At 36.9% G+C, this 72,089-nt stretch overlaps 1 pseudogene; it reads left to right on the forward strand.

The window, feature by feature from the left end:
• Positions 1-36,277: 36,277 nt before the first annotated feature.
• LOC111187828 (large ribosomal subunit protein mL40 pseudogene) lies at positions 36,278-37,468 on the forward strand (annotated as a pseudogene).
• The last annotated feature ends 34,621 nt before the right edge of the window (positions 37,469-72,089 follow it).

Raw genomic sequence — 72,089 nt, forward strand, 5'->3', positions numbered from 1 at the left:
AGGGCAATTGAAATTATCCAGTCTGAGGAAAAGAAAGAAACAAGAATAAATACAAATAACAGACCATTAGAGAACTGTGCAACACCAACAAGTATACCAACATATGCATAATGAGAGTCCTAGAAGTGAGGAGAGAGAGAAGGAACAGAAAGAATTTCTGAAAACTAATGGCCAGAAACTTCCCAAATTTGATGGAAAAAAATTAATCTACACATCCAAAAATCTCAACAAATTTCATGAAAGATAAATTTAAAGAGATCTACATATAGACACATAGTTAAATTGTTGAATAACAAAGACAGCAAGAATCATGAGACAGCAACAAGAGAAAAATAATTCATCTTGTAGAAGGGATCCCCAATAAGATTAATAGCTAACTTTTCAGAAATCATGGAGTCTAGAGGCAGTGAGTTGGAACATTCTAAATGCTGAAAGAAAAAAATGTCAACCAAGAATTCTATATTCAGCAAAACTATCCTTCAGAAATTCAAGGTAAATTATGACATTCCCAGATAAACAAAAATTGAGAGAAGTGCTAGCAGACATGCCCTAAAAGAAATACTAAAGGAAGACTTTCAACCTGAATTAGAAGAACACTAGAGAGTAACTCAAATCCACATGAAGAAATAAAGAGCATGGGTAAAAGTAGCTACATAGGTAAATATGAGAGACAGTATAAATGTATTTTTATTTGTAATTCTTTTCACCTCATATATTATTTTAAAATAACAACTGCATAAAGCAGTAATTATAAATGTGGGTTGATATGTTTATAACGTAAAAAGATGTAAATGAAAACTAGAGCTGTATGAAAATAACTCAAAAGGGGGTAGGAAATGAAGCTATATTGGAGCAAAGTTTTTGACTACTATTGAGATTATGTTGGGATTCATTCAAGATAGATTGTTTTAAGTTAAAATATTAACTGTAATCATAGAACACCCACTAAGAAAATAACAACTATAACAAAATAATACAAGAAACTCCAAGAGAATTAAAATGGTAAACTAGAAAATATCTATTTAATACAAAGAAAGGCAGTAAATGAGGAAAAAAGAAATTAAAAGTATATAATACATAGAAAACAAATAATAAAATGGAAGACGTAAGTCCTACTTTATCTGTAATTACATTAAGTGTAAGTGCATACAACACTCCAAATAAAAGGCAGAGATTGGCAGGATAGTTTTGTTTTGTTTTTTTAATAATCCAATTACATAGCATCTACAAGAGACATACTTTATATTCAAGGGCGCTAATAGATTTAACGTAAAAAGACAGAAAAAGATATACCATGTGAACAGTAACCCAAAGAAAGATGGAGTGGCTATACTAATATTGGACGAAAGAAACTTTAAGACAGAAATTGTTACTAGAGATTTAAAATAGAACATTTAATAAATTTATAAAGATAAAATGGTCAATCCATCAGGAGGACAGAACATATACAAACACATATGCACCTAAGAGAGTCCCAAAACACATGAAACAAAAATTGAGAGAACTGGGGCCTCCCTGGTGGTGCAGTGGTTGAGAGTCCACCTGCTGATGCAGGGGACACAGGTTAGTGCCCCGGTCTGGGAAGATCCCACATGCCACGGAGAGGCTGGGCCCATGAGCCATGGCCACTGAGCCTGCGCATCCGGAGCCTGTGTTCCGCAATGGGAGAGGCCACAACAGTGAAGAGGCCCGCGCACCGCAAAAACACAAAAACAAAACAAACTGAGAGAACTGAAGGGAAAAATAGACAATTCAACAATAGTTGGGGAATTCAATACTCCACTTTCAATAATGGACAGAACAATCAGGCAGATCAAGAAGCAAACAGAACACTTGAACAGCACCATAAACCAACTACATCTAACAGACATCTATATATAGAGCATTCCACCAAATGCACATTCTTCTCAAGTGCACATGGAACATTTTCCAGGATAGACTGCATGTTAGACCACAAAATAAGTACCAATAAATTTGAAAAGAATGAAATCATACAAAGTATATTCTCTGACCACAAAATAATAAAATTAGAAATCAATAAAAGAAGGAACTTGGGAAATTCACAAATACATGGAGATTAAAAAACACTGTCCTAAATAACCAGTGAGTCAAAGAATAAGTCACAAAGAAATTAGAAAATACTTTCAGGTGAATGAAAAGAAAAACACAACATTCTAAAATTTATAGGATACAGATAAATAAGTGCTTAAAGGTAAGTCCACAGCTATAAAGCTATAATAAAAAAAAAGAGAAAGATCTCAAATCAATAACATACCCTTTAAAATTCAGAAACTAGAGGAAAAAAGGAAATCCAAATCAGAAGTAATGAGATAATAAAGATTAGATAGAATTAAAATAGAGAATGTAAAAACAATAGAAAAAAATCAATAAAACCAAAAGTTGGATCTTGAAAAAGATCAACAAAATTGACAAAAATTTAGCTAGCATGACCAAGATAAAAGGGAGAAGACTCAAATTACTAAGATTGGGAATAAAAGAGGGGTATCACTATCAAACTTACAGAAATAAAAAGGACTGTAAGAGAATACTACGAATAACTTTATGCCAACAAATCAGATAACCTAGATGAAATGCACAAATTCCTAGAAAGATACTAAATACTAAAACTGACTAAAGAAGAAATAGAAGTTCTGAGCAAATCTATAACAAGTAAAGAGATATAGTAACTTTCAAACTTCCCATAAATATAAGGCCAGACCCAGATGGCTTTAATGGTGAATTCAACCAAACATTTCAGAAAACAATATCAATCCTTCACAAACTCTTTTAAAATATATATAAGAAGCAATCAACAAAATGAAAAGATAGCCTATGGAACAGGAGAAAATATCTGCAAACCTAAGAAGTTAATATCCAAAATATACAATACAAGGAACTCATACAACTCAGTAGCAAAAAAACCCCAAGTAACCCAATTAAGAAATAGGTCAAGGATCTGAATAAACATTTTTCCAAAAAATATATACAAATGGCTAACAGATACATAAAAAAGTACTCAACATCACTAATCATCAGGGAAATGCATGTCAAAACCACAATGAGGTATCATCTCACACATGTTAGAATGGCTGTTACCAAAAAGACAAGGACAAGTGCTGGTGAGGATGTAGAGAAAAGGCAACCTGTGTGCACTATTGGTGGGAATGTAAGTTGGTGCAGCCACTATGGAAAACAATATGGAGGTTCCTCAAAAAATTAAAAATAGAACCACCATATGATCCAGCAATCCCACTTCTGGGTATTTATCCAAAGAAAACAAAATCACTGTCTTCAAAAGATATCTGCACCTCCACGTTTACTGTAGCATCATTTAAAATAGACAAGACATGCAAGCGAACAACCTAAGTATTTGTCAAGGGATAAATGGATAAAGAAAATGTTATATATATATAGTCATGTATGGTTAACACACACACATATATGGTTAAAAGATAAACTGAGGCATATTAAAAATCTAAGAGTTTATTTGAGCAAAAATCAAGTTAATCAGGTAGCACCAAACTGGAAGTATTTAGAAGGGCTACACCCCACTGACAAGAACTTGAGGGAAGACGTTTCTAGAGAAAAGGCAGAAGCAAAGTAAGGAAATTATTGATTGGCTATATATTGAAGCCAGTTAGTTGTTTGTGATTGATTGTTCTTAGGTTCCAATTTTATAGGCTTAGATTCTGTTTGCTTATTTAGGCTGCTACAGCATTAGAGTAACCTCAGTCTAATGGCCTCCTTGTTTACTTAATTTAAATACATATATGAATATTATTCAGCCATAAAAAAGAAGGAAATCCTGCCATTTGCAACAGCATGGATGAACCTTGAGGGCATTATGCTAAGCAAAATAAATTAGATACAGAGAGACAAATACTGTTTGATCTCACTTATACGTGGAATCTTAAAAAAATTATATGTAGAATCTTAAAAAAAAAACCTCATAGAAACAGATAGAAGATTGGTGCAACTGGGTTATTAGAGGAATATAATGTATTACATAAATCTGACATGATCAAAATGTGCTTTTCTCTCCCACACCATGAAAGAAAGACTATTGGAGTGAAGTTTAGACCCTAAGAATTATGACTTTATTCATATTACCAAATAGTATCTCCCTATAAAATCATATAACTTATTAGAGAATAGTTTCAGAACTCTCACATGGCTTTGTGAAAGAATTTACTTTTATCTCAGAGTAATTAGAATCTCAGTGTTCTGATTGTCTCTGGAACACTGATCTGAATCTCACTCACACATGCAACAGAATCACCAGAATCATATTATCCTAAAATGTACATTTTTCTTTCTGAAGGTAGATTTCAGTCAGAAATCTAAAAATTTTTAAATCTAAAAATCTAAACATCAGAAAAATAAAAAGCATCGGCTACTTCTGTTTAAGAGTCTATAACAAACATTTTTTTCAACAACTTACAAGTCTTTTATCCAAGATTTATGGGCACAGAGACATTTATTTTCAAAGCTACTCATAGACAATTCAGTTCTATAAATGATTACTGACCTCAGCTTTGGTTTTCAGAAAAAAATGATACTTAAAAATTCAGTTAAGAACCTGTGTGAAATAACTTCTTAGGCAGAGCTGGTATACTACAGAACGGATTCCTTCAAAAATTTATATTATGTGCCTGAAAGATGAATATTAAAAATTAAAAGGGTAAAACTATCAAAAACTAAAAGAACATAGGAGTAGGATATCAACTTACATTGCAATAGTCACAAAGTTAAATACTGTCACTCGTAACAGAGAACCAAACATTGCCAAATTCCCCTACCTAAACAGCACAGTCTTCAATAATTTTCTGATAGATAAGAATTTCAAAAGCAATAATGCCAACGTCTCAAGAAAAAGCATGGCACTAATAACATAAATTCATCAGTAAACTGTATATCCAAGAGCAGTTATAATACATAGGCCTCAGTCCCAAGAAAACTGCAAAAGATGGAGTTAATCAAAAGTATTATATAAAGTAATTATTCTGTGCATTTATGTAGATGTGTGTGTATGTGAGTAATCAAAAATGGCTAATGGTGAGTGCAGTGGACATAGCAGTCAGGTCAAAAAAACATCTCTAGGCATAAATGGCATATGCCATCTAAAGGTATATGCTAACTTCCTGGTAAAAAAAAAAAAAGACCAATATGGAATACTCAGACTAATAAGAGATACTAAAATTAAATTATCTGTCTAGTAAGCACATGAGGAGCCTGTGGCATTAGCAAGACCAAGATCAAATGACATAAAAAGAAAAGTATAACCTGAACTCCGCTGGGGATCAAGATTTGGTAGTTCAATTTAAAGATGTTGCCACTATGTTTAAGGATAAAAAGAACGACTATGATATTCAAAGTGTTATGAGAAAAGAGGAAAAAAAGCAACTTTTTCCCCCAAACTACTTTGTGTTTGGATTGTGCCACCTACTGCATGCTAATATCTGAATAAGTGTGGGTAATATGTGAATGACCATATAGTTTGTTACCATGGGCAAATACTGAAATCAGTAAATATGTCAGTTGTCAGTTATTTCAATTCTCCTTCCTCAGTTCTGATATCAGTAACAACCAATCTAATAGGTTTTTTTATTCCAATCTGCCTTAGATTTTCAGATCTATTTTCTGGTGCAAGTTTTGAAGTCCAACAGCTCTGGATCCAAATTCTGGTTTCTGTACTTTATTTTGTATGGCAAGTCACTAAAGCCCTGCAGCTTCTTTTCTTTATTTATTAAATGGGTATGATAATATCTTTGTCAAAAGGTTGTTTTGAGAATGAAATAAAATATCCTGTGTAAAAGAACTAGCATCATTCCTGGAACACAATATGAACTTCCTTTTAGGAAAGCTTCATTACACTGCCTATGAGTTGCACTAAGCATTTCATGACAAGAGACTCTGGAATATAAGGAGTCTACAAACAGGTGATCAGTCAGTTGTGATGGGAGACCAAGAGACAAAAGCAATTGTTCCAAGCCCTAGCTGTGTGTCTGGAATATCACTGAAGCTTTTAAAAAGCACAGAGGTCTGACCTAAATAGACATTTTTTTCAAAGAAGACATACTGATGGCCAATACGCACATGAAAGGATGTTCAACATCGCTAATTATTAGAGAAATACAAATCAAAACCATGATGAAGTATCATCTCACACACAGAATGGATATCATCAAAAAGGCTACAAATAATAAATGCTGGAGAGGGTGTAGAGAAAAGGGAACTCTCTTACATTGTTAATGGGAGTGTAAATTGATGCAGCCACTATGGAAAACAGTACGGAAGTTCCTTAAAAAACTAAAAATAGAGCTACCATATGATCCAGCAATCCCACTCCTGGGAATATATCCGGAAGAGACGAAAACTCTAAATAGAAAAGATACATGTACCCCAATGTTCATAGCAGCACTATTTACAATAGCCAAGACATAGAAACAACCCATGTTTCCATTAACATATGATTGACTTAAGAAGATGTGGTATATAAATATATATATATATACACACACAATGAAATATTACTCAGCTATAAAAAATGAAATATTGCCATTTGCAACAACAATATTTAGTGAAATCAGACAAAGACAAATATTACTTGACATTACTTATATGTAGAATCTAAAAAATAATACACATGAATCTATATACAAAACAGAAGTAGACTCACAGACACAGAAAATAAATTTAGGTTATCAAAGGGGAAAGCAAGTGGGGGAGGGATAAATTAGGAATACGGGATTAGCAGATACAAACTACTATATATAAAAATAGATAAACAACAGGAATTTACTATATAGCACAGGGAACTTATTCAATATCTTGTAATAATGGAAAATAACCTGAAATATATATATATATATATATATATATATATATATAACTGAATCATTTTGCTGTATACCTGAAACTAACATAGTATTGTAAATCAACTATACTTCAAAACAAACAAAAAAAGCATAGAGGTCTGAGCCCCACCCATGCCCTACCCCCACTGAAATTTTACTTCAGCAGCTCTGGGGTGAGGTAGAACCTGAGCATCTGTATTTTTGGAAAGCTCCACATCTGATTTTGATGCACCATGGGCCCCTGCTGGTAACCTTTCTACTGCACAGCCTCTTGTAGTTTTCAAAAATACTCTTTCAAAAGTCCTTCCTCAGGCTGAAAAAGCCTGCTATTTTAACTCTTCCTCTGCAAAACACTTTCTGGTTATTTGATTATTCTTGTAGCTCCCCTTGAGCCTTAGCTAAATTATCTGTCTCTTTGGTTATGTGACTCCATTTATCATCGGGTGAACTTACTGGAAGTGAGAGAGAAGGTTACTGTAATTCACAGAACTACTGATGTACTCCTAAAATACTGTTAATTGCCAGGACATTTTAATTATTTGATCCTTTCTTCCTGAAAGGACAAAAACAGGCCACTCTAGGCACCACTGGCTAGTCCTATTTCTAGGTCTGAAAAAGCAAGTGGACTTTTTTTTTTTCTTTCTCCCAGGTTAAAGTGTTATAACACATACCTAATTTCTGATGGCTTATTAGCAAATGTATTCAACATTCAACCAACATTTATCGATTACTTTATTTCACAAGGGACTAAAGCAAGCCCAGAATTCTTCCTTTCTTTTACTTCTTGAATTTTTTCCTTAAGGACATAAACAACCCCAAAAGGGAAACAAAATACAAAAAAAAGTCCCTTGGATTATTCAAATAACCATTTCATGCCTTTCTCTCACCATGCTCCTTGGTGGGCACTTTATGAGGTTGGATGAGTTTTAGTTTGTTTACGTGATTGTACTATTTGGGGGCAAAGGGATAAGTGGGCTGTTGAAGGTTGTTTGCTGTTTGATGTCAGAACTAAACCTAAGGCAGCTATTCTTGCATCTGAGTTTGTCCTTTTTGCCTTTTAGCTTTTTGACTTTAAGCAAGTCACCCAACCACTAAACATTATTTTCTAAATCACTAAACTTTGTATAATAACACATACATCAAAGGACTCTTGTGAAGATTATATGAGTTAACACATGAAAAATGCCTGGTACTATTCATTCATTCTGTTTTTTATTTTCTTTTGATATAAAATACAAGGTCTTACCTTAAAAAGTTTATCTTTCTGCCCAGGAGAAACGACCACTATTCTATAAATGAACAACAATAGCAACAAAAGCCCAGGAAGAACATGGAAACTTCAATGAACACTCAGAGGTGCTGTGTATGATTGTGAGGTGCCAGGCCCAGGAGGCAATGGGGGCTGAAATTCTAGCCCGAACACTACAACCAAGCAATAGTTCTCTCTGGGGTCTGAATCAATCACGTGGGGTGCTCTTTTCCTGTTCAGAGGTTCTATATGGGGTAGTGGATGACCCTGAAAGAGTATCCCTAGGAGATAGAAGATGAGCTACTCTACTGACTGGCAAAGAGCCTTTCATGTTCAACATACTAACACTTCAGTCTTAAATGTTTAGTGAATTGAACTGAGTGTTACTGAGTAAATGAATTATCTCCAAGTACTATATACATAAAAAATCTATTAGAAATATACTGTTCATATATTCCAAAATATCAAGTACTTTTTTCTTTTTCACTTAATATTTATATATCTCAGAATTACATTCCAGAGAAGCAGTCTTTAAAGGTAGAAGGTAAAGAGGTTATGCTACATTTATTATAGTGGATACCTTCATGTAAAACAAATAAGGAATTGCAAATTGCAAAAATGTTTGTAGGAGAGTTGGTTTTGCTTTTGAGCTATGTTTTTATGCCCTTCTCTGATGTTTTCTTATGCTGCAAATAACTTTAATATATATATAGCTAAATGAGAGGAATTATAAACCTAAAACAACAAAATTTCCCTTATATAATCAACTAAAAATATCAGACTGTGCTGCCCATTTCAGAACAATACTGAATTGTTTGTTGTTTAGCTAAAAAATTGGTCTAGCATTCCCTAGTTTTTGTCTTGTCTTCTTAAAGATAAGCGTGAAATAATACAACAGCATATCATCAGAATTTGTTCCACTGACTTTAGCTAAATAACCTCTAGAAGTTTTGCTGTCACTCTCTAGCTGAAGAAGGCAATACCTCCTTGGCATGAAACGTCAAATCCAAATTCCTCTGCCTGGTCTTGGAAGGTTCTCCACCAATGACCCTTTCCCTCACATCACTTTTTAAACATTTTGCTTTCTAATTCCCAACAGTTTACAAATTACGTGCTCAAAAAGTATCTGTAGAAAAAAAAGAGAGAGAGAGAGGGACAGAACCATGAATGTGGTTTTTAAGGGGCAAAAAGGACCCATTCCACAAAATATCTTTCCCATCTCTGACAAGTGTATTAAATCTTATCATTAATAATGTATTCTTTCAGATCTTAACTTCTTTAAAAACATAAATCTTCTTAGAGGGTCAATATTAGTAAGGCACTTTACTCATCAGCACTGTCAAATGGAGAAATTCTGGAGTGAGAACAAGAGAGGGTAGTAGATATGTGAAAAGTAAAAGTAATACAGAAAAGGAATATTCTGAGAAAGATAGTGTTCTCTGCCTTTGTCCTTGCTAAACATATGCATTCCTTTGGTCAGCCATTCAACGATTATTAGCTCCCATACATACTAGGGATATGATTATTATTTTAGAAGTTTAAAAACTATTCATTCTACAAATACTGGGTTCCTACTATATGCCAAGTACCTAAGTATAGGGAACAAAATTGTCTAGCTAGGACTTTAAACACTAAATAAATCATTCCAACTGTGATAAGTACAATAGTGGAGAACTGCCATGGGAACATATAATGGAGAAATATAATAGTGGGAAAGTGGACGTGAGGGCAGAGCTTAGAGAAGATCAGTAATAGGCAGTGATTTACCTGTCTTTTTACCAGACATCGTTCATAATTATGTCACATCTAGCAATTAGAATCCTTCAGTCCTTGCTTAAAATGCCCCCCAGCCCCAACTAACTATTTCGTTCTCTCCTTTTGCCCCATTACTACCTTAGTTTTCAGTTCACACAATAGGTTATAAGATGCCTATATCCAAACTGAGTGATATAACATATAAAGTAAAAAATAAATTTAAAATATATAAAAATCCAGATTTACTAGCGATATTAGAAGAAAATTTATACTAGAAAAATCTTTCAAATAAAAGGATACCATCACATAGTTAAATATGACTCAAGAAAAACTACATGTAAATTTTCAACAACATTAGTGCAACAATGACTATGTTAAATACTTATTGTAGAACTACTACTAGGACATGAAATAGAGCTAATTAAAGGTCGGTTTATAAAATATTCTGAAAACATAATTCAGAGTTGTGTTCAGTCTTCCAAACTAGACTATTTTCTTCAGGAATCTGAAACCTCTATATCATCTATATAACTAATATAAAAATATTATGGGTGACAAAAAGCCTTTACCATTGTTATCCTTGTTATATTCATAGTTATAAGAACAGGAAGGCTTATACTAACTTCTTAGACAAAATAATTTGACTTTAACAAATGATAGCCATAAGGCAGAATCAACCACATCCAATTTTAATTCTACCTGTTCCAAAAAGAAGAATTGTCTTCAAACTGGAAATAGAATATCACTTAATATAAAGAAGAACTGAAACTCAAGATAGGTCATACTAGTTAGAGACCATCAATCCAGATGAATGAAGTCCAAGTCTCCGGCCCACGTATACTATACCTCAGAACTCTAAAAGAACTTACACATATTGGTTGTGAATATCTTCTGTAATTCTTCAGAAATCACAGTGAGTGTGATGGATGACAGAAGACTAAAGAAGGGCAAAATTTTTTTTTTATTTCAATTTTATTATTTTTTTATAGAGCAAGTTCTTATTAGTTACCTATTTTATACATTTTAGTGTATATATGTCAATCCCAATCTCCCAATTCATACCACCACCACCACCACCACCCACTTTCCCCCATTGGTGTCCATACGTTTGTTCTCTACATCTGTGTCTCTATTTCTACCTTGCAAACCGGTTCATCTGTACCATTTTTCTAGATTCCACATATGTGTTAATATACAATATATTTTTTTCTCTTTCTGACTTACTTCACTCTGTATGACAGTCTCTAAGTCTATCCATGTCTCTACAAATGACCCAATTTTGTTCCTTTTTATGGCTGAGTAATATTCCATTGTATATATGTACCACATCTTCTTTATCCATTCATCTGTCGATGGGCATTTAGGTTGCTTCCATGACCTGGCTATTGTAAATAGTGCTGCAAATGAACATTGAGGTGCATGTGTCTTTTTGAATTACAGTTTTCTCTGAGTATATGCCCAGTAGTGGGATTGCTGGGTCATATGGTAATTCTATTTTTAGGTTTTTAAGGAACCTCCATAGTGTTCTCCATAGTGGTTGGGCCAATTTATATTCCCACCAACAGTGCAAGAGGGTTCCCTTTTTGCCACACTCCCTTCAGCATTTCTTGTTTGTAGATTTTCTGATGATGCCCATTCTACTGGTGTGAGATACCTCATTGTAGTTTTGATTTGCATTTCTCTAATAATTAGTGATGTTGAGCAACTTTTCATGTGCTTCTTGGCCATCTGTGTGTCGTCATTGGAGAAATGTCTATTTAGGTCTTCTGACCATTTTTTGATTGGGTTGTTTTTTTAATATTGAGCTGCATGAGCTGTTTATATATTTTGGACATTAATCCTTTGTCTGCTGATTCGTTTGCAAATATTTTCTCCCATTCTGAGGGTTTGTCTTTTCATCTTGTTTATAGTTCCCTTTGCTGTGCAAAAGTTTTTAAGTTTCATTAGGTGCCATTTGTTTATTTTTGTTTTTATTTCCATTACTCTAGGAGGTGGGTCAAAAAAGATCTTGCTGTGATTTATGTCAGAGTGTTCTTCCTATGTTTTCCTCTAAGTGTTTTACAGTGTCTGGTCTTATATTTAGCTCTTTAATACATTTTGAGTTTATTTTTGTGTATGCTGTTAGGGAGGGTTCTAATTTCATTCTTTTACATATAGCTGTCCAGTTTTCCCAGCACCACTTATTGAAGAGCCTGTCTTTCCTCCATTGTATATCCTTGCCTCCTTTCTCATAGATTAGTTGACCATAGGTGCATGGGTTTATCTCTGGGCTTTCTATCCTGTTCCACTGATTTATATTTCTGCTTTTGTGCCAGTACCACATTGCCTTGATTACTGTAGATTTGTAGTATAGTCTAAAGTCAGGGAGCCTGATTCCTCCAGCTCCGTTTTTTCCCCTCAAGATTGCTTTGGCTCTTTGGGGTCTTTTGTGTCTCCATACAAATTTTAAGAATTTTTGTTCTAGTTCTGTAAAAAATGTCACTGGTAATTTGATAGGGCTTGCACTGAATCTGTAGATTGCTTTGGGTAGTACACTCATTTTCACAATACTGATGCTTCCAATCCAAGAACATGGTATATTTCTCCATCTGTTTGTGTCATCTTTGATTTCTTTCATTAGTGTCTTATAGTTTTCTGAGTACAGGTTTTTACCTCCTTAGGTAGGTTTATTCCTAGGTACTTTATTATGGTGAATGGATTGTTTCCTTAATTTCTCTTTCTGACCTTTCATTGTTAGTGTATAGGAATGCAAGAGATTTCTGTGCATTAATTTTGTATTCTGCAAGTTTACCAAATTCACTGATTAGCTCTAGTAGTTTTCTGGTGGCATCTTTAGGATTCTCTATGTATAGTATCATGTCATCTATAAACAGTGACAGTTTTACTTCTTTTCCAATTTGTATTCCTTTTATTTCTTTTCCTTCTCTGACTGCCATGGCTAGGACTTCCAAAACTATGTTGAATAATAGTAGTGAGAGTGGACATTCTTGTCTTGTTCCTGATCTTAGATGAAATGCTTTCAGTTTTTCACCATTGAGAATGAATTTGGTGTGGGTTTGTCATCTATGGCCTTTAGTATGATGAGGTAGGTTCCCTCCATGCCCACTTTTTTGAGAGTTTTTATCATAAATCGGTGTTGAATTTTGTCAAAAGCTTTTTCTGCATCTATTGAGATGATCATATGGTTTTTCTTCTTCAATTTGTTAATATGGTGTATCACATTGATTGATTTGTGTATGTTGAAGAATCCTTGCATCCCTGGGATAAATTCCACTTGATCACAGTGTATGATCTTTTTAATGTGTTGTTGGATTCTGTTTGCTAGTATTTTGTTGAGGATTTTTGCATCTATATTCATCAGTGATACTGGTCTGTAATTTTCTTTTTTTGTAGTATCTTTGTCTGGTTTTGGTATCAGGGTGATGTGGCCTCATACAATGAGTGTGGGAGTGTTCCTTCCTCTGCAATTGATTTGAAGAGTTTGAGAAGGATGGGTGTTAGCTCTTCTCTATATGTTTGATAGAATTCACCTCTGAAGCCATCTGGTCCTGGACTTTTGTTTGTTGGAAGATTTTTAATCACAGTTTCAATTTCATTAATTGTGCTTGGTCTGTTCATATTTTCTATTTCTTACTGATTCAGTCTTGGAAGGTTATACCTTTCTAAGAATTTGTCCATTTCTTCCAGGTTGTCCATTTTATTGGCATGAAGTTGCTTGCAGTAGTCTCTTATGATGCTTAGTATTTCTGCAGTGTTCACTGTAACTTCTCCTTTTTCATTTCTAATTTTATTGATATGAGTCCTCCCCCTCTTTTTCTTGATGACATTGGCTAAAGGTTTATCAATTTTGTTTATCTTCTCAAAGAACCAGCTTTAATTTAACTGATCTTTGCTATTGTTTTCTCTGTTTCTATTTCATTTATTCCTGCTCTGATCTTTATGATTTCTTTCCTTCTACTACTATGGGTTTTGTTTGTTCTTTTTTCCCTAGTTCCTTTAGGTGTAAGGTCAGATTGTTTATTTGAGATTTTTCTTGTTTCTTGATGTAGGATTGTATTGCTATAAATTTCCCTCTTAGAACAGCTTTTGCTGCATCCCATAGATTTTGGATAGTCATGTTTTCATTGTCATTTGTCTCTAGGTGTTGTTTGATTTCCTCTTTGATTTCTTCAGTGATCTTTTGGTTATTTAGTAATGTATTGTTTAGCCTCCATGTGTTTGTGTTTTACACATTTTTCCCTGTAATTTATTTCTAATCTCATAGTGTTGTGGTTGGAAAAGATGCTTGATATGATTTCAATTTTCTTAAATTTACTGAGGCTTGATTTGTGACCCAAGATGTGTTCTATCCTGGAGAATGTTCTGTGTGCACTTGAGAAGAAAGTGTAATCTGCTGTTTTCAGATGGAATGTCCTATAAATGTCAATTAAATCTATCTGGTCTTTTGTGTCATTTAAAGCTTTTGTTTCCTTATTAATTAACTGTCTGGATGATCTTTCCATTGGTGTAAGTGAGGTGTTAAAGTCCCCCACTATTACTGTGTTACTGTCAATTTCCTCTTTTATAGCTGTTAGCAGTTGCCTTTTGTACTGAGGTGCTCTTATGTTGGGTGCATATATATTTATAATTGTTATATCTTCTTCTTGGATTGATCCCTTGATCTTTATGTAGTGTCCTTCCTTGTCTCTTGTAACATTCTTTATTTTAAAGTCTATTTTATCTGGTATGAGTATTGCTACTCCAGCTTTCTTCTGATTTCCATTTGCATGGAATAAGATGGGCAAATCGTTATTACAAATTTTAAAATAGAAATTGAGGCAAAAGACTTGGAAGTTTGATATCAGTCCCTGCCAAAATTCTTTAAGTTAAGCAGATGAATTTTGAGGTCTTAGTAAATAAACAGGTACTCATAAAAACCAATGGAATTTGCTAAATCAAGATATGCTAAGATAATTTATTTCATTTTTCCTCCCTCCCTTCCTACCTCCTTCTCTCCCCTCTTTCTTTCCTTCCTATCTTCCTTTATTTTTGTTATTCAACAGGTGCTTATCTGACAGCTCTAGGGATGTTCTGCATGGACTGACAAAACCAAATATTGCAAAATCAAAGTGTCAGACAAAGAATTTTGTGTACAAGATGAAGAAATTGAGCTTAGTAATAGCAATTTGATGAAACAACTTTGCATGAGGAGCATGAAGTTCATTAGTTAATAAAAGATAAAATAGATCTCTAGTAGTTCCCATGGTGTTTTGTCCACTGAGCTTCCTGTGTAACACTTCTCTCAATGTCTCAATAAAATTATAGGATTCACAGACATACTGGTTACATAAAGCAGTGGAAGGATAACTAGCACTTGCATGAAATCACCAGTGGTACTTGCTCAAAATTCATACTCTTATTCCTATCTTCTCCCTAGGTTTACTTAATCAAAATTTTGGAGTTGGGTAGAAATTATTTTGCACAGTTATGTTTGAGAAACTTCACCTTTGAGACATGGTCCCTACTCCCAGTCACTAACCTCATGTATATAGGAGCCCAATTCCAAAAACAACTTCTAGAAAAAAGCTTCTGGAGAGAAGTGCGAAGAGCGCTCAGAGATTCAGGAAATTTCTTTACCCTGCAGTCCCCTTTAGTCTTGCTACTTGCCCTTGATTATCCAACTCTGTGTTCCTTTATTTGATCATTACTTTAAGTTTTATGCCCTGATATATTCTATTTTAATCAGAAGGCCCCCCTCTATCCTCAGCATTATTTTTTAACAACAAAAAAGTGGCATTCTATTTCAAGTTCCACTCAGACTCCGAAATACCCTAACCTAAGCGTCCCAGACCCCTGGGGCCATCTGACAATAGACATGGAAGCTGGTAATTGTTGATACCACCCTCAGTGGTGTAAGCAAACACTTAAAATACATGATTTTGGACTACTTCTTTAATTTCATTCTCACCATTTCTACCCCCACCTCTATCACCATTCATTTCAGCTATATAATCTGCAGTTCTTCAAATGCAGCATTATGCTCATCAACATCATAGCATCCAAAAAAAATCTTTCCTGAAATCTACAAGTCCCTTCCCCACACCCCAGACTAATTTATATCTGTGGTTCTTTGGTGCCCTCTGTCTCCATCAAAGCACTTTTCACAATGAACTATGATCTCCACTAAAAAGTAAGGCCCTTCATGACAGGAAACTGTGTTTATGATGTATCCCCATAACACAGCACAAGGCCAGATTCTTAGGATATGCTTATTATGAGTTAGAGGGATAGGTAGTTTGATGGATGGGTGCTGTAAGAACTCACCTCACAGGTGGAAGTGTCTGGGACAGGCAGAAAAGACTTCAGAAAGGTGATGACATCTGAAGTGCATCTTGAAGTAATGGAGAAACTAAAGTGGAAGGGCAGATATTCCTCTCCATCACAGCAGCCGGTAACCTTTTTCACACCATGAAAATCTATGAATTGAATTACAGCAACAATTCCCTAATTGTTTTTACTCTATCCAATAACTTCTAGCTCCTATGTTCCTATGCAATCTTACTAAAATGAAAATCTGAATATGTCCTGCTTCTTAATGTAGCTTGCAAGGTTATTCATAATCTGGCTACTGCTTACCTCTTCTGATTTAATAGTCAGCCCTCCCCACATGGAACACTGCATTCTAACCATATATTCCGAAATGTGTCCACTGGGTCTCAATCTTGTGACTTTCTGGGCAACTGAGAAAGAAACTCTCTTTCTGGTAGAACTGTTAAAGTAGTGTAAGCCTGGAGATGCTGGTAGAAACCATGGAATAAAAGCAAGTCTGTGAGTGATGCCAACACAGAAAAAAGCAAAGCCAAGACACAGAGGGAAAAAGAGAGGGAGAGAGACTAAGTCCAGATGACTTCATCTGAGCCCCTGGATCCAGCTGTACCTAAAGACACACCTAAGCCTGTATGAGCTGCAATAGAAAGAGATCCAAATTCAACTCCACGAATAACATAAAAAGGAGCCTTAAAGGAGAAAAGTAACCTAAATGAGAAGCCTATGAGATACTTTAGAGATACTTTAGAAGGTATAGTTATGTGTTTTTGAACGAGTGCAGAGGGGATGGAAGAGTAAGGAAAGATAGGTAACCATGGACTGGATGTGAGTTGGAGATTTTTTTTTTAACCAGCATACGTTGAAACAGTCTTTCTCCATTTAAAGGATCTGTATTTACAGAACCAGTAAATAGATCAACCAAAAGGAGGGTAAGGGTAAGGAAGTGGAGGCAGTGACTAAATCATCCTGAGTGAGCAGATAATATACAAAATCTCCAAAAGTAGTGTTCGCTTATAATCTACTAAAGGCTTTAAACTAAGGGATAGAACATCTACTCAGGAACAGAGTTTACTGTTCGCTATTGTACTGATCCCATAACCCATGAAGAAAGGAAGCTCAGAGCCTTAAAGGGGTAGCATCTTAGGTCATTCTGACTGAAGATTGGAATTGTCATTTTTGTTTCATCTTGATTGAGCATTGTACAAGGCTAGGCTTGAAGGTTTAGGGGGTGTTATTTATTTATTTATTTATTGAGTTCCGCCTTCTTTTTATTTTATTTATTTATTTATTGGAGCTTTTTTTGTTTTGTTTTGTTTTTAATTGGTGTATAGTTGATTTAAAATGTTCTATTAGTTTCTGCTGTACAGCAAAGTGAAGGCTTAGGTTTTTAATTCAGGGCTGGTTTTGCACAATATTCTGGAACTTGCTTCTTACACATAAAATCAATGCATGTCTCAAATACTTGTTCTGGATTCCTCACTTCTCTCAACCAGGTAAGTAGATGACTATTAATAGCTACCTAAATTAAAGTATTTATGTAAAAATAATTTAAAATAATCACATAAAATTAATATTATTTTCTATTTCAGGGTAGGGAAAGGAAACAAAAATTAGCATATTTTGAAAGCCTGGTGTTACAGGCACTATGTCAACTTGGTGAGTTACAGCTATTTTCTTATTTACCCTTTGCACAATCCAGTGGGGTAGATTTTATTATTTTCCTTACTTTCAGAAGAGGGAACTGGGGTTCAGCAAGATAGGGAACCTGTCCACGTAACATAGTTAATAAACCAAAGTCTGAGATCTTTCTATGATACTGAGGTACCTACCATCATTAAAAACAAAGAAAATCTCAGTGGGTGGTGAAGATAAGCACTGTTGCTTAAGTTGGGGGGAAAAATCATATAGAAGTACTTAAGCTCAAAGGTAGTATCAAAAAAGAGTTAAGATAAAATTTTCACCCATAGAGGACTTTAAACTGGAATTAAAAGTAAGATTACCTTCTATATTAATCCTAATTGTCCTCCTAATTACCTTCTATATTAATCATGGGATTTCAGGTAAAGAAAAGATTACTGTAAAATTCTAAAGAAGGTTTTCAGTGAAACAGAAGAGTTATTTGTCTCCTGGGGAAATATATTTGGGTGCCCAACCAAGTTTCCTTAGGATGGCATTTACTTGGGGGAATTAAACATTATCTAAAAACCAGACTCTTATTCTTAAATAATCATAAAAATTAATTTCCCTATTGTTTCAAAATTGATATTCAAGCTAATAATGCTCAGGAAGAATTATACATATTCCATAAGCTGTTATTCACCAAGCACTATGTGTATGGAATTGAACACACTGTAGTAAATAAGACAGATCAGCTCAAAGTCCAACATCTCATCAGCTCTAAGTCCAAAACCACATCATCTGAATCAAGTGGGGATAAGGCTTGGGTGTAATCCATTATGTTCAGCTCCTGAAGCACAATTCCTCTTCATCTATGGATCTATAAACCTAAAGAGACAAGTTATCTTCCTCCCACCTTTTTAACAAATAATGGTAGGACAGGCATAGGATAACAGCTATCTACATTCCAGTTCAAAAGGGGTGGGAGAGAGGGGAGTAAAAAAGAGTCACTGTTCCAGAGCAGTTCTGAAATCCAGTGGGCAAATGGGATTTTCTTGATTAGGTTTCAAGGCCTGGGAATTATCCTCCTTGGCTCTCAGCTCCATTTTCTGAAGTCTCCATCCTTCTTGGTTCTGCCCTTCGAGTGATCTTTCCTTTTTCACGAAAGGTAGCATATGTTTGTTGCCCAGTAGTTTTATCAGCCTGCCTCCTGCCAGTAGAATTTTGGAGATTTGACAGCCTCCTTTCCTTTTGTGCTTTCTCTATCTCTTTCAGCCTAAGCTGGCAATGTTTTTGCTGAAATAAATTTCTCAAGAACTTTGTGGGTCTACCATGGATTTCACAGGGATTCACTCTAGTAGAGAAATGCCATATCCACAGATGTTTTCAATATTATCCCTTTTCTATATCTTGGCCTCCTGCCAAGATGGATAATGAACAATACTCTTAAGCCTCCTAGAGGTACCCTGGTTTGATGTAGAAGATCAATGAGGCATACCTTTAACCTCCTGAGAGGGCTTTTGTGTGACTGAATACTCTGACATTTTGATCTTTCTAAATGCAAAAGGTTGTATGGTCACACACTCAATTATTTCTTGATACTTTTGGCAGACATAGCATCTTCTGCCATTTGGACAGGCTGAGAATTTTCAAAATCATTCAATCCTAGTTCATTTTTGTTTAACATTTCTTCTTTCAATTTACCTCTGTCTACTCACATGTTATTATAAACAAGAGAAAACCAGGCGGCATCTTTGGTACTTCACTTGGAAATTTCCTTAGCTATACGTGTAAATTCATATTTCACAATGTTTCACATATTTCATTAATATTTCTGCCAGCACATAATAGGATCCCTCTTCCTCCAGTTTCCAATAACATTCTCCTCACTTCTGAGCCCTTCAGGGCAGTGTTCTCAAAGTCAAGGTTTCTACCAACTGTCTGTTCATAGTAATTCAGGCTTTCTCTATTATGCTCCTCAAAATTTTCCAATAGGTCTCTGCTTATTGACCCATCCCAAAGCCACTCATACATTTTAGGTATGTGTTATAGCAGCACGCCTCTCTTTTTTTTTTTTTTTTTTCTGGTACGCGGGCCTCTCACTGTTGTGGCCTCTCCCATTGTGGAGCACAGGCTCCGGACGCGCTGGCTCAGTGGCCATGGCTCACAGGCCTAGCCGCTCCGCGGCGTGTGGGATCTTCCTGGGCCGGGGCATGAACCTGTGTCCCCTGCATCGGCAGGCGGACTCTCAACCACTGCACCAGCAGGGAAGCCCCGCACGCCTCTCTTGATACCAAAATCTGTATTACTTTTCTGTTACTGCATAACAAATTACCATAAACTTAGCAGCTTAAAGCAACATCCAGTTATCTTCTCCAAGTTTTTTTGACTCAGGAGTCTGGGCATAGTTTAGATAAGACCTCTGCTCAGAGCCTCGAAGGCTGTATTCTGGGCTCCAGGTCTGTGATTCCCATCTAGAGCTTAGGGTTCTCTTCCAAGCTCATTCAGATAATTGGAAGAATTCAGTTCCTAGATGCTGTAGGACTAAGGCTTTCAGTTTCTACAGGCTGCCTCTCTCCTAGTCAAAGCCAATTTACACCACAACTCTGCTTTCTTCTAGGCCAGCAAGGGAACATCTCTCTTTAAAGAGCTCATCTGATTAGGTCAAGCTCATCTAGTAAAAAATCTCTCCTTTGATTAACTTAAAATTTATCGATTAGGGACCTTAATTACATCTAAAAATCCCTCTCTCTATATATCCCTTTAAGTTAGGAAGAAAACTGCTGTCTCACTCCCAACTTCCCCATCACGACACACACATACATACATACACAAACATACTTAGTTGTAGATCATAAGGTTTTCCCAAGATACGTCCATATAGGTGCATGATTTTCTCCAGTGGTGCTAAACAGCCTTAGTTTAGCAGCAGAGAATATTGACAGTGGAACTGATCCAAAGAAGGAGGATAAAGAGGTCCCTAAAGGATTTTTAATATGAAGAAGCAGGAGATATTCGGAGGAGGAACTGAGAGTGGATAAAGGCATCAGGACCAAGACAATGACACACAAAAGGGCAGCCAATCATCCTGTGATCTAAGTAGAACAGAAATCCCAATGGAAAGACTTTCCTAAGAAATTCTTAGAGGAGCATAATTGCTCATACTCCACCTTTTAACTAACCAAGAAGTGGTAATCAGACAAACCTTCTAGGAGAGGGCTTACCAACTGAGACTGCATTTAATCTGGAGATGGACAGATGCACTGGAGGCAACCTGAGGCACACCCCCCCCCACCCCCTGCCACTTTCCAGGTGTGGTTCTCAGACTTGACAACAAGGACAATTTTTTATTTCATAGGAACCAAGATCAGTGGTTAAATGAAATGACAGTACTGTGCATTAGTTTCCTATTGCTGCTGTAATAAATAACCACAATTTCCTGGCTTAAAAAAACACAAATTTATTATTTTATAGTTCTGTCATCAGGGCTGCATTCCTTTTGGGGGTTCTAGGAGAATCTGTTTTCCTGCCTCTGCCAACTTCTAGAGATGAAATGCATTATTTGGTTCATGGTCCATTCCTCTACCTCCAAAGTCAGCAGCATGGCATATTCAAATCTCTCTCCTATTCTGATATTCTTGTCTTCTATAAGCATATTTGTGATTACATTGGACTTACTTAGATTACCCAAGATAATATTCCCATCCCAAAATCCTTAGGTTAACCACATCTGCAAAGTCTCTTTTGTCATGTAAGGCAACATTTCACAGGTTTGGGGATTAAAGTGTAGACATTGTTGAGGGCCATTATTTTGCTTACCATAACAGTCAAATGCCTTTCTAATATTCAAACTCAATTAGTTCATTTGACTGCTGATGAAAATTCTCCGTAATATATTAATGAGTTTGCTTATAAAATTCATTTGCAATATATTTCTACAGATTTTTATATTCTCTAAGAAAATAATAGAGAGATTGTAATTCACAAATTTGATTAGCTAACAGAAAGTATTAAGAAACATGTACCTAAGGAGCTGCTTCAAAGCATTCACAAAGCATCTAATCTGCTCTTGTAACTGTCACTTAAAGTAAGGGAAAACTGGATATTATTACAGCCATTTTCAAGTTAGGAAACTAAAGCATGTAGTGGCTTAAGTGGCTTTCCCTAGATCACTCAGGGAGGAATACTGAAGGAGTTATGAATAGAACTCAGCCTCCTCTATTCCCATTCAGTAGCTAAAAGGGCTAGGAATAACGACAATGATTCATACTATCTAGTGCTCTTCTCCAGAGCACATCATATCCAAAAGAGAAATCATCACAGAGGCATTAATATGCCTTTGGTTAGTTTTATTTTAACCTCCTCGTTTCAATAAGCTCAAAAGAAGTATAGAGAACATGTTTCAACCTGTTCGGGAAATCTACTAGACCTTGAGTCATTTTGCTTGAATTTCAAATAGGTTTGGAAGGTTTTAAACATTACTTTAAATTTTAAAAACATACATTGCTAATCTAACTGGTAGATAAAAACAAAAAGTAAAGGAATAATGCATGTGCTGAGGGCTTTAATTACAGTTGTGCTGACACAGTACTGTAGTAGAGTGGGAGGCTATGCTGCATGGTGGTAAAAGCTGGGGGGTCAGAGAGAATTTGGTTAGAATGCCAATTCTTCCATGCATACCAGCTGTGTAAACTTGGACAGGCCACCTACCTCTCAGATTCCTTATCATAAAAATATAATAGCTATTTTACAGAGCTGATGTGGAGATTAAAAATAATGTGTGTAAATTGTATAACTGCATCACTTTGCTGTACACCTGAAACACAACATTGTTAATCAACTATATTCCAATATAAAAAATTTTTAAAAATAAGGTATGTAAAATACCTAGCACATAAAAGCATTTAATAACTTTCCTACCTAGGAAAAACCTAAAATGTACAAACAGATTTTCCTGCTAAAAATATGTGCAGTGGATACTCTGATATGCTGCCCAGATTCCACTTCAGGGAGGAAGGATTTATTCCCCAGGCTGCTGGGAGTGCTGCTTATGGAAAGCTGTTTGTTGTAATCAACAATAAATAGGGATTGCCTTGGCTGAAGACAACCTCCTCACCCAATATCCACCCCCATTCCATGGTGACCTGCCCCTGGACTGCCCCAGTTACTGATCCAAAGGTCTGCCGTCCTGATCAGAATTTACCATAGGGTTGGCTAAGGCCTCTGTTGAGACTACTTTCCAGCTCAACTTCTCCCTCTGTCCAGTCCTGCTTCTTCCATTTCACTTCTGTTCCACAGGTGTTGATCTCAACAGCACTACCTACAAGCCTCCTATACCCTAGTCAGTTAGGAGTCGTTATCTCAGGGAACCCCATCCAGCAACAAGGTTGCAGGGTGTGTTGCTCAGCATCTCATACGGACCTTACCATCATCATTCCCCACAAGGGCACAAGTGCACATGACACAACCGAACATTGTTCGGTTGCTCTCGCAAGGAGTGAAGAGTAAGGATTCTTAAGCCTTGCATATTACTTCTGCCATTGTTTACCAAGGAGCCGGAGTAAGTGTGACCCCTCTGCTCCCACTCTATTTTACACTTTCTGAACATCTTTCACTCACCAGTTTGTGTAAAGATTCATATCTAATAAGCAACAATATTGCTTATTGTTAAGATTGTTGTCTGGGGTTTGCTTTATAATACTCCAGAAAAAAAAAAAGAGGGAGGATAAATGAAACAAGATTGGTAAAATGTTGATCACTGATGAAGCTGGGTGACTGGTACAAAGAACTTCATCATACTATTCTCTCTACTTCTATAATATGTTTGAACTTTTCAATAATAAGAAAATTGGATATTAGTATGCCTTAAAAAAGTACATGCATGTACTTTTAAAAAATACATTTAAGGCATGTACTTTTATGATCAATTTTTAAGACAGGTTTAACAATATATATAAATTCTGTTCTGCTTATGTTAAGCAAATAAATCTAAGAAAATATGGAAAAAGTCATATTTCCCAAAGCAGATAAAACAGAGCTTGTTAGGCATCTTTCCAAGTAGTTCTCAAATTTATTTTTTAAAGTTGCTGAGGCCTTCCTTAAAAGCAAACCCCATAAGGCATTTCAAACTAAACTTATAAGAGATTTTTAAAAGATTTACTTTTCTTATTAAAAGTACAATGTACAGCTCTTCTGTGCATTATACAGACTTTTAGATTATTGAGATATTATAATGTAATGGCGAATTATTCCAGTTTTTAAAAGCTCAAATATCTAAATGTCTTTTTGAAAACAATATGATTTAGTATAATATGTTTATAAAATCTAGCCTAACCACATCCTACTTTCTCCTCAACCCTTAAAAAGGACTTTGGAGACTCAGTAACTGGTGCCACCGATATTATTTAAATTTTGGTCAAAACAACTCTGTTCTATATTTATATATAATGATTAAGTGTTGTTAGAATCACAATAAGAGAAGGTAGTGTCTGACAAGTATTCAGTCTGCATAGAGTGGTATTATTTCTGTCTAACTCTCAAATGTTTATTTTAAGTATGCTGTGATGAGGAAACCCAGAAACGTCCAAATACACTACACAAACACGTTTCCTATATTTGTATTCTTCTACATTTAAAGGGCTTTCTGAAATCTGAGATCTCCAGCAATTGAGGTAGTTTAATCCAACACTTTGGAGAATAGCATCATTCAGAAAATGAGTTTTCTCAAAGGGACTTGATTATTTCAATAATTATAGAGCTCCCCTAAGGGCTTCCCATAGCCAGGTTATTATTATGTACAGGTGTTCTTTATATAAATAAGACTTGGTTGACCTGAAACACAAAGAAGGGAATGGAACATTCTAAAGAGAAACACATAAATGGTGCGTTTAGGAGCTAGTCTAATAGCCTATGAAGACTGAATTTTTAAAGCATTTTACCTAGCTCTCTGGACTACCCCCAAATAAACAATCAAATAAAATCCAAATATGTATAAAATATATGCATGTGACACCCAGTCCATGAGAGATTTGAGAAGAATTTGGTGTAAGATAAATAAGAATGAGATGGGATGACAATCAGGAAAACTAGGTTATAGTACTAGATTTGCCACTAACTAGATCTATGACCCTAGGAGCTTAATTTCTCTGAATCTCAGTTTCTCCATCTGTAAGATGAAGGCCCCTTACTGTTAATTATATTCCAATGTTTAGGAATCAAGTATTATATTTTCAATATTAATAAGCAATCATAAAAATTTTAAGCAATTGGATTAAAAGAATCTTGAATGGAAATTAAACAAGGATAAAAAATGTAAATAAAATTTTTCTAAAAGTTGAAAATAAATGTTAATTAGTATATAAAAGTTTAAGTTTCCAAATAAGTGTTCCATCTCCCACACTACGTTTTCCTGAAGTTTTCTGAGATAACATGGGATTGACCTTATGCCAGGAAATCTAATGCGTGCTCTGTAAACCTGGTTATTCAAATATAAGCCATGCAATTTTATAATTCAAATCAATTTTATAATTCTAATGTATTATTAAGTTAAATTCAACAGTTATAGTCTCTAATATTTGGAAATTTCACTTTTAACCAAAATGTGTAAAATTTGAAGTGCTGCATTCAAGGTACTTGTGGGCTTATTCAACAGGGAAACTACTTCAGGCTGGCAGAACAATAAATATAAATTTTCATACTGTAATATAATTATGAGGCAACATTAAATCGGTAAAATTCAGGTGGTAAGCCTAAAAACCCAAGAAAACTGTAGATATATGTAATTACTTTTAATACATTATAATAATTCCCATATCTGCAATAATAGCAACTATAGGTGCATATGGAGCTTTAATAAGACAAATAATTATGTTTCAATAATTAAACATATATGTCACATTTTAATTCTTACAATGCATTTTGAATGTGTTATATCATTTAAATCACAAAATAATTGAAGCATAATATCTCCATTTATTTTATAATTTCTATTTTATCGATAAGGAGATTGATCAGGTAAAACTTTTAAAAGAGCAAGTATGTTGCCTTAAGTAGATAGAACATGATGCTATCCAAATCAAGCTACTTGTTAAAATTCCCGTAAGAGTAGAGTCTTAGAAAATCATAATATATACTGAAAATCTATTTAGTCCACAAATAGATTTTCAGTATCTACTGATATACTGATATAGATTTTTGTTCCTTAATTTACTGATGCAATGAAAGATATTATTGATTTCCTGATGTTTAACCATCCTTCCAGTCCTAGAATAGATTCCACTAGGTCATGGGCATCATCTTGTGATTAAATTGCTATATTCTCTTGTAATATTATACCTAGATATACATAGACATGAGAGAGTTAATTTTTAAAAAATTTTTACTTTGGTGTTATCTTAGTTGGGATTAAGTACCAGCATTATGGTAGCCTCATAAAATGAAACTTTATATATTTTTCTATGGCCAGGAATAATTTAGAATTTATAACTTATAGTGACATTCACTCATCATAATCAACCTCTTTTTTCTCTTTATTGTACTTACCTGAAAAATCCCAACCCTGGCTAAATGTAACTTTCTGCCTAAAACCAAACAAAGCAGCCTAACACTGTTCAGAGAAAAATGTATTTTCCACTCTCCAATATGACTCTTTCAGACTTTCAGTTTTCTCCTCCAGCATACCATTTCTCATATCATTCTCAATTAATAGCCATGTTTATTATTTCACTGGGGAAATAAAATCAAAAGAAAACCTCCTCAGAGTGAGGAAGGTTATCAAGGATAAAGAAGAGCATTACATGATGATAAAGGGGTCAATTCTCCAAGAAGACATAATCATCTTTATTGTGTATGCACCTAACAATAGAGTGTCAAAATACAGGAGGCAGAAACTGATAGAACTGCAGGGAGAAATAGATGAATACATTATTTTAGTTGGAGATGTCAACACCCTCTATCAGACATGGGCAGATCCAGCAGGCAGAAAATCAGGAAGGACATAGTTGAACTCAACACCACCAATCAACTTGGTATACCAGATCTATAGATCTATTCATCCAACAACAGCAGAATACACATTCTTCTCAATATCACATGGACATTCACCAAAATAGACCATATTCTGGGCCATAAAACACACTTTAATAAACTTAAAAGGGCTTCCCTGGTGGTGCAGTGGTTGAGAGTCCGTCTGCCGACGCAGGGGATACGGGTTCGTGCCCTGGTCCGGGAAGATCCCACATGCCGCGGAGCAGCTGGGCCTGTGAGCCATGGCAGCTGGGCCTGCGCCGTCCGGAGCCTGTGCTCCACAATGGGAGAGGCTGCGGCAGTGAGAGGCCCGCATACCGCAAAAAATAAATAAATAAACTTAAAAGAATAGAAATCATACAATATCTGCTCTCAGATCACAATAAAATTAAACGAGATATCAATAACAGAAAGAGAATTCCCAAATATTATACATGGAGATTAAATAACACTCTTCTAAACAACACATAGGTCAAAAGAGAAATCTCAAGAGACATTAAAAATATTCTGAACTAAATGAAAATAAAACTTATCAAAATTCGTGGGATCCAGGGAAAGCAGTGGGTAGAGGGAAATTTATACCTTTTAATGCACAGATTAGAAAAGAAGAAAGATCTAAAATCAATCATCTAAGCTTCCATCTTGGGAAACTAGAAAAAGAAGAGCAAGTTAAATCCAAAGTAAGCAGAAGAAAAGAAATAATAAAAATTAGAGCAAAATCAGAGACTTCCCTGGTGGTGCAGGGGATGAGTCTGCACTCCCAATGCAGGGGGCCCTGGTTCAATCACTGGTCAGGGAACTAGATCTCACACGCATGCTGCAACTAAGAGTTTGCATGTCACAACTAAGGAGTCTGCATGCCGCAACTAAGGAGCCCAAGACCTGCAACTAAGGAGCCCGCCTGCCACAACTAAGATGCAGCACAACCAAATAAATAAATAAATAATTTTTTAAATAAATAAGTAAATAAAATAAAACACCAGACCATAAGGTAGAATTCCAAATGATATTTTTTAAAAAATAGAGCAAAATCAATGAAACTTAAAACAGAAAACCAGTAGAGAAAATCAATAAAATCAAAATCTTGTTCTTTGGGAAAAAGAATCAATAAAACTGGTAAGCCCCTGGCCAGGTTAACTAAGGGAAAAAAGACAAAACCTACTAATATCAGATATGGAAGAGGGTACATCACTACAAATACCATGGACTTTAAAAGGATAAATAAGAAATACTACGAACATCTTTATGCCCACAAATTTGGTAACCTAGATGAAAGGGACCAATTCTTTAAAAGACACAAGTGGCCAAAACTCACATAAGAAGAAATAGGCAACCTGAATAGACTTTTTGTTTTGTTTTGATTTTCTTTTTATTCTTTTTTCATATTACACAAATTCTCCCTAACAAATATATGTTGCTTTTGTGACCAGAAAAAAAAGTTTTAAGAAAGGATGCAATGCTCAAAAGGAAAATCTATATGATCACTATTTACTTACATCTGTGTCAGATAAACATCCTATTACTGCCATAGCTTTTGCTTCCCATGCTGTATCAAAGAATGAGGTGACTTTGAGCTACATCTCGTCAATAAATCCTCTATGTTCAGAAGGAGCAGTTCCTCCTCCTGCAAGTCATGTTCCCTCATGTAAACACTTATAAACTTCTCGAAGATGGAAGGAATAAGCTCGAGGGCCAGCACTTTATCAAACATTCGGAATACAATGGTGGTTGTATCCTCCTTCTCAGAATCAGAGAGGGCCAAATTGCAGTTGTATTTCCTATGCAGTGTGATTAACTCTTGCAGGTTATTTAACAAAGTCCTTAACTGACATACTTCCTCTGTGTTTTGATAATCCAAGGAACTCCAACACCAAGAGGTCACCGATCCTAACTCATATGGTTTTTCTGCTGTAAAAAATACCTCTGCCAGTTGAAGCCCATTTTCTGGCCACTCTGCCTTATCAGTTAGTTCAAGGTTCCTGGTTGCTTGTTCCAACCATTTTGCAAGAATTTTCTGTCCTTCAGGTACAGTCCTTTTCACAAATGGGATCACATCATTTTTAAGCCATGGACAAAGCTTTTGCAAAGAGACTGGTGTAGAAATTGAGTTGAGCAAGTTCTCAAGCGTTTTCACATCAAATCTGCTTTCAAAGTTTGCCTGATGTCTCAGCCAAAGGTACTGTGCACAAACAAGGTTCCCCTCTCTTCGATGTAAAAAAATATCCTTAAGGTCATCTTCATTATTCAGAAATTCAATCCAAGAGTTACCACTGAATTTTTCTTGTCCAAATGCTCCATAAAAAGTAGTCAACTTTGCATGAGCCCTCAGTACCTCTTTTAAGCCATCAGAATAGACAGGAACAGTTTTATCTTCTTTCTTCCAAAGTCTGGTTTTGGCATAATTAGCATTTCCTGGGTAGTTTCACAGGTTAGCCATTGAGCCTCCAAGCAGTAATTCACCACAAATTCATAGTCCTGGATTTTATGCAGATTTTCCTTAGCTTCATCTACAAGTTTTTGCCATTTGGCCTGCTCACTGGTGTCCAGAGAACTCAAAGCTAGTTTCTCCAATATGTCATTTGATTTTACTTTGTAAACAAGCTCAACATATAGTCCAAACTGAATGGCAAAGCTCTCGGCTTCAGCAGATCTGTTTGTGAAGTAACCAACTCAGTCTGTCTTCTGGTAAAGCTTCTGTAAGACATCTGAGTACTAAGACAGAGACTGAGTCTTCAGATAGTTTTGGATCATTTTTGCAAATTCCTTTCAGAAGGTATATGGTATCTGTGCTAATTGCTGTTTGGACCAAAGAAGAAACACTAGATACTTCCAAAGAATACAGTATTTCCATCATAGGTAATGAATAGACCATGAGGTTTCTCATCTTATTAGTAGTAGTAGTTGTCAGAGCTACTAATGTGAGATTTGTAACCCCTTGCCACATGATTGATGAAGGCTAATCTGCTTCTATGGTGAGAAGAAACTCTGCTATGTGAAGGAAGGGCCAGTTCCATATGGGAGTTAGGATGTAAATATCCCATAAGCTCAGCACATTATTGGTATCAAAAACAAAAAGTAGATTGTCCATCAGCTGGAACTTCTTTGCACCTTCAATAATCTCTGCATCAATAACACTCTTAACTTAGGTCATCCCTTTCCTAGAAGAATCTGGTGCCCATTTTGAGAATGCACAATTACCGGTTCCCCCAATTATCACAGGGATTTCGCTTGCTAAATCACCAGCCACAAGACTGAGACAACCAAGGGTATGATAATTTTCAGTAGAAATAAAACTGGACTTGATTTGTCCTTGTAACTTTTTTGCCATATGGAAGTCTACCTTTTCAATCGCTTGTTGAATTTTTACAAGCTGAAGGTTTGTAATACAAAAAAATCCATCGTTTGTAAGAAGCAACATATAAAAGCTACCTTCATTTGAACTATCTTCCCCAATAAGATTCGGTAAGTACACTGATTTTCATCGTTAGCTTTCTGAACAAAAGCGTTGGTGAGTAATGTTTGTTTTTTAAGTTGCCACTTCGCTCCCCAACCAAAAGAAACTTTCCTTCTTGACACACGCCAACCACATCCACTTCAGTAACTTTCCGGAGGAGATGTTTGGTAGTAAATCCACTTGATATAAAGCAGTTCCATGTTCTTTTCTTGAACCAACACTTAGGTATCCACTTCCTGTATCATCGTTAGCAGCTCAATATCATTCCACATGTTGCTGAGATTGTTTTCCTGAGTCAGAAACTACTGTCTTCCCTGCAATTGAAGAAACTAAAGAGGAACACTCAAGTTTATCATCCCCCCACTTCTGGGCTCCAACAGACACTCCTAGTCTCTTTAGAGTCCATACCACAAATTTCCTGAACAGACTTTTATCTATTAAGAAATTGAATTAATTATTAATAATCTTCCAAAACAGAAAGCACTAGGCCCAGATGTGTTCATTGGTAAATTCCACCAAACATTTAAGGAAGAAATTATACCAATTTTCTACAATCTCTTTCAGAAGACAGAAGCAGAGGGAATATGTCTAATTCGTTCACTGAGGCCAGCATGGCCCTAACATCAAAACCAGACAAAAATATTGCAAAAGAAAGAAACTAAGACCAATAGTCTCATGAACATAGATGCAAAAATCCTCAACAAAATATTAGAAAATCAAATGCAACAATATGAAAAAGAATTATATACTACAACCAAGTGGGATTTATTCCAGGTACGCAAGGTTGGTTCAACATTCGAAAATCAATTAATGTAATCCATCACACTAACAGACTAAAGAAGAAAAATCACATGATCATGTGAATAGATGCAGGAAAGTATTTAACAAAATTCACAACCACTCATGATAAAAGCTCTCAGTAAACTAGGAATAGAGAGAAACTTCCTCAAATCGATTAAAAAAAAAAACCTATACCTAAAACATTTAATGCTGAAAAACTCAAAAGATTTCCCACTAAGATAAGGAACAAGACAAGAATAACCCTCATACCCCACTTTTCATTGTACTGGAATCCTTCCTAATGCCACTGGGAGAGAAAAGGAAATGAAACGTATATAGATTGGGAAGGAAGAATTAAAATTGTCTTTATTTGCAGATGACATGACTGCCTATGTAGAAAGTCCAAGAGAATCAACCAAAAACTCCTGGAACTAAGTGGTTACAGCAAGGTTGCAAGATACAAAGTTAATATACAAAAATTAATTGCTTTCCTAACATACCAGCAATGAACAGTGGAGTTTGAAATTAAAAACACAATACCACTTACATTAGCAATTAAGAATTATTATTATAAATTTACAGTAATCAAGACAGGATGGCATTGGTGAAAGAACAGACAAACAGATCAATGTAACAGAACAGAGAGTCCAGAAATAGACCCACATAAATATAGTTGACCGATCCTTGACAAAGGAGCAAAGGCAATATAACGGGTCAAAGATAGTCTCTTCACAAATGGTGCTGAAACAAATGAACAACAACAAAAAAAGAATCTAGACACAGACTTTACACTTGTCACAAAAATTAACTCAAAATACATCACATGGGACTTCCCTGGCGGTCCAGTGGTTAAGACTTCGCCTTCCAATGCAAGGGGTGTAGCTTCAATCCCTGGTTGGGGAGCTAAGATCCCACACGCCTCATGGCCAAAAAACCAAAAAACATAAAACAGAAGCAATATTGTAACAAATTCAATAAAGACTTTAAAAATGGTCCACATCAAAAAAAAAAAGATCACAGGCTTAAATATAAAGTGCAAAACTATAAAACTCCTTGAAGATAACATAGGAGAGAATCTAGATGACCTTAGGTTTGGTGGTGACTCTTTAGAAACAACACCAAAGGCATAATCCATGAAAAAAAGAATTGATAAGCTGACTTTATTAAAATTAAAAATGAGATACCACTACACACCAACTAGAATGGCCAAAATCCAGAAGACTGATGACATCAAATGCTGGGGAAAATGTGAAACAACAGGAATTCTCATTCATTGCTGGTGGGAATGCAAAATGGTACAGATACTTTGGAAGACAACTGGATGGTTTCTTATAAAATTAAATATATCCTTACCACATAATCTAGCAATCATGCTCCTTGGTATTTACCTAAGGAGTTGAAAACTTATGTCCACACAAAAACAAATTTTCCTATATCCATAAAAAGCAATGCTACTCAGCAATAAAAAGAACAAACAACTGATACACAGATGAATTTCAAAAACATGCTGAGTGAATAAAGCCAAGACACAAGAGAATGCACACTACTTGACTGTATTAATATGAACATCTAGAAAATGCATAACTATAGAGTAAGCAAACAGATCAAAGAATGCTTGGGGCCTGGGTATGGACGGGACTGACTGCAAATGTACATAAGGGAACTTTTTCAGATAATGGAAATCTATATCCTGATTGTGGTGGTAGTTTCAATATAGTACACACTTGTCAAAACTCAACAAATTGTATAACTATAATAGATGAATTTCATTATAAATAAACTACATGTCAATACAACAACAAGAAATAAAGTGTCAGACACCAAAATTAATGTTTGCTATTTATTTTCATAAAAGTGAAGATGGCTGTATTTCACAAAATATTTCACTCCGCATTTTCCTGAAATATTTAGCCCCCTTTATTATATTTAACATATACTTTTACATAAGGCTTTGCAGGAACGCATCTAGTTCCAGAAATGAGAAATGCTTCTTGTACCACTACCAAATATAGTGCTTTGTCAGGAACCAAGTGCTCTAAGACTTAAAGATGGAGGAAGAGACACAGCACATATAGGTATACTCCCAGAAAATTATACCATTAATTCTTTTGTTATATATACATTACATTACTCTGGGAACACCAAAGTTAATCACTGAAACCAAAATGTAAGAGTTTTTTTTGTTTTTGTTTTTGTTTTATTGTAAGAAGGAAACAAAACAACTGATTCTTGGTATCTGAGCTAAGTAATGAAAAACCTAAAGAAACACAACAAATATAAATGGAAGTATATAAACTGCCATTTCTTTTCTCAAAGTAGACCTTGAGAATAAAATGGGAAAGGGGAATTACTATAATTAATTATAAACATTTACTATTCTCAGTGGGCTAGGTGCTGTACATAATACAGTGGCTAAAAGATAATGAATGGTACTGATTTGAAACATATTATACCTAGCTTCTTTAGATTTCCAATAAATTATTAACATTATTTTATGATCAGTCCTGTTTTATCCCCATTAGAATTACTCCATTTATTCATGAATAAATGACTGTGAAGTAAAATTGGAAAATTATGTAAATCATAGATAAGCAACAAATAAATGCTGGGCTTTTTTTCCCAGTTAATGCCAAGTTGTTTCTTCTGCATACATGGCATTGTATAAACACCCAGGCAGGGTTAGATCATGGATCAACAAATACTTATGAATCTCCTTTCACAATACTATATCCCCATGTGGTAGGATAGACAACAAAAATATTGTGGGATCCCAGGTATTTTAACTTTAGTTGAGGAAACAAACTACAGACATAGATCCAGGTATACATCACTAATACCTTTTCTTCAGGGCAACATTGGCACACACCTGCTCCCTCATATGACTATTTAAAATGTACCTGGCAATGTTTGCACTGACCTCTTGAGATCCCCTTCTCTGAAGAAACTAAAATGAAGTGCATCCTTCTGCTCTTAAAGAACTCAGAGACTCTTTTTTTTTTTTTCACAACAAGTGTTCATTTTGGAAAATATGCACCTGCCAGAAGTAACAATTTAAAAAGGCAGGCAGAAAAGGAAGGAAACAGAAAGAACAGACGGAGGAATTAGGCATTTAACAATTTATCCAGAAAAGGCTACCAGCACCTTAATTTTATAATGTCATGAGCATAAGCATATGAAAATTGGGTTAACAACACAAAGCCCTATGAAATACAGTAATGCATTCCCAAATTCAAATCCTTTTATGTAAAAATCCATTGTATTAAAATGTATTATATATATCCTTTTTGCTACTAAAAGGATGTTGATTGTACTCTAAGTTTTTACTGATGAGAATAATTAGAAAAAGTAGGAGCAAGGGACAGCAATACAAAAAGGATATCTAGATTTTTCTACCTAGATATTTTACCTAGCAATACAAAAAGGAGATAAAACAAAAGCAGAGCAGGTAAAGAAGCTATTGCATCAGATCTTACTACCTTTTGTATTATAAGAAGAGAGGTTGCTGGTACATACATAGAGTATGCTTCCAGTATACTGTAAGATCATTTCACGAGAATCACATTGACACTGAGGTGGTAGAAATCAATAATCACATGTCATAACATCAGAATCTGACACAGGAGCACATACTGAAAAAGACCTCTCAGTATGAATATATCTAGGAAAAAGCAAATCAATGTACAGCCATGACACTGAAACTGAGGGAAATAGAAAGTCTAAGATGTTTCTAATGATCAAGTGATTACAAATGGAATAATTTTACAATGCTCATCATTGCTCATTAAGATGTATAATATGTCATCTCTAACCTTTTTATAGTGTTCAGACTTTATTTTTTTGTTTTATTGAATCAAGCTTGTGTATTATAATAAGATCTTTTCTAACTTTATTTGTGACCTCAGTAAAGAGAAAATGAGTCCTAAATTAGTGCAATGGCAATGAAAAGAGCAGATCACAGAAAATGCTAAATGTTCCAGCTTCTTAAGGGTGGATGACGATGCTTCAAGGCAATTTAGAGGAAAATATAAGAACTTTCACATTTGGATATGTTGCAACATGAGGCACTTCTGATGCATTCAGACCAAGATGCTGATACAATAAGTAGTTTTAAATGGATCTGTAGCTCAGGAAAAATATTTAGGTAGAAAATAGTTGAATCCATGGTATACAATTGTGGTGAATATCAACATTCAGGGACTGAAAGGATAAAGAGAAGTCATCCAGTCAAGCAGTAAAGGAAAGAACCAAAAGATTAATGTAGGCACCAAAGGAGGAGAGGGAGTGATGAGAACTAAATAGATCTTCAGCATAAGTGTACAAGTCACACTGGGTTAGATATTATAATGTACTGCCTATCCTTTCTACTGTGAAGAAAATCTTGAAATATTAAGGGTAAATATAATGAAACAATGCAAAGTTAATAGAAAAGAACAAGTATCTGAAGTTTCAGCTCTGGAAATAGAAAAAAGAACAGTACAACACCACTACTGAGTCTTCAAGACAAATTACAATGCACATAAAAATGCTTTGAGCTAAATACCCCTGAGAATTAATAAACTGCCTGGTTATTCGATATAGAGCCACATGACTTACACCAAAAGTTCATTTACAGTCTACAGAGGAAATATTCATTTTCTCCCCTCTTTCTAAAAGGATTTTTGAACTCTGGGAGAAAGTTTATGATGAATAGAGTGCTGCCAGAAATTTGTGTTTAGAGAAAAAAATTTAATCTTTTATACATAAAGATAATACTTCAGGTGCACTCTCAGTAAAAAAAAATTATATTCTGAGGATTTTCCCCAGAGAAATTACAAATTATATTGAATTTTCTAGAACTTTCTTACGGGGCAGCATATCATACTCTAATTAAATGGTTTCCTGGAGGTAAGCACAGAGTATATGACCTGCTTCCAGGCTGTCTTCACGCTCAGCTCACCTCGAGTTTAGTGCCATGATAAACTTTCTTAAATGCCACATCTAATAATAATGTAACAGAGACAATATTTTGGAAATATTAAACCAATGAATGTTTCCATTCCTCCTCAATTATGATACCTTCCATTTCCCGATAAGATTAGGGGAATCTCTAGTCAGTGAAATTTATTCCTCATTTTCCCTGGCACAAACAAGAGACATTCTAAACTCTCTTTAAAGAAATGCTATGTCTGGATCTCTGTGTGGGGCACATGGGCCCTGACTGCAAAAGGGTGTGTGCCTGGAAGCAGCCTAAAGGCCATGGCCACTTTGGGAATTTGGTAGACATAGATTAGAGACACCTCCCAGAAAGCTTCATTGCTGACCTTCTGGGAACTTGTTCCCATGACAGCAGAACCTCTGTGAGAGAGGTAGTTAAATCTTTAAAAAGACCAAGCAGCAAAGGAACATTTGAAAAAGAGGAAAGCCTAGCCAGGAGCTAATTCCCTTTGAGGATTTTATTAGCCCTGTGAGTTCTTGGATAAAGCAAAACAGCAGCCTCAGGTGGAACTCCTCTTGGAAGAGATGAGATGAGAGCTCAGCTTCTGAAGAAGTATTCCCTGTATAAGCAGTGAGAGCATAAGATGGAGAGGGATGTCATCAGGTCCATGTTTGGCCCCAGCAGGAAGCTCTGCAGGAGTTGCAACTTGCATCCCAGGGAGCTACATGCAGATGCCATCAAATGGGACCCCAGTCTATTCCCCTTTGAGAGGGAAGGGCCAGATCACATGGTGCCAGAAGGCCAGTACCACAACATCATCAAGGTGTACACACCAGTGGAGTTCAAGAGAGAGCTACAGGCAGCTGTCCTCAGAACACACTGCTCTTGAGAGTCAGAATGACCAGGTTTTAAGCTGGCTTTTCATAGAATCATGCATGTTGTTAATAAATATAAGTGGAAGGAAGGGAGGGAGGGAGGAAGGAAGGGAGGGGAGGAGGAAGGGAGGGAGGGAGAGGGAGGAATGCTATGTCCAACATGGTGTGCCCATGCAGTGGGTTAAAAATGGTTCAGAGAAGTATCTGAGTAGAGAAGACTTGAAATAGCCTCCCACAAATCTCCCACAGTTGTAGTGGTATGCGACAGAGAACAGAAAGGTCTCTGGATTCCCTAAGCCCTTTGGAAAGTGAGTGAAACACAGCTGAAATTTAAGTAGTAAATTCAATTGCTTAAAGTCACCAAGTTACTAATCTAAGTAAAGACATGTTTACCTCCAGAAACAGTTTTATCCCTCTCCTTCTCAAAATCTTACAGTGGCTTCCAAACATCTATTTTAAAAAACTGAAATTCTCTCATCTAGCATTCACTTGTCCCAAGAGTTCCAAGCCTATCCCTCTTCACTCCACAATATAACACAAGCATTTCTAGTTGATACAATTAATTGTTGATACTTCTCGGTTCAGTGTCCTTGCACCTGCCAGCCTCCTTTTGATTACATCATATCCATTGCTAGTTTCAAAACCTAAAGAAATTCCAATAAAAATTAATTTAAAAAAACAAAGAAAAAAATCTTACAACAAAATTAATATTTTGAATATTAAAAGATCATTTTAATCATATTGCTAACCTCAAAAGATAGGAGAAGTTGAAACACTGCTGGAAAGTGTTGAGTAAGGGGGAAGAAAAATAAAACAATCCAAGCATACATTACATAGTCTCTTCATTGAAATGCTATTGGATTAAAAAAAGCCAACAAAAGAAAAAACCTAATGAAATTATCTAAATTGTCCCTTAATAAACTATAACTTACCTTTCTGGTATACAATTGGGCAATCTATATAAAAGCCTTAAAAAGATAATAACCTCTGTCCAGTGATTCAATATTTCCAAGTAAATATAATCAAAGATACAGGATTTATGCATAAAGGTATTCATCAGAACATAATTCATAACAGTAAACTACTGGCAACAATCTAAATGAATGTGTAGTTCTGAGTCAGGAAAAGAGTGAAAATAAGAATCTCAACAGGTGATGATTAAAAATCATTCTAGTACATTCTTATAGTTAAATATTATACGATTAAAACATTTAATCACATAGGACATAATGTTAAATGGAAAAAGTATACTATGTATTCATAGAAAGATTCCAATTTTGAGTATATATGAAAATTGTATTTTATTATTGGGCTAACCATGCAGGCCTGGAAGGCCTGTACTTGCCCAGCTTCAAGACCGAAGAAAGAGTCCAGAGTCGGCAACAGAGACATAAGGGTTTAATGGATGGGGAGTTACACATCTGAAGCAAGGTCCTGGAGCAACACCCCACTGTGCGTGGCACATGGCTGGCAGGACATGACGGCAGTCTTCGCTCACAGGGGCAGGGGGAGGTTACAAGTTACGGGGGAGTTGACTTCAGGTTGGCTCATCAGTTACCAGGGAAACCAGCAGAGGGGCATGCCCCTTTAAGCAGAGTGGAGAGTTCTGATCTAAAGCTAGAACAATCATTAGTTGGGGCCTGGGGCAAGTATGTAGGAAGGTCAGTCATGCGAGTAGGGTGTAGGTGAGGCAGGGATTGGTTGAGCAGGGGATGTACAGAGAACAAGAGAACAGCCATCCTGGGTGGCCTGACCATACATTTATGTACATGAATTAATATGAGAAAATGCACAAAAAGGTTAACTTATTTGTTCATGCCTTCAGTGTCCATTCATTTAAAACACACATACACGTGTATTTACTATATAACTTCTCTAAACAAAATAAGCATGGTCTTCACCTTATGGAGCTGGTGGTCTAGTAAGGAATATACATTTATATGTAATTACAACAAAATTTATGTATATATTCATTTCTTGTTTGTTTCTTTCTTATCTGTCTCCATTACAATTGCCAACTCAATGACGATAGAGATCCTGTCTATCATGTTTGTCACTGTATTCCCAGCATCCACAGAGTCCAGAATCATAAATATTACATGAATGTAGAGGAAGCCCAGAGATTAAATAGGAGCATATCAGCAGAGGACCTAATGTAGGAGGTGTGAAAACTTTTTTGAGGGCAAGTGCCATTTAAAATAAGGCCCTGAAGGATGAGCAAGAATTAGCCAGATGAAGAGGGTTGGGAAGAATGTTCCAGGTAGAAAATAGCTACAGGTAAAAGAGAAAGTGTTAGCTGAATTCACTGAAGCAAACAATGTTTATTTCAGGGTGTTAACAGGCAATTTCTTTTTCAAATTTTCTTCAATGAACATGTATTTTTGTGGTAATCAGAGAAACAATATTCTGAATAAAACAGTTTTAAAATCTCTGATTTTTTGGAGATCACCCTGACTCTAAATGTTTATTTTCTTACTTTGAATTGTCTTTGCACTTGACATACAAACTGAACAGATTATTGTAAATTCAATGTTCTACTCTAGAAATATCTTGTATTTCCTTAGAGTTCAAGGCCTTTCAGGTCAATTATAATTTTTTCCTTTCTTTTATTTTGTATCTTCCATAGCACTGGTGCTGTGCCGTGTACCCAATATGTATTTAAAAGCTGGTTAAATAATTTATATATATGGATATAAACAGTAATCAAACCCATAAAACCTATAATTCTGATCTTATTATTTGATGGCTAGTTATTGTTCCAATAACTTTGCAGAACTAGTCCCAGAGGAATCAAAGAGAATTATTAAAATTCCTTTTAGATACATCTTTGCTGAAGAAATTATCTCACTTGATATAAATACTTTATACTTGAATTGGAACAAAAACTAATGCCATTTATTGTCCTAAAATCTCAGAAACAGATGTTTTGATTTCTTTCCAGGATAAAGGGGAGAGAAAATATATTCTTATGGTCAAAGTAACCATGACTACAGTTTTCAGACACATAACAAGTGTTATTTTCATACACTCTGTGTTGGTTAAAATAATAATCTATTCTTATAAACAAAATCTGTTTTTGGTGAACCTTCCTTTCATACTGCAGCACAACATTTAAAATTATTCATCAATCCAACAACAAGTAGCTTCTAGGAGTAGTTATTTTTCCCACAGTGTGGAAAATTCTTAAGGGAATAGAAGTGCCCTACCCCAAAACATTTAGAATTGCTACTTTGGTCCCTTTTAACATTGTTCTTTCCATTCTCAAGGGTGAGGAATACTTCTCAGCTTCACCATTCAAGGCCCAGATCTAAAGGGTGGCACAAATGTGATGGTGGTTGTCAGGGAGAAGGAGGCACGATGCAGTCCTAGTCAAAGCCAGTGAGTCTTGCTCGCCCACACAACTGGAATATAGACCCTCATATCTATGATGACATTTCATAAATAGAGCAAATTATGTGTACAACTATTTAAAATAACACTCAAATGGACTGAAAAATGGGTTCACATTTCCAAAGAACCTGTGTGAATAAGGAGAGCACAATATTATACTTTAAGACTCTCCTCTGTTCTTAGTAATATCATGGTGGCTTTATTATTATGAGAAAGTTTTTTCCTTTTTGAGAGGTTTCAGCTCTGTTCATTTTAACAAAACTGTATGATCAGAACCATTTTGGTGAATTATCTAAATCAAGGAAACAATCTACATAATGACAACTAGAAACATGTGAATATGATATCTAAAGTATTAACACTTCGAAGTGAATGGTCCTGTCATGACAAAGCACCAAGTGGAAGGAGCCTGACCATTAATTCACTACTGGGTGGTGAGGGAATTTCATTCTGTTATTTACCCCAGAACTCGAAGAAGGTATCTGACCTAACATCTGAAGAAAGATTGGAAATGGAAAAAAAGTGAAAAGAATTTTATTTTTCTTTTTATCCTTGGCCAGAAATTAGAGAGGAGATTTTGTAATACAGGCTATCAAAAGGTTGAACCACAGAAGAAGACATGGAGGGGGACAGGAAGAAGAGAAGAAAAAAAGAAGAGGAAAATTAAGATGATGATGAAGAAGAAAAGGGAGGTAGACTATGAAAGTCCTCATCAAGTGAAGTGGCATTACAGTTATCAAAGAAAATATTAACCTTGGTTGTCAGAGACCAAATATAGATAACTGAACCCAGAATTTTGCAATTAGAATTTCAGTGTCTTATTGAAAAATGTTTGAAATTCAGACACCCAATAAGATAATTTATGAAGAATACCTAAAATCATCTCATTAGTGAAATGGTTAGGCATCAAAAAGGAACAGATGTTCTCTGCAATAAATACCACACTATAGCAAATAAAATATTTAAGAATTCTTCTCATGCAAATACTAGCATATTAATAAAAGAAAACACTAATTGACTTCAACAAATGATCCTTAGTTAAAGCAATTCAAGCGATCAAGAAGTAATTATAAAACATGAATTGCTAAACTAGTAGGAGACAACATTTACACTTAGTTTCATTTGTTAAATGAGGCAAAATGCACATCTTGCTTCAAAGAATATTTCAAGAAATTTATCAGTAGGATTAGGATGTGACAATAGCATTTAAATTCCATAGAAATTTATCAGTAGGATTAGGATGTGACAATAGCATTTAAATTCCATAGAAATTTATTATAAGGAAACTGCCTACCCTGACATTTCCCCACAATTAAAGAAAAGTGTTTTCATTCATAATGACTAACCTTTCCTTAGTCCTTTCTGGTTTACAAAATGCTTATATACACATCACCATTTATGCTAACAACCAGGCTGCATGATGAGTGTTATTCATCTCCGTCTTCACAGAAAGGCAGCACAGCACACAGGCTTTGATGGTAAAGTCCATGCTCTGTCACTGAGTAGTTTGTGACTTTGGGCAAGTTATTTAAACTCTCTGAATCTCATTTTCCCCATGTGTAAATTAGGGGCATTTATCTGCCTCATAGGGTTGTTATAAAGATTAAATGAATCACTTCAACTGTGAAGTGCTTAGAACAAGTGGCACACAACGAACGATGAAGTTAGCTATGATTACTACAGATAAAGCTGAGGTTAAGAGAACTGGCTTAATGTTACATAGTTAATAAATAGAAGAGTCGGGATTCAAATTCTAATCTTTTGCATAAAGTCTGATAAATTTAAACAAGCTTTAAAACTCAATCCAAACAAGGTAAAGCAATATGTTATTCCTGAAAGAGCATATAGATTTTGGTGCAAACTAGGGCTCAAATAAGAGCTCTACCACTTGGGGAAGTCACATAACAACAATTAGCCTCAGATTTACTCAACTGTGAAATAGACATTAATACGTAACTCATATGGTCATACGAGAATTAAATGAGACAACAACTACATGAGATCCAAACGGAAGGACTTCATAAGCTGAAACTTGATTCTTGACAATATTTGGCTTTGTTGGAAATATTTTAAGTTAAGAGGTCCCAAACTGTTGTGTTACAGTTGCCAGCACAACACAGGACATACAGTTAGAAGGACCTTAACAAGTTTGTTCCCTATTGCAATAGGTATGACTATGTTGAAGAACTCTAATGAGCATCTGCTCTGGTATCATCAGCAAATTATGTGATAAATAGTATAATTGCTGGTGTATTTTATATTCTTTTCCTAGCAAAAAGTAAAAATTAATGAGATGAATATCTCGTTTTAAATACTGAAATACAGACTTCCCTGGTGGCACAGTGGTTAAGAATCCACCTGCGAATGCAGGGGACACAGGTTTGAGCCCTGATCCAGGAAGATCCCACATGCCGCGGAGCAACTAAGCCCATGTGCCACAACTACTGAGCCTGCGCTCTAGAGCCTGTGAGCCACAACTATCAAGCCCAAGTGCCACAACTACTGACGTCCACATGCCTGGAGCCCATGCTCTGCAACAAGAGAAGCCACTGCTATGAGAAGCCCATGTACCACAAGGAAGAGTAGCCCTTGCTCACCACAACTAGAGAAAGCCCGCACGCAGCAACGAAGACCCAACGCAGCCAAAAATAAATAAATAAATACTGAAATATGCAAAATGTATTTTTTAGAAAATGAGAAAGTCTATCAATAGTATCATGTATCAAGTGGTTTTAGAAAATACAAAACTAAGGATGTTCAATTTAACAAACTAGCATTGCCACAGCCTAGCTAAGCATTCCGAGATCATTCCTTTAACTGTATGATCCCACACATTAACTCATATCAAAGGAAAAGGTTTCAAGTAAATCTACCTGGATTTAAAAATGTCCCCATATGACACCTTTTAACAACTTAAAATTAAAACAATTTAAGATAAAACACACATGCTTTGCACAAAATACATGGCATACATCTTTTTTGTGTTGTTGAAAGTCATAGAATCCTTCCATTCTAAAACTGAATTAACTGTAGAGAATTTACTCATCAACTTTCTAAATTACTTAAATTTTTCCAAGTGTCTACAGTCAACACAGTTTGACTCTTTGGCAAATGTTTGACATCAGTTTAAATAGATGCATGGCATCTCTGAAATATGAGTTGCTGGGCTCCAGGTTTAGCTATGAAATGATTTTAAAGCCAAAAACTTCCTTGCCAAAACAAATCACTTAATCAACTCCTGGATATGAATAAACATGTATGTTGTTATTTTCAATATATGTAGGTGTATTGGCTGCCTAGCACTACCATAACAAAGTACCACAGCTTAGTAAAATCAGCAAAAAATTGAAAAAAAACAACAGAAATTTATTCTCTCACAGTTCTGGAGATTAGAAGTCTGACGTCAAGATGTCAGCAGGATCATGCTTCCTTTAAAAGCTTTAGAGAAAAGTTCTTCCTTGCTTCTTCCTTCTCATGATACCAGCAATCCCCGTTATTCCTTGGCTTACACCTGCATTACCCCAATCTCTGCCTCCATCATCACATGGCCCTTTTTCATCTGTGTATCTCTCTGTGTTCTCGCCTCTTATTATAAAGACACAAGTCTTATTGGATTTAAGATCCATCCTACTCCAGCATGACCTTGTATTCACTAATTATTATCTGCAAAGAGCATATTTCCAAATAAGTCACATTCTGAAGGTTCAGGAGACACAAATTTTCAGGAGGGGGACACTATTCATCCCAGTACAGTAGCTTTAATATTTATTTCATGTAATTTTAATCCCTAAAATATGATTTACCTGTAAAATTCTGTGATTCCATAATTGTGAGACCAAAAAATGAACCTATATCTAGCCCAAAAATGTACATTAGATTTTTTCTCAAGATTACCAATTTTCTCGTGGATATTTATTACCAAATCAGTTATTACTATATATAAAAATACCTCTACCTCCTCATGCTTTTGGACTTTACCCATGTAGATCTTTAATTTAGCTAGATTACTTTGACCTAGGACAGAACAAAAAAAAAAGAGAAGTAAGGAAGCATCTATGTTGTTGGGATTAGAGTGGGAGACAAGGAAGGAGACCAAGAGAGGCCACTGATGAGCAAAGAACAGAATCATTCCTCTTGGACAGATTCCCAGGAGTAGAATTGCTGGGTCATATGATAAAATTATGTTTAACTGCTTAAGAAACCACAAAACTATTTCACCAAAGTAAGTGTGCAATGTTAAATTCCTATCAATAGTGCATAAGGGCTTGTTTCTCCACATCCTTGCCAACAATTAGTATTATCTGTCTTTTTTATTGCATTCGCCTAATGACTAACAATGTGCCAGGCAGTCTGCTAGGTAGTAGGTATATGTCAGATAGTAGCTAGGTAGTAGGTTATATGAGTAACACATAATCACTGCAAAGTATTTAATGTTATAGAGAAAGAGAGAGAGATAAAAAGATAATTACACCATAGTATATTACATGAACACACACCATTACATCATATCTTTTACTAAATAGTTTTAGGAAATTTGAACATACTCCCTTAGGAATGAAGAGTTTTGTGAAGACTCAACTAAACAAATCCCGAGATTATATTCAAGTCATTGGCCTGTCAAGTATTTCTTCTACATACTTCTCTTTTTTTTTTTCGGTACGCGGGCCTCTCACTGCTGTGGCCTCTCCCGTTGCGGAGCACAGGCTCCGGATGCGTAGGCCCAGCGGCCATGGCCCACGGGCCCAGCCGCTCCGCGACACATGGGATCCTCCCGGACCAGGGCACAAACCCGCGTCCCCTGCATCAGCAGGCAGACTCTCAACCACTGCACCACCAGGGAAGCCCTCTTCTACATACTTCTGATCTTTAATGCAATCATGTAAGACATTCTCTCTACTTCATTTTTTTTGAAAGGCATTTACAATAGTATGGAGTACAAAGTAACTCTGCATTTAAGCTTCCTCAGGGAAAAATGTCCATTATTATTTTAAGAGAATTTCCACAAAGATGATTTCAACAATAATAGATTTTTCTGATGAATGATACCAATCATTTTTGATAGACTTTTAAAAATGTCAAATGGGTCCTATAAAGTGGACACTGAGGCAGATGATAGCATCTCCAGCAATCAGCAATCCTGAATACTCCTGTTAAACAAAACTGAATAGTTCTGTACTTCTTGGCTTCTATGATTGCAAAGCCATACAAATGAGCTGCACACATGAATAAGTTTTCTTTAGCTAAATGTTAAATTGCTTTTTCTTTTTTTTTTTTTGCCGTATGTGGGCCTCTCATTGCTGTGGCCTCTCCCGTTGCGAAGCACAGGCTCCGGACACGCAGGCTCAGCGGCCATGGCTCACAGGCCTAGCCGCTCCGCGGCATATGGGATCTTCCCGGACCGGGGCACGAACCCGCGTCCCCTGCATCGGCAGGCGGACTCTCAACCACTGTGCCACCAGGGAAGCCCTGCTTTGTCTTTTAAGTTCCTCAGCCAGCCTACCTCTGAACTCAGTATAAAGTAAAATAGGGGCAAGGAAATGTGGATCTCTTGAATTATGTACAAAGTTGGTTTTTAAAGGCCCTACCAAGAGGTAGGGAATTACAATCTGAGTCTTAAAGCCATAAGAACTCCATTATAGAGATGAGAGCTAATATGCTGTCAAATTCTACAGATAAAAATATAATGTCACATTTTTGGAGGATGAAGGAAAACCAGATTAGGCATTTTGAGAGTTCCAGGTAAGAGAATAATGATTTAATAGTAAGCCCTATGGTAAAAGATACATTTTATTTATTTATCCATTAAATACTAATCAAACTACTAGCCAGGCACTTGGCATAAAAATAATTCTCCGTTCCTTCAAAGAGCTCATACTCCAGTTAAGAGACAATAATGAAAACAATTAAAATACAGTTCTCTATGGGCAGCTAACATTTATTGAGCACATACTATTTACCAGATATCATATTTACATAGATTATCTCATTCAATCCTCATAACAAACGTACAAGGTTGGTACCATTATTCCCATTTCATAAAAAAAGCTTAGAGACATAACCTGCACAAAGTTACTCAAACCATCTCTAACTGAATCAAGTGGCCAGTATCCCTAACCATTGAGGTAGTTATACTATCTCTTATACTCCTGCAATAAATGTAGGAATATTAAAAAGCAACAACAAAACAAACAAACAAACAGCAGGCACAATGGGAAAGAGTGCTGACTTACCAGAGAGAGTTGGAAAGACTTCACAGAGTATGCACTAAAAATAAACAGGAATTTTTCAAACAAAGAGACAGAGAAGAGGCATTCCAGGTTGAGGGTAAATAATGTATTAGAGCAGTAAGAATTCATGGAAATAACAGGAATAGAAGTTGTGTAACAGGGAAGAACAAAGCTGACTCCATACTGAATGTATTCCTTTAGCTCTAACCCTTGTGCTCCGTTGCCTGTGCTTAGTCATGCTGGCTCTGAACCTTAGTAAAAAATGTTGCCTGGAGCCTGAAATATACAAGATAGCCCATTCTCAAGGCTGTGACCTTTAAAGGTATAACACTTTTCCACTCATATAGAGATAAAAAGTTGCAGAACAGAGAATAACATTTGTCCTGTTGGAGGTTTATAGGAACATTGTGACCAGACCTAGGTGGACAGCTGCAAAGGATCCCAGCACCTGAGAAGTTTGCAACAACCAGCCATACCCTCTCCCCTTTTAGTATAAAAGCAGCGAGAATTCTAACTCAGGTAAGATGGTTCTCTGGGACACTAGTTCACCACCTTCTCTGTCTACAGGCTTTCCGAATAAAGTCACTATTCCTTACCCCAACAACTCATCTCTGGATTTATTGGCCTGTTGTGCCTCAAGCAATATAAGGCTGGACTCAGTAACAGTTGTGTTAGTTTCCTATGGCTGTTGTAACAAACAATACCAAACGCTTTGTGGCTTAAGGAACAGAAATGTATTCTCTTACAGTTTTGGAGGCCCACAAAACTGAAATCATTATCACTGGGCAAAAATCAAGGTGTAGGCAGGGCCATACTCTGGGGGTGAATTCGTCCCTTGCCTCTTCCAGCTTCTGGTCACTGCCAGCATTCCTTGGCTTGTGGCCATATCACTCCAATTTTCAAAGCCAGCATCTTGAAATTTCTCTGTATCTGTAAAATCTCCCTCTGTCTCCCTCTTATAAGAGTATATGTGGGGCTTCCCTGGTGGCGCAGTGGTTGAGAGTCCACCTGCCGATGCAGGGGACGTGGGTTCGTGCCCCAGTCCGGGAAGATCCCGCATGCCGCGGAGCGGCTGGGCCCGTGAGCCATGGCCACTGAGCCTGCACGTCCGGAGCCTGTGCTCCACAACGGGAGAGGCCACAACGGTGGGAGGCCCATGTACCGCAAAAAAAAAAAAGAGTATATGTGATTGCATTTAGGGCCCACCCAGATAATCCAGGATAACCTTCCTATCTCAAGATCCTTAATTTAATTACATCTACAAAGACTCCTTTTTCCAAATAAGGTAACATTTACAGGTTCGAAGAATTGGGACCCAATGTCTTTGGGGGTCATTTTTCAGCCTACCAGAACAGAGATAAGAGTCACCCAGGCTCGTGGAGGTGGAGGAGGCATGGGAATCATGCAGGGTGTGAGAGGTGTGGCAGATGGGAGAAGTAAGATAGCAGAAAGTAGAAGAGGCTAGAAAGTTGAGCAGGAACCAGATGATAATGACTACATTGGCTACAGAGAAGTTTATCTCATAGGTGATGGGTACAGTTGAAGTGTTCTGATTTGCAGCATGACACTGTGATATTTGCATATTAGAGAAAGATGCTTACAGAGTTTATATTTTGAATATTAAAATATTAAATATTAAATAAAATATAAATATTTTGAAAAGAAATTAGTAGAAGGCCTGAGATTTTAAGACTCTTTTTTTAATTATTCAGGGAGAAAAGGAAGAGATGGATAAGATATGAATATGGTTATTACTGACTGACTATAGAGAAAGAGATGGGGCAGTTTAGGATAAATCCTAAATTTCCAGTTTGGGCAAGTGGGTAGACAGCGGGAGCAAGTGAGGGTAGGGAATACTGGAGGAGGTACAGAGGGGCAGGATGAGTTTGGCTTTGGACCTGCTGATTTAGAAGTGTCTGTGTGACATCCAAATTAAGATGCTGGTAGATAACTGGATACGTAAGTCTGGAGAACAAGAGAAAGATTTAGAAATTTAGATGTGTACATCTAAATTTGGAATTTTAGATTTAGGAATCACTGGCTATGATTATGGCGGAAACTTTCAAATGGTCAACAACTTGATGTTAGTAGAAACTACTTTTTTGCTGGTACCAATGTGTTTCAAGGCAATTCCTCCATAATTTTTACGCTTTCATGAATGCTTCAACTTGGTCATTGTTGAGTTTTAGCCACCTAGATTGTACCTAATTAGCTAACTTTCTTTAGACACTGCCTGCACCATTTTGGAAAATTAACTTACTAAAGTCTACTTCAGAGAAAACAGATCGTTTGTTTTTCTATTTATGTCTGGGCATAAGTAATTAGGGTCCTAGTGCTAGGAACCTCATAAATGCTGAACAGACCTGCCAATCCTAAAAGGCTTTGGAAAAGAAAAGTTATTACTTATATGAATCCTCTAGAGAACCAATGATGAAAATTTACCCTAGCCCAGTGGTGCTTAAAACTTTTCCATCCCATGACTGCCCAAGCCCTACATCATTTCTCCTACAAAACCAAATCACATAACTGTAGTATTTTGTACTGGTGGGAAGGGAAGAAAGAAATTATCATCTTTATGAGAGCACAGGGTGTGCTCAATAAATTTTGTTGAAAAGGGAGCACCGGGCAGAGACTGAGAACAAAAAAGCTACAGGAAGATTCTGGATTCTGAGGATTTAACAAGCAGGTGCTTCTGTGGTCGTCAAATCACTATTCATAGATGTGTTGTTCTGGGCCAGAGATACCTGCTCTGAGAAACAATGCCTCAGACATTAGCTTCAGGAGACATCAGTCACTCATGCTAGGACACAAAGTTAGCTCAGGAGGGATTTCAAAACTTAAGTGGGTCAAAATTGCTTCTAAGCAGGTCTAAGTTAATCTAAACTAAAGCTTGAGAAAATCAAAGGAATTCTAAGGTCCTCTGAATTCCCTACCTACATCTCCAGCCCTATTTATATCACTTCTGTTTTGCTTTTTTTTTTTCTTTTTTTGCGGTACGTGGGCCTCTCACTGCCATGGCCTCTCCCGCTGCGGCGCACAGGCTCCGGACGCGCAGGCTCAGCGGCCATGGCTCACTGGCCCAGCTGCTCCGTGGCATGTGGGATCCTCCCGGACCGGGGCATGAACCCGTGTCCCCTGCATCGGCAGGCGGACTCTCAACCACTGTGCCACCAGGGAAGCCCCATATCACCTCTTTTTTTCATGTATAAAATCCTTTGTCTCAGTGTAAATGATTTGTGAATTGCTTCCTGTAAGACATAAGAATTCCTGCCTATTTTCTAGCATCACTCCTTTTACCCTGCAATGTCTTCCCTTCTCTCTGCTTTCAAATGTCAGTCTTCAGCTTGAATTCTACTTAATTCATGGATATTTGCTGCGACCATACCAACTATCGGTCAAAATGTGTCTTCATTATTTCTGCCATAATTGTAAAATTTGGAACTCAGCAAATGCTGTCCTGCATTTCTTTTATGTATCTGTTCTATGCCCCTAACCAGATTAAAAGCCCCTTTGGATGGAGTCAGCAAATATATTTTATTGTGGTACCACTGTCCAGTAGGGCTCAATAGATGGGGATGATAAAGATCATCCGAAAGTAGATTCTAAAACATATTTCAGTCTTTTATTCTAGCCTATGAAAATGGTTTTTAATTTTTTACCAAATTTTTAATTCTGTGTAAACTTTTCCAATTAAAATTTCTACCTCTTTCTTACCAATACAGTTTTATTTTCATAAATGAGATCCCCTTGCTATATTTCCTTTAATAACTCTATTCCATCTCTCAAATTTTAAACACTGCCTGAGAAAAAGACAATTTTACATAATAAGATTGTATCTTTAGCTTAATGTTTACAGTATCTCATTATATTAATGCATTTAGTAAAAGCAGAAAAAGTAACTAAGAAATTGCCTTTTGTGGTATTTTACAAATACAATTTGCTTCACACCAAAAAGAAAATACATCCTAATTTGAAAAGTTAATTTTTAAGATTCAACCTTTTAATATTGAATATAAGAGATGCCAGGTGGGGCCTCCCTGGTGGCACAGCGGTTGAGAGTCCGCCTGCCGATGCAGCGGACACAGGTTCGTGCCCCAGTCCGGGAGGATCCCACATGCCGCGGGGCAGCTGGGCCCGTGAGCCATGGCCGCTGAGCCTGCGCGTCTGGAGCCTATGCTCCGCAACGGGAGAGGCCACAACAGTGAGAGGCCCGCGTACCGCGAGAAAAAAAAAAAAGAGATGCCAGGTGGGTAGAGGCTTGTGACAATGAATGAAAATAGAAAACAGGAATTTTTATTATAGAACTCTTTTCAAGGAAGTCAAGAATATTAATAATTATGCCTTATATTCCACAGCTTAAGTAAAAGTATATTAGCAAATGTAATAGAAACAGAATTATCTATAGATAATTATCTATAAAGAGATATCTATAAGATAATCTAGCTCAGGAGTTCCCAAAGGGTATTCCAAAAATAGTGTCACTACCAAAAAAAGGTTCTGCAGTCATGAAAGTTAAGAAACTCTGCTTGCTGTCTTCCCCCTTTTGCAGATACTTATCATATACATCAACTCAAAGAAACCTCTTCAATTCCATAAACATATTTGACCATGGAATCTTTATTTCAGTAATGCCTAATAATAGACTAGAAATCAAAACTAGTAATCACAACACTACTTACGATATGCTGACCACTTAGGATATGCTGATACAGTATGATAACTTTATTTTACAGATTTTCAAAAATGAAAGTCATAGCAGTTAAATAGCTGTCCAGGTGAGACACTCTAGACAGCTACAGAGCTAACTCAAACCCAGGTCTCCAAATTCTACATTTTCTCCACGTGTTATACATAACACACTTAACATAACCATCACTTTACAATTCAAAGTTTCTCCACCAAGGCTAAAACATTCTTTCTTTAAAAGTACACACTAATATGTATTTTCAGCATACCCAGAGCTTATCTATCACCCCACCTAAATTTCTATAAGTGTCTCCTTGTTTATAAAATTAAAAATGTTGTGGACTCATAGATACAGAGAACAAACAGGTGATTGCCAAAGGGGTGGGGGAAGGGTGGAGGGATGAGTGAAATAGGTGAGGGAGATTAAGAGGTACAAGCTTCCAGTCACAAAATAAATGAGTCATGGGGATAAAATGTACAGCAAGGGGAATTAGTCAGTAATATTGTAATAACTTCTTATAGTGACAGATGGTAACTAGACTTACCATGGTGATCATTTTGCGATATATAGAAATCTCAAATCATTATGTTGTGCAGCTGGAAGTAACATAGTGTTGTAAGGTCAATTACATCAATTAAAAAATTTTAATGGGAAAAGAATCTGAGAAGAATAGGTATATGTATAAGTGAATCACTTTGCTGTACACCTGAAACTAACACAGCACTGTAAATCAACTATACTCCAATATAAAATAAAAATTAGATTAAAAAAATAAAGGTTGAATCTGAAAGCAAATAACCTCAGGCCTTTGGGATAGGTGAGACAGGGCCAGCAGACCCTGAGACTAGGTCTGGTACACATCCATCTCAGATAAAATCTTATATGGATCATGTTGCAAAAAAGCTCCTATGAAATTGTTTTAATTTCCAGTTTGAAATTTTAAAAAACAATGATAGAGCTTTAATGGAGGCATTAGACATAGAATCCTTAATGAGGTAATATATGAGAAAATCAGTTCAGAAGGAAGGTTTCTATGATTGGAGAAATCATGCATCACACTTAATGTATGTCCTTGGAGTTTACTGTTTAAAGCAAGATTAGTAAAGTATCAATCTGTGAAATTCTACAAGAAATTCATTTCATAGCTTAACTGTCACTGCTATCATCAATAACTTAGTTTTTCACACGAGTTTTTTTTTTTTAACATCTTTATTGGAGTATAATTGCTTTACAATGGTGTGTTAGTTTCTGCTTTATAACAAAGTGAATCAGTTATACATATACATATGTTCCCACATCTCTTCCCTCTTGCGTCTCCCTCCCACCCTCCCTATCCCACCCCTCTAGGTGGTCACAAAGCACGGAGCTGATCTCCCTGTGCCATGCGGCTGCTTCCCCCTAGCTATCTATTTTACGTTTGGTAGTGTATATATGTCCATGCCACTCTCTCACACATGAGTTCTCATTCAAATGTTCTGAATGTCTAAACCAATTGTATCTCAGTAGCATGAAGAATATATTATAGGAGCTGGAGGCCGATTCCTGCCCTGCCACCTCCCCCCACAGTGTGCTCATCTCGCACTCCCGCAACAAACCACCCATTGTAAGCAAGTCATCCAGCTTCTGGGACAGACCCCTCTGATACCAGGGGAAAAACTGTGGTTGCCTGGCTCTCCACCCTTCACCCTGTGCCCAGCTCTTGGCTCTTGCTGTCTCTTTAGAAGCCCGGCGCCCGCGGATTCCCTACTCCAGCACCCAGAAGGCCTTCCTGGGACATTTCGAGGTATTGTCATGACACGTGCACATAGACTTGAGGAAAAAAAGTGCTTTTGCAAAAGGACCTTTCTCCATCAAATCTAAGATGTTACTGCTTATAAGAACTACGAGTGAGGGGACAGACCTTCAAGATGGCGGAAGAGTAAGACACGGAGATCACCTTCCTCCCCACAAATACATCAGAAATACATCTACACATGGAACAACTCCTACAGAACACCTACTAAACACTGGAAGAAGACCTCAGACTTCCCAAAAGGCAAGAAACTCCCCACGTACCTGGGGAGGGCAAAAGAAAAAACAGAGACAAAAGAATAGGGATGGACCTGCATCTCTGAGAGGGAGCTGTGAAGGAGGAAAAGTTTCCACACATTAGGAAGCCCCATCACTAGCTGAGACAGGTGGTGGCAGGGAAGAAGCCTCAGAGCCATGGAGGAGAGTGCAGCAATAGCAGTGCAGCGGGCAAAGCGGAGAGATTCCCACACAAAGAATCGGTGCCAACCAGCACTCACCAGCCTGAGAGCCTTGTTTGCTCACCCTCCAGGGTGGGTGGGAGCTGGGGGCTGAGGCTCGCAATTCGGTGGTCAGATCCCAGGGAGAGGACTGGGGTTGGCCACAGGAACACAGTCTGAAGAGGGCTAGTGCGCCACAGCTAGCCGGGAGGGAGTCCGGGAAAATGTCTGGACCTGCCTAAGAGGCAAGAGACTATTGTTTCGGGGTGCGCGAGGACAGGGGATTCAGCGCACCGCCTAAACAAGCTCCAGAGACAGGCACGAGCCGCAGCTATCAGCACGGACACCAGAGATGGGCATGAGATGCTAAAGGTGCTGCTGCAGCCACCAAGAAGCCTGTGTGCAAGCAGAGGTCACTATCAACACCTCCCCTCCCAGGAGCCTGTGCAGCCAGCCACTGCCAAGGTCCCGTGACCCAGGGACAACTTCCCCAGGAGAACACATAGCACACCTCAGGCTCTTGTAACGTCATGCTGGCCTCTGCTGCTGCAGGCTCACCCCGCCTTCCGTACCCCTCCCTCCCCCCAGCCTGAGTGAGCCAGAGCCCCCTAATCAGCAGCTCCTTTAACCCCGTCCTGTCTGGGTGGGAACAGACGCCCTCCGGCGACCTACATGCGGTAGTGGGGCCAAATCCAAAGCTGAACCCCAGGAGCTGTGTGAACAAAGAAGAGAAAGGGAAATCTCTCCCAGCAGCCTCAGGAGCAGTGGGTTAAACCTCCACAATCAACCTGATATACCTTACATCTGTGGAACGCCTGAATAGACAACAAATCACCCCAAAATTGAGGCAGTGGGCTTTGGAAGCAACTGTAGGCTTCGGGTTTGCTTTCTGCATCTAATTTGTTTCTGGTTTTATGTTTATCTTAGTTTAGTATTTAGAGTTTATTATCATTGTTAGATTTGTTTATTGACTTGGCTGCTCTCTTCCTTTTTTTTATATATATAAATATATATTATTTTTTCCTTTTCCTCTTTTTGTAAGTGGGTATGTATATACTTCTTTGTGTGATTTTGTCTGTATAGCTTTGCTTTTACCATTTGTCCTAGAGTTCTGTTGGTCCGATTTTGGGTTTTGTTTTTTTTTTAGTATAGTTTTTAGCTCTTGTTATCATTGGTGGATTTGTTTATTGGTTTGATGGCTCTCTTCTTTCCTTTTTTATGAATTTTTATATTTTTCATAATTTTTTGAAATTATTTTATTTTATTTTTTCTTTCTTTCTTCTTTTTTCTCCCTTTACTTCTGAGCCGTGTGGTTGACAGGGTCTTCGTGCTCAGGCCAGGGGTCAGGCCTGTGCCTCTGAGGTGGAGGAGCTGAGTTCAGGACACTGGTCCAACAGAGACCTCCCGGCTCCACGAAATATCAAACAGAGAAAGCTCTCCCAGAGATATCCAACTCAACCCTAAGACCAAGCTCCACTCAACAACCAGCAAGCTACAGTGCTAAACACCCTGTGCCAAAAACTAGCAACACAGGAACACCACCCCACCCATTAGCAGAGAGGCTGCCTAAAATCATAATAAGGTCACAGCCACCCCAAAACACATCACCAGATGTGATCCGTCCCACCAGAAAGACAAGATCCAGCCTCAACCACCAGAACACAGGCACTAGTCCCCATCACCAGGAAGCCTACTCAACCCACTGAACCAACCTCAGCCACTAGGGGCAGACACCAAAAGCAACGGGAACTGCAAACCTGCAGCCTGCAAAAAGGAGACCCCAAAACACAGTAAAGTAAGCAAAATGAAAAGACACAGGAACACACAGGAGATGAAGAAGCAAGGTAAAAACCCACCAGACTAAACAAATGGAGAGGAAATAGGCAGTCTACCTGAAAAAGAATTCAGGGTAATGATACAAAAGATGATCCAAAATCTTGGATATAGAATGGAGAAAATACAAGAAACGTTTAACAAGGACCTAGAAGAACTAAAGAGCAAACAAACAATGATGAACACAATACATGAAATTAAAACTTCTCTAAAAGGAAACAAGAGCAGAAAAACTGAGGCAGAAGAATGGATAAGTGACCTGGAAGATAAAATAGTGGAAATAACTACTGCAGAGAACAAAAAAGGGAAAAGAATGAAAAGAATTGAGGACAGCTTGAGAGACCTCTGGAGCAACATTACAAGCACCAACATGCAAATCATAGGGGCCCCAGAAGAAGAAAGAGACTGAGAAAATATCTGAAGAGATTATAATTGAAAACTTCCCTAATATAGGAAAGGAAATAGTCAATCAAGTCCAGGAAACACAGAGACTCCCATACAGGATAAATCCAAGGAGAAACACACCAAGACACATATTAATCATATTATCAGAAATTAAACACAAAGAAAAAATATTATAAGCAGCAAGGGAAAAACAAAAAATAACATACAAGGGAATCCCCATAAGGTTAACAGCTCATCTTTCAGCAGAAACTCTGCAAGCCAGTAGGGACTGGCAGGACATCTTTAAAGTGATGAAAGGGAAAAACCTACAACCAAGATTAGTGTACCTGGCTAGGATCTCATTCAGATTCGACGGAGAAATTAAAACCTTTACAGACAAGCAAAAGCTAAGAGAATTCGGCACAACCAAACCAGCTTTAAAACAAATGCTAAAGGAACTTCTCTAGGCAGGAAACACAAGGGAGGGAAAAGACCTACAATAACAAACCCAAAACAATTAACAAAATGGTAATAGGAACAAACATATTTATCATTACCTTAAAGATAAATGGATTAAATGCTCCAACCAAAAGACACAGACTGGCTGAATGTATACAAAACCAAGACACTTATATGTGCTCTCTACAAGAGACCCACTTCAGATGTAGGGACACATACAGACTGAAAGTGACGGGATGGGAACAGATACTCCATGCAAATGGAAATAAAAAGAAAGCTAGAGTAGCAATTCTCATATTGTCTGATATGAGAATTAAATACACTTTAAAATAAAGACTATTACAAGAGACAAAGAAGGGCACTACATAATGGTTAAGGGATCAATCCAAGAAGAAGATATAACAATTGTAAATATTTATACACCCAACACAGAAGCACCTCAATACATAAGGCAAATGCTAATAGCCATAAAAGGGGAAATCGACAGTAACAAACTCATAGTAGGGGACTGTAACACCCCACTTTCACCAATGGACAGATCATCCAAAATGAAAATAAATAAGGAAACACAAGCTTTAAATGATACATTAAACAAGATGGATTTAATTGATATTCATAGGACATTCCATCCAAAAACAACAGAATACACTTTCTTCTCAAGTGCTCATGGAACATTCTCCGGGATAGATCATATCTTCGGTCACAAATCAAGCCTTGGTAAATTTAAGAAAACTGAAATCGTATCAAGTATCTTTTCTGACCACAACACTATGAGACTAGATATGAATTACAGGAAGAAATCTGTAAAAAATAAAAACACATGGAGGCTAAAAAATACACTACTAAATAACCAATACATCACTGAAGAAATCAAAGAGGAAATCAAAAAATACCTAGAAACAAATGACAATGAAAACACGACGACCCAAAACCTATGGGATGCAGCAAAAGCAGTTCTAATATGGAAGTTTACAGCAATACAATCCTACCTCAAGACACAAGAAAAATCTCAAATGAACAACCTAACCTTACATGTAAAGCAATTAGAGAAAGAAGAACAAAAAAAATCCCAAAGTTAGCAGAAGGAAAGAAATCATAAAGATCAGATCATAAATAAATGAAAAAGAAATGAAGGAAACAATAGCAAAGATCAATAAAACTAAAAGCTGTTTCTTTGGGAAGGTAAAGAAGATTGATAAACCATTAGCTAGACTCATCAAGAAAGAAAAGGAGCAGACTCAAATCAGTAGAATTAGAAATGAAAAAGGAGAAGTAACAACTGACACTGCAGAAATACTAAGGATCGTGAGAGATTACTAGAAGCAACTTTATGCCACAAAAATGGACAACCTGTAAGAAATGGACACATTCTTAGAAAAGCACAACCTGCCAAGACTGAACCAGGAAGAAATAGAAAATATAAACAGACCAATCACAAGCACTGAAATTGAAACTTTTATTAAAAATCTTCCAACAAATAGAAGCCCAGGACCAGATGGCTTCACAGGCGAATTCTATCAAACATTTAGAGAAGGACTAACACCTATCCTTCTCAAACGCTTCCAAAATATAGCAGAGGGAGCAACACTCCCAAACTCATTCTCCAAGGCCACCATCACCCTGATACCAAAACCAGACAAAGATGTCACAAAAAAAGAAAACTACAGGCCAATATCACTTATGAACATAGATGTGAAAATCCTCAACAGAATACTAGCAAACAAAATCCAACAGCACATTAAAAGGATCATACAGGATGATCAAGTGGGGTTTATCCCAGGAATGCAAGGATTCTTCAATATATGCAAATCAGTCAATGTGATACACCATATTAACAAACTGCAGGAGAAAATCCATATGATCGTCTCAATAGATGCAGAAAAAGCTTTTGACAAAATTCAACACGCATTTATGATGAAAACCCTCCAGAAATTAGGCATAGAGGAAACCTACCTCAACATAATAAAAGCCATATATGACAAACCCACAGCCAACATCATCCTCAATGGTGAAAAACTGAAACCATTCCTAAGATCAGGAAGAAGACAAGGTTGTCCACTCTCACCCCTATTATTCAACATAGTTTTGGACGTTTTAGCCACAGCAATCAGAGAAGAAAAAGAAATAAAAGGAATCCAAATCAGAAATGAAGAAGTAAAGCTGCCACTGTTTGCAGATGATATGATACTATTCATAGAGAATCCTAAAGATGCTACCAGAAAATTACTAGAGCTAATCAATGAATTTGGTAAAGTAGCAGGATACAAAATTAATGCACAGTAATCTCTTGCATTCCTATACACCAATGATGAAAAATCTGAAAGAGAAATTAAGGAAACACTCCCATTTACCACTGCAACAAAACGAATAAAATGTCTAGGAATAAACCTACCTAAGGAAACAAAAGACCTGTATGCAGAAAACTATAAGGCACTGACGAAAGAAATTAAAGATGATACAAACAGATGAAGAGATATACCATGTTCTTGGATTGGAAGATTCAACAATGTGAAAATGACTATACTACCCAAAGCAATCTACAGATTCCATGCACTCCCTATCAAACTACTAGTGGCATTTCTCACAGAACGAGAACAAAAAATTTCACAATTTGTATGGAAACACAAAAGACCCCGAATAGCCAAAGCAATCTTGAGAAAGAAAAACGGAGATGGAGGAATCAGGCTCCCTGACTTCAGACTATAATACAAAGCTACAGTAATCAAGATAGTATGGTACTGGCACAAAAACAGAAATATAGGTCAATGGAACAGGATAGAAAGCCCAGAGATAAACCCACACACATACGATCACCTTATTTTTGATAAAGGAGGCAAGAATATACAATGGAGAAAAGACATCCTCTTCAATAAGTGGTGCTGGGCAAAAAGGACAGCTACATGTAAAAGAATGAAATTAGAACACTTCCTAACACCATACACGAAAATAAACTCAAAATGGATTAAAGACCTAAATGTAAGGCCAGACACTATAAAACTTTTAGAGGAAAACATAGGCAGAACACTCTACGACATAAATTACAGCAAGATCCCTTTTGACCCTCCTCCTAGAGAAATGGAAATAAAAACAAAAATAAACAAATGGGACCTAGAGAAATTTAAAAGCTTTTGCACAGCAAAGGAAACCATAAACAAGATGAAATGACAACCCTCAGAATGGAAGAAAATAGTTGCAAACGAAGCAACCGACAAAGGATGAACCTCCAAAATTTACAAGCAGCTCATGCAGCTCAATATCAAAAAAAAAAAAACAACCCAATCCAAAAATGGGCAGAATACCTAAACAGACATTTCTCCAAAGAAGATATACAGATTGCAACAAACACATGAAAGGATGCTCAACGTCACTAATCATTAGAGAAATGCAAATCAAAACTACAATCAAGTATCACCTCACACTGGTCAGAATGGCCATTATCAAAAAATCTACAAACAATAAATGCTGGAGAGGGTGTGGAGAAAAGGGAACCCTCTTGCACTGTTGGTGGGAATGTAAATTGATACAGCCACTATGGAGAACAGTATGGAGGTTCCTTAAAAAACTAAAATTGGAACTACCATACGACCCAGCAATCCCACTAATGGGCATATACCCTGAGAAAACCATAATTCAAAAAGAGTCGTGTACCACAATGTTCACTGCAGCTCTATTTACGATAGCCAGGAAATGGAAGCAACCTAAGTGTCCACGGACAGATGAATGAATAAAGAAGATGTGGCACATATATACAATGGAATATTACCCAGTCATAAAAAGAAATGAAATTGAGTTATTTGTAGTGAGGTGGATGGACCTAGAGTCTGTTATACAGAGTGAAGTAAGTCAGAAAGAGAAAAACAAATACCATATGCTAACACATATATATGGAATCTAAAAAAAAAAAATTTTTTAAGTGGTTCTGAAGAACTTAGGGGCAGGACAGGAATAAAGACACAGACATAGAGAATGGACTTGAGGATATGGGGAGGGGAAGGGTAAGCTGGGACAAAGTGATGAGTGGCATGGACATATATACACTATCAAATGTAAAACAGAAACTAGTGGAAGAAGCCGCATAGCACAGGGAGATCAGCTCGGTGCTCTATTACCACCTAGAGGAGTGGGATAGGGAGGATGGGAGAGAGATGCAAGAGGTAGAAGATATGAGGATATTTGTATATGTATAGCTGATTTCCTTTGTTATACAGCAGAAATTAACACACGACTGTAAAGCAATTATACTCCAATAAAGATGTTAATAAAAAAGAATATATTATATATTTCTTACTCATGATGTTCATTTAAACAAGATGATTAGAACAAATTTGTCAATTTGTAAAAATGTCAGTAGAATTTAGCTGGATTTTAGAGAATATGATCTGAAGCCCAACAGCTCCTTTTCCTAAGTCTAAAATTATATAAAGTCATAAAATGTATGGGTTCAAAAAACCAGAGATACAGAGCTGATAGAGAAAATTCTTATTCTAAATAAGAAAAACCTTTATCTTACCAAAGGGAAAAGATTTCTGATATATTTTTATTTGACATAGTATTCATTTTATTGTGTTTCGTGACACAAAAGTGACCTATAACTTCTTAAATAACAATACCACAAAATAAGAGCTAATACATCTAAAACTCCTTGTGTGTCAGATACAGTTCTGTACACTTTCTACATAGTCACTCATTTAATTGTCAGAACAACCCTATGAGCAGTACTATTATTATTATCATTTTATAGTTATTGAAACAGGTACAGAAAGTTTCAATAACTTGCCCAAGCTCACACAACCAGTAAGAAACAAACAGAGATGGGATCTAAATCCTGGAAATCCAGCTCCAGAGTCTGTAGTGTTTGAGCACTTTCTATATGTCAAGCTCTTACTAAGTTCTTTGCTTACCTTACCTCATTTCAGTATGCTTATATAACTTTATTTTTAGGATAAATCAACTATAAACTTATTTTTCTTTCATTTGTTTCAAACCATTATGGAATGTGGATACACCCCATGAATTTATCAATAAATCGCAAATAAATTCAAAACATACTCTGTTCCATCTGAAAAGTCAAGGCATTATTCCCTGTATTGCACACAAATTTAAGTGTGAAAAGGCTGTCTACTTTCTACTTCTCTGGCCTGTCTTGATTAAGCAGCTGTGGGCAGTAGAGCCAAAAAGAAAGAGATACCTCAGGATCCCGCTCACCCAATGAGGGAGGCTATAAAGGAAGAGAAAGCAGAGAGACCCTTCAAGGAATGGATTAACATGCTCTGTCTAGTGACAGCCTTGAGCCAATGGCAATGCGTTAAGGATATGTCCTGTGCTTAACTCAGTGTCTGTAATACAGCATGGCATCCTTAAAACTGAGAAACCTCTCTGTAATATTATCAGTACCACCTGCCTTTCCTAAGTAGAGTTAGCCACTTCCTAATCAGTGAGGCTAATCAAATTAATTCTCTATTTCTGAGTAAGGAAGCCATTCTCAGTAGAGGATTTCCATATTCTTTATACTCACAAGTAACACAGATGCTCCAACAATTTTTTTGAAAATTGAATTTTCTTATGCATGAGGCATATGTGTGGGATCTCTCCTACTGGATCTCTCTACTGAGTATGTTCACATGGAAACAAGTCCTGTACCTGCAATAATCATGTTCATGGTTTTCAGTCACGTTTCATCCATGTCTCATTTATCTTCTCACCTCAGATCAGTAGTAATAATCCCATGCTTTTCATTAATTCAAAGAGACAAAAAACATTCCATTTGATTCTCTGGATTAATTCTTACTCAGAAAAAAAATGTTGCTTTAAAGCCTCTTTCCCAGTCTACCATGAAATGAATCTCACAGAATCTATCTAAAATATCTTCAGTGAATGGGGAGAATTCCTATCTATTCTTGGATTCCATCTTGAAAATTACCTCTTCAGCACTGTTTCTATGTCTCAGTGACATATCCTCTCATTAAAAATGTTTATAAAAACTATAGAATATGTTTAATAAAAAAGCAGAACCGCAAAATGTATATAAAACATGATGACAACTGTATATGTATGCATGTGTATGTATATAGATATGTGTGTGCATATATACATATTCACAAACTTGCAAAGAAAAAAATACAAAAATTCATCAAAATTGTTTCATTTGAAAAATGACTGTCAATAATTTTTTCTTCATTTTCACACTTTTCTGAAAGAGCATATAATACTTTCAATAATAAAAAACTGAACATATATGTTGCAGAATGCTAATTTACAAGCCAGGGAACAACCAAACCTTCTTGACAATTTGGTGCTCTGCTTGGGTAGTTTGTCTTTACTAATACATATGAACACAGATACATACTTAATATAATCAGGCAGGAATATACAGAGTGATTTTTAATGTAAATTAAATCAAATAAACTCTTGCTTAAAATCCTCTGATGATTTCTCATCTGAATTAGAATAAAGTCAAAAAAGTCAAAACTCTTTACCCAGATTTACAAAGCTCAATAAAATCTGGCCCCTAACTACCTCTTTGACCTCAACCTCTAACACTTTCCCAACTCACTATACAGCAGCCCCTCTGCCTTAGTGCCCCAAAGTGAACTGAAACTTCACTTTGCCTAACACAGAGATCTTCATGTGGCTAGCCCCTTCCTGTCATCAGGTCTCAACTCAAATGTCACCTTCCCAGGGAGGCCTTCCTTGACTATGCAATCTAATTTTCCATCTATTTCTTGCCCCCATCACTCATTTCCATTACTTTTAAATTTTTTCTACATAGATTTTATCACTATCAAAATTTCTTGTTTATTTCTTTACTTGCTATTGTCTCCCTTACTAGAATGAAAAATGTTTACCACTGTATCCTCCTTACTTAAAATAATATCCAATATGTAGCAAGAAAACAGTAAATATAAGTTGAAGGGATGATTACCTAAGAAAAGGAGTGATAAGAATAGTAGCTGTCCATGGTACCAATATTGGCTTAGGACTCTCTTTACAAACATACACAGATGGTTTAGTCTTCCAATTTCATGGCAACAATGCAGCTGATATAAATTAATATATATGCAAATAAATATAAATACTTCTGAATAAAGCCAAGACATGAAGAAACATTCACAGGAGAGGATAAGAATATAAGGGTTTGGTTGATTTACGGACAGTAGGGAATAAGGGAAGGGAATTTGAGTTCGATGAGAGAAATAAAAAGATGAGAGTTTGGGTGATGATAGATGACCTGAGAGAACGGGCATCTAGTGGTGGCTGAGGCATCATGAGATTAGTCCATAAAGTCTCCTTGCAGAGGGTGAATACTTGGTTCCATGCTCTAGTCTGCAATATGCCAGGCAGCTTCTTACTCAGATAGCCCCCAAAGGAATGGCTGCAATTAGGGCATTTATAATCCTCAATTAAAGGATTCTTTCTTTAAGTCTATTAAACTGTTATATTGACTGTATTATGATATGTTTTCTTCTACAGCAACATTTCATTAAGCAGAACAACATGAAAAAGGAAACAGAATGATGTAACTTATTTCTTATAGTCCACAAGGCCTAGGTTCTTCCAAATGCTGGACAATGATCAGTGTCCCCAGAATTTATCCTGTCATGAGCCCCAATATCAAGGTATCAATAGAGCTATTTAAAACTAGTAAAAACAAATTCATTTTAAAAATCCAGTAAAGAGGAAGTATATAAGAATATATTTTAAAGTGACTATACATATGGAAAAAGCACTATGAAAGCAAGTTAGAATTAAGAAATTGTAACGTTCATGTTGAAAAGTTAATATGAAATAAAATTCTTAAATTAAAAGACAGACAAAATTGGCAAGCCCTTTGATATTACCTTTTCTATTTTTTTGAGGAACAAAACAAAATAATCTCCAACAGAAGCACTTCTGATATGCCAAGCTGTTTTTGAGGTTATCTTAAACATATAAGAACTGTCTAAGTATGTATAATCCTCTTGTACTGGTTGGCCAAAAAGTTCGTTCGGGCTTTTCTGTAAGCTATGGAAAACCCGGATGAACTTTTTGGCCAACCCAATATATAGATGAAGTAATTGAGGCATTAAAATGAACCAGCCTTATTAACTGTATCTAAGAAGTTATATAAATACTTGTCTTTGAAATGTTCTGACCTGAGAAAATCTAAAGATTACATTAAGAAATGTAATGAAATGAAATATATACTGGTTTCTAAGCTAAATATATGTTGCTAAAGCATAAAACAATTTAAGAGTAAATTACAAACTTGATTATCATAAAATGATCAGCCCCTAAAATAATAAATTTTCAATGTATTTTAGGTAGCCAGCTGTCCACTTGTTGCAATGAACAATGGCTCATCAAAGGTGTATAATATTCTATAATTTCTTCTCCACATTCAGGTGACAATCTTCCACCGTGTATTCCTATCATCCCTATATGTTTGAAAAATCAATATACCACTTGCAGCCAAAGATTACAAATGCAACCTACATTCCCCTTTTTCATTTCTTTTTTCTTCTCCATCTACCCTACCATTTCCCTTTCATTATTACCCACCTATTATTTCCCCTCTCTTTTCACTTGTTCTCTCCCTAAAGTCCTATGTATCCCCTTCATGACCAACCCCAACCTCTCACCCTTGCACGCAGTAAGAAGCAATTTTTTACTCACTTTTCTAATATGTTAAGCTACTAGCAAGAGGCTGCAGGGGCTGACTGACACAATTAGGCTGAGTGCAAAACCATCCTAGAAAGCTGGGTTTGGTAAGAAGCAGGAGAACAGGGGAAAGAGGCACATGGAGAAGGGAATATCACTGACCTAGTCTGAGCAGGGCTGGATTGCAGAGTCTCACAGAAGAGCTGTGGTGCATTATCATACCTAGACACAAACATGTCAGAAATAAAGAAAAGAATAAGGCTGGTGATATCTTTCATCTATTTATGGTTGTTTCTCCCTTCCAGTATAAAATACATGCTGATCATTACTAGGATATAAAAAGATAATGGATACCACTTTTTCTTTTAACAAGTTCCATTATAATTCCTATTAATTTTACCTGTTTTCAGAATGTAGAAGCCTAGTAAGTAAAACCAAATCTCACTTTGGACACAGAATTAAAGCAAGAAATAGAACTCCTTCTAGGAGTTCATTCAAATTAAATAGAGCTTTATCTTCACTGCTAAGGTAACTGTAAGAAGTATAATGGATAAAATATTTGTTGATGGGGGCTTCCCTGGTGGCGCAGTGGTTGAGAATCTGCCTCCCGATGCAGGGGACACAGGTTCGTGCCCCGGTCCGAGAAGATCCCACATGCCGCGGAGCGGCTGGGCCCGTGAGCCATGGCCGCTGAGCCTGCGCATCCGGAGCCTGTGCTCCGCAATGGGAGAGGCCACAACAGTGAGAGGCCCGCGTACCGCAAAAAAAAAAAAAAAAAAAATTGTTGACAGATGCAGAAAACAACATGATAACATTTTATTAATTCCCACTCAATGGAGATGTCATTTGCCTTTTTTTGCATTGTTGACATTTACTTATTAAGTTATTAATTAGTCCTTTTTAGAATATTTGTATCAGAATAGTGGGTAAAACAAAAAGAAAAACTGAAAACATCCTTAAGACATAATAAAGGCTAATGTTTTATGTGCTAGGTTTTCTGTAGGCACCTGACATTTGTTAACTCAGTTAATCCTCACAAAACAATGTAGTGTTGGAATTATGCTCATTTTACAGATGTGCAAATCAAGGCTGATTCAGAGAGGCTGGATATATTGTTAGCAAGTGATCAAGAGAGAATTAGAACTCAGATTGCCAAAGAGAATGCTTTTTATACCATTCTAGCTTATCTCCCTATAAGGACACAAAAAAATTCGGAATTCAATAAGCATGGCCTGAGTGCCTGCTGCATGCAAGGCATAAGGCAGAGCATGCTGGAGCATAAACATCTGTCAAACACAGACACTGCCTTCAGGCAGCTTACAACCTAAAAGAATAGATACTAGATAACTATATAAATAACAATATTAAACGGGAGAGATCCACAGATGTCAAAAATAAGTTATTTGAATATTAAGAAAAAGGAGATTGTTTCTAGTAGGAGAGGACTGAGTAACACTTTAGGAAGGAAAAAGCATTTGCACTGGGCCTTAACTTCTATAGATTAATAGTTTTGCACCAACTAGTTGCTCACTAACACTTGGAAGAAGTACCCATCTCACATGCCACAGAGGGTATACCTCTCATTTAGAATATAGCTTCTAAAAATCCAGAGTGGTTCTATACCAACTGTAATGTGGTTTTAGTTGCTGAAAAATGTGTTTAAGTTGAACATCTAAAATTATCTCTGAGAAATTGTGCTTTGAGCTTAAAAGTTTAGAAACTGGCACTTTGGAGACTTCTTACCTATAGGGAGTACACTTTTGCCTTTTCTCTAAGTTTCCATTTTTCTGGACAGGATAAAACATTTTCTCACCTGAAAGTATTTCCAAGTAGACCCATACTGACATGGATTTCACTGTCAGTATTAGGGTTCTAATTTCTTTATTCCATAGACCAGTGGTCAGTAAACTTCAGCAAAAATCCAACTTACTGCCCATTTTCATAAATAAGGTTTTTATTAAATAAATTACAACAGAGATCATATGGCATCAAAGCCTAAAATATTCACTACCTGACCTGTACAAGAGAGAGTTTGCAGACCCATGCCATAGACGATTCATTCAGCAAATATCTATTAAGGGCTTACAAGGGTAGGTAGGTAGCTAGAGTGGGTTGCTGGCTGAAATACTGTAATTTAAAATTACTGTTTTTTGGGGGTTTTTTTTTGCAGTACGTGGGCCTCTCACTGTTGTGGCCTCTCCCGTTGCATAGCACAGGCTCCCGACACGCAGGCTCAGCGGCCATGGCTCACGGGCCTAGCCGCTCCGCAGCATGTGGGATCTTCCCGGACCGGGGCACGAACCCATGTCCCCTGCATCGGCAGGCGGACTCTCAACCACTGCGCCACCAGGGGAGCCCTAAAATTACTTTTTAAATCAAGTTAAAAAGTAATTCACATTGCATTATATTCTTCATTATGATTAATTATCACAGATAAGGAAGAATTTGAACAACTTTTGCTATGGAAAAAATACAGCAGGTGACTCAGGATTTATTATTATTAGGAAGTGCTCTACCCTTACTGTTTCTACTACTAGTTAACATTTATTGAGCATTTACTGAGTGTTATACACTATTACAAGTACTTAATATAGGCAGTATATGTCATTTATTCCTCACTATGTCACTAGGATGTAGGTAATATTATTATCCTCATGTTACGAATGATGAAATAAAGACTCGAACTAATTTATTTCTGAGGTCCCACAGCTTGTGTCTGTTAGAGCGGGGACTTTACAGAACATGCTTTCATCCCTGGGGATACTGAAGCAGAGACTGGATGACTTCTTAAAAGGTATAATGGTTTATACTTTTAAAAGGGATCAAAAAATAATGGCTGCCATTTATTGAGAGGCCACTATGGGTCTGGCATTATTCTATGTGTTTTAAACACATTCTCTAACTTTCATATCACCCTATAAGGTAAGTATAAGTTCCCTCTTTTACAAATGATGAAAAAAGTATAGACAGGTTATTAGATTGACCAAAGGCATATTCCTACTAAGTTGCAAAGCTAAGATTAAAACTTAGGTCTACCTGACTCTTTTGATTATACCAAGCTGTTACCATTTTTAAAAATCCTATCCATACTTCCAGATTATATGAAAAGGAACCACATTTAAAATTAAAGATGCAGATATTCAACAATGAAATATCTGGCAGGCCAAGTAATGAAAGAATAACCCATGCAATTAAACTAACAAAGAGAAAAACAGAGAAATATGAAATGGATTTCTAAATGTAAATAGAGAATCCATTCCTAATTGCAACTAAGATCAGACTCAGAATAAGCCACAAAAGAATTTTCTGGAGACACTAAAATAATCAGAAACTGTCACTAATTCTTTTCCTAATAGAACTGAAGATCAATTGACATTTAGCAGTTATCTTTGACACAATCAGATATGCCCTTTTCCAAGGGAGGAAGGGCTGGGTCAACCAATTTCCACGCTTTTGTTGAAAAAACATCTGAAGATGTACATGTGAATAGTACTCTTAGAAGGCATGATTGAATGATAAAGAGTTAAAAAAAAAGGAGGACCTCTGGGCTGTAGGGCCAAATAGACCTGAGATGGAATATTCACCTCTGCTAGTTCATAAATATATCACCATAAACAAGCTAATTAGCTTCTGTGCACCTCAGTTTCTTCATCTTAAAGGCTGCTTGTGAGAGATGAGGTAGGGCACCAAGCATGCCTTCTTAGAACACATCCAAATTAAGGAATTATTATTCTTCCAGTTGTAATCATTTTTTTTCTCAGGGAAAGTCTTCAAGAGAAAATATTTATTTTCTCATTTATTCCTTTTCCAAATTTGCATACAGACACTATATGTCTCTTTGGTTTGAAAAGCATGAGAGGAAATATTTGTTGTGTACCTACTACGGAAGGGTAAGTTAATAGATTTTGAAAAAAGGAAGAGCATTTCAGGTACTGGAAAAAGACTTATGGAAATGCTCAGAATCTGCAAAGTTGATATATGTTCCAGTTCCTGGCAATTACTCTAGTTTTCAGCATGACAGAGGGGAGAGTAACATGAGCCATATTGTAGGTAATTCTCAAACACCATGTAAATGAATTAAGATCCTGAAAACATTAGCTAAAAACTCAAAACTTGCAACGTGTTCCACTCTGTCAAAAAATATTCTGTGGTCATGCACTTGTCACCTCTAACTCAGCCAAATGGTTACTCCCTTTATAAGCTGATTGACCAGAAGCCTACCAACTTTACCTTCTCTGCTAAGCATAAAAGCATTCTTTCTGCAATATGACTCATGAGATTTGAAATACATTCTTACAACAACTCTTACAAGTAAATATCCATAGCCAAAAAGTACGGAACAGGGGACTTCTCTGGTGGCACACTGGTTAAGAATCTGCCTGCCAATGCAGGGGACATGGGTTCAAGCCCTGATCCGGGAAGATCCCACATGCTGCGGAGCAATTAAGCCCATGCACCACATCTACTGAGCCTGCACTCTAGAGCCCAAGAGCCACAACTACTGAGCCCACGAGCCGCAACTACTGAAGCCTGAGCACCTAGAGCCCATGCTCTGCAACAAGAGAAGCCCGTGCACCACAACAAAGAGTAGCCCCGGCTCACCGCAACTACAGAAAGCCAGCACACAGCAATGAAGATCCAAGACAGCAAAAAATAAATAAATAAATAAATTTATTTTAAAAAAAGTACAGAACAGGATGTTTTCAGAAAAAAACACTCAAAATAAGAAAAAAAAACTCTTAGGAAGTAATGTGATACTAAAATATAAAAATCAATAAAGAATGGGAAAATAAGGTAGAGAATGAAAAACCAAAGAAAGGAAAAATGAAAGACAAAAATGATGAATGCAGATACGTCAACACCAAAATAGTAAATACTCAGGTAAAAAGAGAGGCATAAAAGTGAAGGAAGAAATAAATCAAAGAAAAAAATAGAAAAGTATTTTCCAAAACTGAAGGACAAAATCTTGATATCAAATGGGATGACTTATGTGCACCATGACACATTTTTAAAACCCCACACCTAGACATAAACTTTTTAAAGTTTTTATTAAAGTATACTTGATATACAATGTTGTGTTAGTTTCTGCTGTACAGCAAAGTGAATCAGTTATATATATATCCACTCTTTTTTATATTATTTTCCCATATAAGTCATTACAGAGTACTGAAAAGAGTTACCTGTGCTATACAATAGGTCCTTATTAGTTATCTATTTTATATATAGTAGTGTATATGTCAATCCCAATCTCCCAATTTATCCCTGCCCCCGCCCCCGCTTTCAACCCTGGTAACCGTAAGTTTGTTTTCTACATCTATGACTCTATCTCTGTTTTGTAAATAAGTTCATTTTTTTTAGATTCCACATCTAAGCGATATCATATGGTATTTGTCCTTCTCTGTCTGCCTGACTTCACTCAGTATGACAATCTCTAGGTCCATCCATATTGCTGCAAATGGCAATATTTCATTCTTTTTTATGGCTGAGTGATATTCCATTGTATATATGTACTACATCTTCTTTATCCATTCCTCTGTCAATGGACATATAGGTTGCTTCCATCTCCTGGTTATTGTAAATAGTGCTGCAATGAACACTAGGGTGCATGTATCATTTCAAATTATGGTTTTCTCCCAATGTATATCCAGGAGTAGGATTACAGGATCATATGGTAGCTCTACTTTTAGTTTTTAAAGCAACCTCCATACTGTTCTCCTTAGTGGCTGTACAAATTTACATTCCTACCAACAGTGTAGGAGGGTTCCTTTTTCCCCACACCCTCTCTAGCACTTATGGTTCGTAGATATTTTGATAATGGCCATTCTGACCAGTATGAGGTGATACATTGTTCTTTGATCAGAAGAATCAATATGCTCAGAATGACTATACTACCCAAAGCAATCTACAGATTGAATACAATTCCTACCAAATTACCAATGGAATTTTTTCACAGAATTAGAGAAAAAAAATTTTAAATTTGCATGGAAACACAAAAGACCCCAAATAGCCAAAGCAATCGTGAGAAAGAAAAATGGAGCTGAAGGAATGAGGCTCCCAGACTTAAGACTATACTACAAAGCTACAGTCACCAAAACAGTATGTTAATAGATAAGCGAGAGCCTACAGGCCCTTTGGTAGGGCTAATGGCACACTCCTGGAGGACTCACCAAGGAGTACTTCCCAGAACTTCTGCTGCCAGTGTCCTTGTCCCCATGGTGAGCCACTGCTGCCCCCCAACAGTAGCAGCAGGAGACCCTCAAACAGTAACAGATACATCAGAAATACATCTAAACATGGAACAACTCCTACAGAATACCTACTGAACGCTGGCAGAAGACCTCAGACTTCCGAAAAGGCAAGAAATTCCCCACGTACCTGGGTAGGGCAAAAGAAAAAAGAAAAAACAGAGACAAAAGGATAGGGACGGGACCTGCACCAGTGGGAGGAGCCGTGAAGGAGGAAAAGTTTGCACACACTAGAAGCCCCTTCGCGGGCAGAGACTGCAGGTGGCGGAGTGGGGGAGCTTCGGAGCCGCGGAGGGGAGTGCAGCAAGAGGGGTGCAGAGGGCAAAGCGGAGAAATTTCCGCACAGAGGATAGGTGTGGACCAGCATTCACCAGCCCGAGAGGCTTGTCTGCTCAACCGCCGGGGCAGGCGAGGCTGGGAGCTGAGGCTCGGGCTTCAGTCGGAGCGCAGGGAGAGGACTGGCGTGAACACAGCCTGAAGGGGTTAGTGCACCACGGCTAGCCGGGAGGGAGTCCGGGAAAAAGTCTGGACCTGCCGAAGAGGCAAGAGACTTTTTCTTCCCTCTTTGTTTCCTGGTGCGTGAGGAGAGGGGATTAAGAGCACTGCCTAAAGGAGCTCCAGAGACGGGCACGAGCCGTGGCTAACAGCGCGGACCCCAGAGATGGGCATGAGACGCTAAGGCTGCTGCTGCTGCACCAAGAAGCCTGTGTGCGAGCACAGGTTACTATCCACACCTCCCTTCCGGGGAACCTGTGCAGCCTGCCACTGCCAGGGTCCCGGGATGCAGGGACAACTTCCCTAGAAGAACGCACGGCGCGCCTCAGGCTGGTACAACATCATGCTGGCCTCTGCCGCCGCAGGCTCACCCTGCACTCTGTGACCCTCCCTCCCCCCTCCCTGAGTGAACCAGAGCCCCCAAATCAGCGGGTCCTTTAACCCCATCCTGTCTGAGCAAAGAACAGATGCCCTCTGGCGACCTACATGCAGACGCCGGGCCAAATCAAAAGCTGAACCCCGGGAGCTGTGTGAGCAAAGAAGAGAAAGGGAAATCTCTCCCAGCAGCCTCAGGAGCAGCGGATTAAATCTCCACAATCAACCTAATGTACGCTGCAACTGTAGAATACCTGAATAGACAACGAATCATCCCAAATTGTGGAGGTGGACTTT

This window comes from Delphinapterus leucas, chromosome 11, assembly GCF_059928025.1.
Source record: "Delphinapterus leucas isolate spDelLeu-1000000601 "Yukka" chromosome 11, BTC_Dleu_Yukka2, whole genome shotgun sequence".
Classification (NCBI taxonomy): domain Eukaryota; kingdom Metazoa; phylum Chordata; class Mammalia; order Artiodactyla; family Monodontidae; genus Delphinapterus; species Delphinapterus leucas.